Source organism: Rutidosis leptorrhynchoides, chromosome 4 (assembly GCF_046630445.1).
Source record: "Rutidosis leptorrhynchoides isolate AG116_Rl617_1_P2 chromosome 4, CSIRO_AGI_Rlap_v1, whole genome shotgun sequence".
Taxonomy (NCBI): Eukaryota; Viridiplantae; Streptophyta; class Magnoliopsida; order Asterales; family Asteraceae; genus Rutidosis; species Rutidosis leptorrhynchoides.
Window position 1 is genome coordinate 55,428,825 of NC_092336.1, and position 72,089 is coordinate 55,500,913.

Sequence of the window (72,089 nt, forward strand, 5' to 3'; positions counted from 1 at the left end):
GAGCTCCCCACGGTGATGTGCTTGGTCGAATGAAACCACGCTCTAAAAGTTCTTGTAATTGGCTTTGTAGTTCTTTCATCTCGCTGGGTGCGAGTCTGTAAGGAGCACGAGCTATTGGTGCAGCTCCTGGTACAAGATCTATTTGAAATTCAACGGATCGATGTGGGGGTAATCCCGGTAATTCTTTCGGAAATACATCAGGAAATTCTTTTGCGACGGGAACATCATTGATGCTCTTTTCTTCAGTTTGTACTTTCTCGACGTGTGCTAGAACAGCATAGCAACCTTTTCTTATTAGTTTTTGTGCCTTCAAATTACTAATAAGATGTAGCTTCGTGTTGCCCTTTTCTCCGTACACCATTAAGGGTTTTCCTTTTTCTCGTATAATGCGAATTGCATTTTTGTAACAAACGATCTCCGCTTTCACTTCTTTCAACCAGTCCATACCGATTATCACATCAAAACTCCCTAACTCTACTGGTATCAAATCAATCTTAAATGTTTCGCTAACCAGTTTAATTTCTCGATTCCGACATATATTATCTGCTGAAATTAATTTACCATTTGCTAATTCGAGTAAAAATTTACTATCCAAAGGCGTCAATGGACAACTTAATTTAGCACAAAAATCTCTACTCATATAGCTTCTATCCGCACCCGAATCAAATAAAACGTAAGCAGATTTATTGTCAATAAGAAACGTACCCGTAACAAGCTCCGGGTCTTCCTGTGCCTCTGCCGCATTAATATTGAAAACTCTTCCACGGCCTTGTCCATTCGTGTTCTCCTGGTTCGGGCAATTTCTAATAATGTGGCCCGGTTTTCCACATTTATAACAAACTACATTGGCATAACTTGCTCCGACACTACTTGCTCCGCCATTACTCGTTCCGACACCATTTGTTCCTTTCGTTCTATTAACCCCTGGTCCGTAGACCTCACACTTCGCCGCGCTATGACCATTTCTTTTACACTTGTTGCAAAATTTGGTGCAGAACCCCGAGTGATACTTTTCACACCTTTGGCATAGCTGCTTCTGATTGTTGTTGTTGTTGCGGTTATTATTATTGTTGGGATGATTGTTGTAGTTGCTGTTGTTGTTGTTGTTGTTGTTGTTGTTGTTGTTGTTGGGCCGTTTGTTGTAGTTGCGATTGATGTTGCGATTGTTGGGATAATTGTTGCGATTATTGTTGTAATTGCTGTTGTTGTTGTATTGGTGATTCTTATCACCGTTTTCCTCCCACTTTCTTTTGACTTGCTTCACATTGGCCTCTTCAGCAGTCTGTTCTTTAATTCTTTCTTCAATTTGGTTCACGAGTTTGTGAGCCATTCTACATGCCTGTTGTATGGAGGCGGGCTCGTGTGAACTTATATCTTCTTGGATTCTTTCCGGTAATCCTTTCACAAACGCGTCGATCTTCTCTTCCTCATCTTCGAATGCTCCCGGACACAATAGGCACAATTCTGTGAATCGTCTTTCGTACGTGGTAATATCAAATCCTTGGGTTCGTAACCCTCTAAGTTCTATCTTGAGCTTATTGACCTCGGTTCTGGGACGGTACTTCTCGTTCATCAAGTGCTTGAATGCTGACCACGGTAGTGCGTACGCATCGTCTTGTCCCACTTGCTCTAGATAGGTATTCCACCATGTTAACGCAGAACCTGTGAAGGTATGCGTAGCGTACTTTACTTTGTCCTCTTCAGTACACTTACTTATGGCAAACACCGATTCGACCTTCTCGGTCCACCGTTTCAATCCGATCGGTCCTTCAGTTCCATCAAATTCCAAAGGTTTGCAGGCAGTGAATTCTTTGTAGGTGCATCCTACACGATTTCCTGTACTGCTAGATCCAAGGTTATTGTTGGTATGTAGCGCAGCCTGTACTGCGGCTATGTTTGAAGCTAGAAAAGTACGGAATTCCTCTTCATTCATATTCACGGTGTGTCGAGTAGTCGGTGCCATTTCCTTCAAAATAGTTAAATGGAACAAGTTAATCATACAGAATATTAAGAGTAGTTAATAGTATTTCGTAGCATAATATGAACTCATTTATAAAAGCTTTTTCTTCATATTAGCGTTTTATAAGTTTAAATTCGGGTAGTACCTACCCGTTAAGTTCATACTTAGTAGCTAATATACAATTCAACTACTACAATTCTATATGAAAAACTGATTATAATAATATTTCGCGTTCAAACTTTTATACAATATTTTACAAACTTACAATACCGCTTATTTTACATAAAGCATGAAATATAGCACACAATAACTTTGATACAAGATAGTTGTGAAGATAATTCTAGCTAGTACACAAGTCGTTCAGCAAAGGCAATAAAGACACGTAATTCATACGTCCAGAAACAAGTCATGCATTCTGGTTTTACTAGGACTACTTCCCATCCTTGGTCTTGTGCAACATAACCGTTATGGCCGTTGATAAGACAGCGTGTTGTAACGTCGTCAAAGGGACGAGGGTTACGTAATGTCCAACAGTCCCGTAATAATCTAAAAACCTCATTTCTTACCCCAATTACCGACTCCGTCACTTGTGGAAACGTTTTGTTTAATAGTTGTAGCCCGATGTTCTTGTTCTCACTTTGGTGAGAAGCGAACATTACTAATCCGTAAGCATAACATGCTTCTTTATGTTGCATGTTAGCCGCTTTTTCTAAATCACGAAGTCCAATATTCGGATATATTGAGTCAAAATAATTTCTTAACCCGTTGCGTAAAATAGCATTTGGGTTCCCCGCAATATATGCGTCAAAGTAAACACATCGTAACTTATGGGTTTCCCAATGTGATATCCCCCATCTTTCAAACGAAAGTCTCTTATAAACCAAGACATTCTTGGAACGTTCTTCGAATGTCTTACAAACTGATCTCGCCTTAAATAGTTGTGCCGAGGAATTCTGGCCGACTCTAGACAAGATTTCATCAATCATGTCTCCAGGTAGGTCTCTTAAAATATTGGGTTGTCTATCCATTTTGTGTTTTTAAACTGTAAAATAGACAAGAGTTAGATTCATAAAAAAATACTTATTAATACAAGCAATTTTTACATATATCATAAAGCATAAGAACACTATATTACATATATTACACCACACGAATACAACTATCTTATTCCGACTCGCTCGTTTCTTCTTCTTTGGTTTTGGTTCGTTTTGCCAAGTTTCTAGGGATATATGATGTTCCCCTAATACGAGCTGTCGTTGTCCACAATGGTTTAGAAAAACCTGGTGGTTTAGAGGTTCCCGGATCATTGTTACAACTTAAGGACTTCGGGCGTTGACGATACATATAAAGTTCATCGGGGTTGGAATTAGATTTCTCTATTTTTTATGCCCTTTCCCTTATTATTTTCTTTTGCCTTTTTAAATTCAGTTGGGGTAATTTCTATAACATCATCGGAATTCTCGTCGGAATCCGATTCATCGGAGAATTGGTAATCCTCCCAATATTTTGCTTCCTTGGCGGAAACACCATTGACCATAATTAACCTTGGTCGGTTGGTTGAGGATTTTCTTTTACTTAACCGTTTTATTATTTCCCCCACCGGTTCTATTTCTTCATCCGGTTCCGATTCTTCTTCCGGTTCCGATTCTTCTTCCGGTTCCGACTCTTCTTCCGGTTCCTCTTCGGGAACTTGTGAATCAGTCCACGAATCATTCCAATTTACATTTGACTCTTCATTATTATTAGGTGAGTCGATGGGACTTGTTCTAGAGGTAGACATCTATCACATAATATCAAACGCGTTAAGAGATTAATATATCACATAATATTCACATGTTAAAAATATATAGTTTCCAACAAAATTTGTTAAGCAATCATTTTTCAAGTAAACACGGTCGAAGTCCAGACTCACTAATGCATCCTAACAAACTCGATAAGACACACTAATGAAAAATTCTGGTTCTCTAAGACCAACGCTCGGATACCAACTGAAATGTCCCGTTCTTATTGATTAAAAACGTTCCATATTAATTGATTTCGTTGCGAGGTTTTGACCTCTATATGAGACATTTTTCAAAGACTGCATTCATTTTAAAACAAACCATAACCTTTATTTCATCAATAAAGGTTTAAAAAGCTTTACGTAGATTATCAAATAATGATAATCTAAAATATCCTGTTTACACACGACCATTACATAATGGTTTACAATACAAATATGTTACAATAAAATAAGTTTCTTGAATGCAGTTTTTACACAATATCATACAAGCATGGACTCCAAATCTCGTCCTTATTTAAGTATGCGATAGCGGAAGCTCTTAATAATCACCTGAGAATAAACATGCTTAAAACGTCAACAAAAATGTTGGTGAGTTATAGGTTTAACCTATATATATCAAATCATAATAATAGACCACAAGATTTCATATTTCAATACACATCCCATACATAGAGATAAAAATCATTCATATGGTGAACACCTGGTAACCGACATTAACAAGATGCATATATAAGAATATCCCCATCATTCCGGGACACCCTTCGGATATGATATAAATTTCGAAGTACTAAAGCATCCGGTACTTTGGATGGGGTTTGTTAGGCCCAATAGATCTATCTTTAGGATTCGCGTCAATTAGGGTGTCTGTTCCCTAATTCTTAGATTACCAGACTTAATAAAAAGGGGCATATTCGATTTCGATAATTCAACCATAGAATGTAGTTTCACGTACTTGTGTCTATTTTGTAAATCATTTATAAAACCTGCATGTATTCTCATCCCAAAAATATTAGATTTTAAAAGTGGGACTATAACTCACTTTCACAGATTTTTTTTACTTCGTCGGGAAGTAAGACTTGGCCACTGGTTGATTCACGAACCTATAACAATATATACATATATATCAAAGTATGTTCAAAATATATTTACAACACTTTTAATATATTTTGATGTTTTAAGTTTATTAAGTCAGCTGTCCTCGTTAGTAACCTACAACTAGTTGTCCACAATTAGATGTACAGAAATAAATCGATAAATATTATCTTGAATCAATCCACGACCCAGTGTATACGTATCTCAGTATTGATCACAACTCAAACTATATATATTTTGGAATCAACCTCAACCCTGTATAGCTAACTCCAACATTCACATATAGAGTGTCTATGGTTGTTCCGAAATATATATAGATGTGTCGACATGATAGGTCGAAACATTGTATACGTGTCTATGGTATCTCAAGATTACATAATATACAATACAAGTTGATTAAGTTATGGTTGGAATAGATTTGTTACCAATTTTCACGTAGCTAAAATGAGAAAAATTATCCAATCTTGTTTTACCCATAACTTCTTCATTTTAAATCCGTTTTGAGTGAATCAAATTGCTATGGTTTTATATTGAACTCTATTTTATGAATCTAAACAGAAAAGTATAGGTTTATAGTCGGAAAAATAAGTTACAAGTCGTTTTTGTAAAGGTAGTCATTTCAGTCGAAAGAACGACGTCTAGATGACCATTTTAGAAAACATACTTCCACTTTGAGTTTAATCATAATTTTTGGATATAGTTTCATGTTCATAATAAAAATCATTTTCTCAGAATAACAACTTTAAAATCAAAGTTTATCATAGTTTTTAATTAACTAACCCAAAACAGCCCGCGGTGTTACTACGACGGCGTAAATCCGGTTTTACGGTGTTTTTCGTGTTTCCAGGATTTAAATCATTAAGTTAGCATATCATATAGATATAGAACATGTGTTTAGTTGATTTTAAAAGTCAAGTTAGAAGGATTAACTTTTGTTTGCGAACAAGTTTAGAATTAACTAAACTATGTTCTAGTGATTACAAGTTTAAACCTTCGAATAAGATAGCTTTATATGTATGAATCGAATGATGTTATGAACATCATTACTACCTTAAGTTCCTTGGATAAACCTACTGGAAAATAGAAAAATGGATCTAGCTTCAATGGATCCTTGGATGGCTCGAAGTTCTTGAAGCAGAATCATGACACGAAAACAAGTTCAAGTAAGATCATCACTTGAAATAAGATTGTTATAGTTATAGAAATTGAACCAAAGTTTGAATATGATTATTACCTTGTATTAGAATGATAACCTACTGTAAGAAACAAAGATTTCTTGAGGTTGGATGATCACCTTACAAGATTGGAAGTGAGCTAGCAAACTTGAAAGTATTCTTGATTTTATGAAACTAGAACTTTTGGAATTTATGAAGAACACTTAGAACTTGAAGATAGAACTTGAGAGAGATCAATTAGATGAATAAAATTGAAGAATGAAAGTGTTTGTAGGTGTTTTTGGTCGTTGGTGTATGGATTAGATATAAAGGATATGTAATTTTGTTTTCATGTAAATAAGTCATGAATGATTACTCATATTTTTGTAATTTTATGAGATATTTCATGCTAGTTTCCAAATGATGGTTCCCACATGTGTTAGGTGACTCACATGGGCTGCTAATAGCTGATCATTGGAGTGTATATACCAATAGTACATACATCTAAAAGCTGTGTATTGTACGAGTACGAATACGGGTGCATACGAGTAGAATTGTTGATGAAACTGAACGAGGATGTAATTGTAAGCATTTTTGTTAAGTAGAAGTATTTTGATAAGTGTATTGAAGTCTTTAAAAAGTGTATAAATACATATTAAAACACTACATGTATATACATTTTAACTGAGTCGTTAAGTCATCGTTAGTCGTTACATGTAAGTGTTGTTTTGAAACCTTTAGGTTAACGATCTTGTTAAATGTTGTTAACCCAATGTTTATAATATCAAATGAGATTTTAAATTATTATATTATCATGATATTATCATGTATGAATATCTCTTAATATGATATATATACATTAAATGTCTTTACAACGATAATCGTTACATATATGTCTCGTTTAAAAATCATTAAGTTAGTAGTCTTGTTTTTACATATGTAGTTCATTGTTAATATACTTAATGATATGTTTACTTATCATAGTATCATGTTAACTATATATATATATATCCATATATATGTCATCATATAGTTTTTACAAGTTTTAACGTTCGTGAATCACCGGTCAACTTGGGTGGTCAATTGTCTATATGAAACATATTTCAATTAATCAAGTCTTAACAAGTTTGATTGCTTAACATGTTGGAAACATTTAATCATGTAAATATCAATCTTAATTAATTTATATAAACTTGGAAAAGTTCGGGTCACTACAAACTGCAAGTCCAAACTATAAGGGACCCCATCCGTTTTGCAAAAGATGTTACACACATCATGCAGGTTATTGTCAAGTGGTCTGTGATAAGTGCAACAAGAAAGGACATGTGGCGAAAGATTGTTATGCCACCGTTTCTGAAGTAAAGACAAAACTGACCGATGTCAAGAAATGTTTTGGATGCGAGAAGTCTGGTCACTTTATAAATCAATGCCCTGATAAGGAGAAGAACAAAGAACCCGCACGTGGGAGGGCATTTAATGTTAGTGCCAGTAAAGCACGTGAGGATCCTAATCTTGTCACGGGTACGTTTACCGTTAATAATCAACTAGCTTCTATTATGTTTGATACGGGTGCTGATAGAAGTTATATGTGTAAAGACTTTAGTTTTAAACTAAAATGTGCATCATTACCTCTAGACGATAAATATACTATTGAATTAGCTAATGGTAAACTGATAAAAGCCGATAAAATTTGCCATGGTTGCGAAATGAATCTCGCTGGTGAAACCTTCAAAATCGATTTGATACCCGTAGAATTAGGAAGTTTTGACGTAATCGTTGGCATGGACTGGATGTCCAAAACAAGAGCGGAAGTTGTTTGCGCTGAGAAAGCAATCCGCATCCCTCGTAAGGATGAAACGTCATTAATGATTTATGGGGAGAAGAGCAACTCAAAGCTGAACTTTATCAGCTGTATGAAGGCCCAGAAACTTATAAGAAAAGGTTGTTATGCTATTCTGGCACATGTAAAGAAGATCGATACTGAAGAAAGAAGCATTAATGACATGCCGGTTGTAAGAGAATATCCCGGAGTATTTCCAGAAGAATTACCGGGGCTACCTCCACACAGATGTGTAGAATTCCAGATTGATCTCATACCAGGAGCTGCACCTGTAGCCCGATCTCCATATAGACTTGCACCTTCAGAAATGCAAGAATTACAAGACCAGTTGCAAGAATTATCGGACCGTGGATTTATTCGTCCTAGTTTTTCACCTTGGGATGCTCTTATTCTGTTCGTCAAGAAGAAGGATGGATCTATGAGAATGTGCATAGATTACCGAGAATTAAACAAATTAACGATCAAGAATCGGTACCCATTACCGAGGATTGATGATTTGTTTGATCAATTGCAAGGATCAAGTGTTTATTCTAAGATTGATCTACGCTCCGGATATCATCAACTGAGAGTGAAGGAAGAAGATGTTCCTAAAACCGCGTTCAGAACCCGTTACGGTCACTATGAGTTTCTAGTCATGCCTTTTGGATTAACTAATGCTCCAACAGTATTCATGGATCTAATGAATCGCATCTGTAGACCGTATTTAGACAAATTTGTCATTGTTTTTATCGACGACATATTGATTTACTCGAAAAACAAGGAAGAACATGAGCAACACTTAAGACTGGTACTGGAGATACTCAAGAAAGAAGAATTGTACGCAAAATTTTCGAAGTGTGATTTCTGGTTACAAGAAGTACAATTTTTGGGCCATGTTGTCAGTAAACATGGAATTAAAGTTGACCCCGCCAAGATCGAAGCCATTAGTAAATGGGAAACCCCGAAGACTCCAACACAAATTCGCCAATTCTTAGGTCTTGCTGGTTACTACCGAAGATTCATTCAAGATTTCTCTAGAATCGCCAAACCCTTAACTGCATTGACTCAAAAGGGAAAGAAGTATGATTGGTCCACAGAACAGGAATCCTCATTCCAGTTATTAAAGAAGAAGTTAACGTCTGCACCCATTTTGTCATTACCGGAAGGAAATGATGATTTCGTGATCTATTGTGATGCTTCACACCAAGGTTTAGGATGTGTATTAATGCAACGCACAAAATTCATCGCATATGCCTCACGACAACTAAAAATTCATGAAAAGAACTATACGTCGCACGATTTAGAACTTGGAGCATTAGTTTTTGCACTCAAAATATGGAGACACTATCTATATGGCACCAAGTGTACAGTGTACACCGACCATAAGAGTCTTCAGCATATTTTTGATCAAAAACAACTCAATATGAGGCAACGTCGCTGGGTAGAGTTGTTAAACGATTACGATTGTGAAATCCGTTACCACCCCGGAAAGGCTAATGTTGTAGCTGATGCCCTAAGTCGAAAAGAAAGAGTAAAACCTCTTAGGGTCCGAGCTTTGAATATTACAATTCGTACTGATCTCACAAAGCAAATTCAAGCAGCACAGTTAGAGGCTTTAAAAGAAGAAAACGAAAAAGGCGAAATAAGCAAAGGGTTAGAAAAACAACTTGAAGAAAAAGCCGATGGAACCCTGTATTTTGCTGGTAGGATATGGGTACCAAAACATGGTAACCTAAGGCAACTAGTACTGGATGAAGCACACAAAACGAGGTACTCAATTCACCCAGGAAACGGAAAAATGTACCACGATCTCAAGAAGTTTTATTGGTGGCCTAATATGAAAACAGAAATTGCTACTTATGTAAGCAAATGTTTAACGTGTGCAAAGGTCAAAGCTGAGCACCAAAAGCCGTCAGGATTACTGCAACAACCAGAAATTCCGCAGTGGAAATGGGAAAGAATAACCATGGATTTCATTACGAAATTGCCAAGGACTGCAAGTAGTCATGATACTATTTGGGTGATAGTTGATCGTCTAACTAAATCAGCTCACTTTCTACCAATAAAGGAGACAGACAGTATGGAGAAACTAGCACGCCTATATTTGAAGGAAGTAGTTTCCAGGCATGGTGTACCCATCTCTATCATATCTGATCGCGACACCCGATTTACATCACGTTTCTGGCAGTCATTACAAAAAGCATTGGGAACTCGATTAGATATGAGCACCGCTTATCACCCACAGACAGATGGTCAAAGTGAAAGAACGATACAAACATTGGAAGACATGTTACAGGCATGCGTGATTGACTTTGGAACCAGTTGGGATCGACACTTACCGTTGGCAGAATTTTCATACAATAACACCTATCATACGAGCATCAACGCAGCGCCATTTGAAGCACTTTATGGTAGAAAGTGCAGATCTCCTATCTGTTGGAGTGAAGTAGGAGAAAGACAACTTACTGGACCAGAAATTATTCATGAAACCACCGAAAAGATCATTCAAATACAACAGCGATTGAAAACGGCCATGAGTCGCCAAAAGAGTTATGCTGATGTAAGAAGAAAACCGCTAGAATTTCAAGTGGGCGACAAAGTCATGTTGAAAGTGTCACCCTGGAAAGGCGTTGTACGATTCGGTAAACGAGGAAAGCTAAGTCCTAGGTACGTAGGACCCTTTGAAATCACCGAAAGAATTGGAACAGTTGCTTATCGATTAAAGCTACCGCAAGAACTTAGTAGTGTTCACAACACATTTCACGTGTCAAATTTGAAGAAATGTTTAGCTGAAGAGGATGTCGTAATTCCTCTTGAAGAAACGTTGGCATGGACTGGATGTCCAAAACAAGAGCGGAAGTTGTTTGCGCTGAGAAAGCAATCCGCATCCCTCGTAAGGATGAAACGTCATTAATGATTTATGGGGAGAAGAGCAACTCAAAGCTGAACTTTATCAGCTGTATGAAGGCCCAGAAACTTATAAGAAAAGGTTGTTATGCTATTCTGGCACATGTAAAGAAGATCGATACTGAAGAAAGAAGCATTAATGACATGCCGGTTGTAAGAGAATATCCCGGAGTATTTCCAGAAGAATTACCGGGGCTACCTCCACACAGATGTGTAGAATTCCAGATTGATCTCATACCAGGAGCTGCACCTGTAGCCCGATCTCCATATAGACTTGCACCTTCAGAAATGCAAGAATTACAAGACCAGTTGCAAGAATTATCGGACCGTGGATTTATTCGTCCTAGTTTTTCACCTTGGGGTGCTCCTATTCTGTTCGTCAAGAAGAAGGATGGATCTATGAGAATGTGCATAGATTACCGAGAATTAAACAAATTAACGATCAAGAATCGGTACCCATTACCGAGGATTGATGATTTGTTTGATCAATTGCAAGGATCAAGTGTTTATTCTAAGATTGATCTACGCTCCGGATATCATCAACTGAGAGTGAAGGAAGAAGATGTTCCTAAAACCGCGTTCAGAACCCGTTACGGTCACTATGAGTTTCTAGTCATGCCTTTTGGATTAACTAATGCTCCAACAGTATTCATGGATCTAATGAATCGCATCTGTAGACCGTATTTAGACAAATTTGTCATTGTTTTTATCGACGACATATTGATTTACTCGAAAAACAAGGAAGAACATGAGCAACACTTAAGACTGGTACTGGAGATACTCAAGAAAGAAGAATTGTACGCAAAATTTTCGAAGTGTGATTTCTGGTTACAAGAAGTACAATTTTTGGGCCATGTTGTCAGTAAACATGGAATTAAAGTTGACCCCGCCAAGATCGAAGCCATTAGTAAATGGGAAACCCCGAAGACTCCAACACAAATTCGCCAATTCTTAGGTCTTGCTGGTTGCTATAGTGAAACCGTATTTTGCTACAGTGCTACAGTGAAAACGAGTTTGCTACAGTAAAACACTATTTGCTACAGTAAAACACTATTTGCTACAGTAAAACACTATTTGCTACAGTAAACACTATTTGCTACAATAAACACTATTTGATGTCGACGAACTAGCAAACAAAAACAGAAAAGGCGGCCATGCGATCGCATGGCAAAAACACTGAAAACTCATGCGATCGCATGAGCTACAGTAAATCGAAAAGTACTATAAAATGTCAGTTTTGCTCGACGAAGTTTTTCATAAATATTTATGTACGTAAATTTTATATTTATAATTATAATTATAATTTTAATTTTAAGTTTAATAATAATAAAGTATATTCGAGGGTATTTTTAATTCGGGTTTCAAACCGTTTTAAAATAAGGAAATATTGGGTATTGTTCGGGGTATTGTTCTTGAATCCAAGACCAACCATACAGTCGTCTACCATCATTACGTCTACGCAATTTGCCTACAATATTGAATCGCAATATTGAACTGTGAGTTATAGTCTCCCTTTTTAAATACTTTAAATATTTTTGGGCTGAGAATACATGCAATTTATTTTAATCGCAATAAGACACGAGTACATACAAAATTTTACACTGAGTTAAACCAAAAATCCCTTAGCTTTGGTAACTAGTAGCTGCCAGTACATAGGATATGGACTGGTGGGCGCGAATAATTGTATATGGATCCATAGGGCTTGACATCCCCGTCCGAGCTAGAGCGCTAGCCTTTTAACGGACGTATGTTATTTGAGTTTAAGACACGTTGGTTTGCGCGTATTAAAACGAATGGGGTAATTATCACTATAGCGTTAAGTTTAGTTACCAGGGTGCTCTGTTACGTAGAATCTATTGATAAACTTTTGATGAAATCTTGTGGTCTATCTTTATATATGTTTATGACTCGAGCAATTAAACCTATAACTCACCAACATCCGTGTTGACTTTTTAGCATGTTTTATTCTCAGGTCCTTAGAATGCTTCCGCTGTGATGTGCTTGTTGCCTGCATGGAGTCTCTCATGCTTTGTACAAAGTTTATTGCATTCAAAATAAAACTGTGTTGTGTAATAAATAATTGGACTGTGATGTCAACCTGTAAATTAAAGACTTATGTATTTTGGGGTTTTGCTTATACCTAAGCACTCGCCCACATGTTTATAACTTTCTATGTTTAGAAAGTCACTTATTTTAATGAATGCAATATTTTATCAAAACGTATCATATAGAGGTCAAAACCTCACTGTGGAATCAATGATTAACGTGCCGCGTCAATAGCGATTTTGACGGGTCGTTACAGTTAACTAAAGCGTTTAAGATGAACCAGTTAAACACTAATTTGCTACAGTGTTTTCAAATTGCCACATTACTCAAAATGCTACAGTGTTTTCGAAAATCACTATTTGCTACAGTGAAATTGACTTTGCTACAGTGAATTGCTACAGTAAAATTTGGCTTTGCTACAGTGGATTGCTACAGTAAAACACTATTTCAAAATGAAAAATGTATATATTATATATATATTAACAAATAGCGAGACGATGATTTATAGAAGTAAATGACCAAAACATTTGAAAGTTTAAGTTATACTATGAGTGGTATAGTTTATGAATAATTTAAGGCTATATTTTGACAAAGGTACGTGACACGAAACGTAAAATGCAAGTGTTCTAAAGGTACGAAAGGACATTCGAAAAACCGGAACCGGGACATAAGTCGAGTGATGACGTACGACTTATCGGAACAAAAATTACAAGTCAACTCTGCACGTGAATTTAATATAATATATAATTAATTATATAAATTATATATATTATATTTATATTAATTTAATATTATGTCGACAAACAAGAAAACAAAAATTTGTGAGCTGAAATCTGAGGCCATGCGATCGCATGGCCACAAGCCTATAAATCCATGCGATCGTATGGAGGCAAAAGTCTGGCCTGATGCTATAAAATGGCATTTTGCTTGACACATTAACACACACATACATATTACTCCGTATTTATTTTTATTATTATTATTATTATTATTATTATTATTATTATTATTATTATTATTATTATTATTAATATTATTAATAATCTTATTATTATTATTAATTAGTATTATACATAAAATACTACGACGAGGCTATGAGCTTGTCACTTTCAAAATGGTTTCCAAGCGAGCTAGAGCTAAGAAAATTATGGGTTATTGCCAAGAAAATTATGGGTAATGTTCGGGGGTATTTTTGTGAATCAAACCTCGTGTTTATCATCTCCGGTGCGTCTACGTGCTTTCCTATAATATTGTATATCAATATTAAATAGTGAGTTTCATATGATCCCTTTTACTCTCTACATTTTTGGGCTGAGAATACATGCAAATGCTTTATAAACTGATTTACAATATTTATATGCGTGAGTTTCATTTGCTCCCTTTTTAATTGCTTTTGCAATCTATATTTTTGGGCTGAGTATACACGCACTTTATTTTAAACACAATGGATACAAGTACATACTAAATTCTACACTGAGTTTAAACCGAAAATCCCTTAGCTTTGGTAACTAGTAACTGCCAGTTATAAGAACTGGTGGGCGCGAGTAGTAGTATATGGATCCATAGGGCTTGATATCCCCGTCCGAGCTAGAGCACTAGCCTTTTAACGGACGTATGCTATTTGAGAAGCGTACACGTTGGTTTGCGTGTATTATTAAGATGATTATACAAAGGGTACAAATTATATAAACGTTAAAGTTTAGTTACCAGGGTGCTCAATTTTGTAGAACCGATTGATAAACGTTTCGGATGAAACAACTGAAATCTTGTGATCCACCTTTTATGTAAAACCTATTGATAAACGTTTTGAATAAAACAACTGAACTTTTGTAATCCACATTGATATACGGATTATGTGTAATATTAAAACTATGAACTCACCAACCTTTGTGTTGACACTTGAAGCATGTTTATTCTCAGGATTCTAGAAGTCTTCCGCTGTTTGCTTATACGTGATACAAGATATGTGCTTGGAGTCATACATGATATATACAAGAAACTTGCATTCACCAAACCATTACCATGTATCTTATTTTGACTGTATTGTCAACAGATGTATTATTGTAAACCATTTAAATGGTGATTGTCTATACGTAGGAATCATCAGATGTTAAAAACCTGGAATTTATATATTCATTTATGAAATACCTTTTCAAACGAATACAATGTTACAAAATGTATCACATAGAGGTCAAATACCTCGCAATGAAATCAATGAATGACGTGTTCGTCCATATGGATTTGGAGCGATCGTCACATAAAGCCATAAATAGGCCATATACTTTTATTTTTGTCCCAATGTAGGCTATATACCCCGAAATATACCAATGTAGGCTATATACTTTCATAAAGTGTACTAATATGAACGAACAAAACTTATTAACCGGATAAACAACTAAACGATGACGTGACATCATACGTGGAGAATGATGTTGGTGATACATCGGAACAAAACTAAAAGTATATAGCCTACATCGAAACAAAACTGAAAGTATATAGCCTACATCGGAACAAAACTGAAAGTATATGACCTATTTGTAGCCATATAAAATGCAAAAAAAATGTTAAATAATTAACTTGACCGGTTTAGCAGGTAACATGTAAAATTTGTGTACATCGATACAAGTTTTAAGAGTATATAACCTACATTGGTATTTTTTGAGGTATATAGCCTACATTAGGACAAAAATGAAAGTATATGACCTATTTATGGCTTTAACCCTTAAATTTATATAGTCTTTGATATAATCAACTTGTACATTTTATTACTTCACCTAAGACATCATTCTAGTTCTGTTTGAAAACCCTAGACATTCCTTTTCTTTCTTTACTAGAGAACTTCTGAATTTAGAATTTACATTCCTTATCTTTAAATGTTTATTAAAAATTTGTTTTGTTTTTGGTTTTGAATTAAAAACCATATTTACTCAAGTCAACGAACGCTATGTTTTATAGATAAAAAAATACAAAAGACAATAGATATGAAGATAAACTAGAAGACAGTAGATATAAAGAAAGGTTTTTTGGCTAGTAGTCTTGTGGTGACATTTTCAATTATGAGGTAGAGGGTTCAAATCCGTGAATATATTACTCCGTAGTAGATTTAGCAGATTTTATTGTATATGTCCGTATCATTGGGTGAGTCAGATTGTCGTAAATAAAGGACAAAAAAGAATGATTAATTTTAAAAACCCAACCATAAGCAAGCTAAAATAACCAAAGATTTGTACCCTATTATTTGCTCATCGAATGAACAAATAAGCCCATTCAAACACTAATGTATTAAACTTATTATAAGAACCAATAAGCAAATCAACTACTAATTCCCTCTACCCTTACATCAGCTTCAAAACCATTGGAGTATGGTAAAAAAAAAAAATGGTCCAAAAGAACATATACTAGGCTCGATATTTCATCAAGATACCAGGATTAACCAATTTTCACATGAAGGTGGTCATAATGTCTGATAGTTCTAATAAAACCTTACACTCTTTCATTGATAAATCAAGCGATGAAATGAACCACACGATATCATTATACAAAACAACTTAATAAGACACTTCATACAGATATGTAATCATACTGCTGATGTGCACAGTGCACTAGTTATATATATTAGCAACCAGCCACAAATCTGCTAAATGATAAATATATTAAAAACATCTGGTCAATGTCATAACATACGTTCGATAATATATTTATGATGATAAGTTCATAATATAACTATAAGCTACTAAAATTATAGTTTGGGGCAGCTTCATGCGTTAACCTTTGGGGCCCATCCAGCGATAACATATTCTTCTTTAGGAGGTTTGGTTTTCTCAAATGACGGTAGAGAAAAGAGTGACTACACCAAAAACAGGCCATATTTTGCGATTAAAATACGATTAAAAAAAAAAAAAAAGGATGATAAGCACACAAATTCACAGCTGTAAACACAAAATTAGCATATTATACTATTGGCACAACTACTTATGCAGCATTCGAATATAACAGTTTGTGATCTTTAACCCCCCTAGAACAAAAACAAAATGAGCAGGTACTCAAAATAACTATTAAAAACTTTAAACTTTTATTGTTCCAAGTCTAATGAAAACTGCAGTGGGTTCATTACAAGATATACTAATGCAAAAATTTTAACGCTAGAAGCAAGAGTGCAAAGAAACGAATAGAATTATAAAATGCATATTTCATACCTTTATGTAGTTATGCACATGAGCCAGACTCTCAGGAACAGTCCATTTCTTAAAATGACCAAGAGCCACCTTAAGGTGATAGAGCTTTGGTGCCAAACCCAAATCAACTGCCGTAATTTTGTCTCCATTTATATAAGGCCCCTAATATGTCATCATACAAATCAATCATCATTCAAACAGAACACTGAAATCTTGTACTTGTACAGAGTACAGGCTAAATAAGTAAATAGGGAGTATAACAAAATATAATCTTAATTTTTTTTTAACTGAAATTTGGATCACCCAGGGGGACTAAACCACCCACGCGATCATCTCCCGCAGTTGCATAACCCGCCCCCAACTGTTGCCCTAGAGGAAACCCGGACCAATATGAGGGCATGGACGGTAAAAACATAATCTTGATTACTTATGGCCTAAAAGAAAGGTATTTCATATAGCATACGTTACTCTTGAGATGTTCATCCAACGCCTTCAACTCATCAAGCAAAGCTTGCTCCGTCCCATCGTTCTCGTCTTTGCTCTTTAAAAATGCAACAAACTTGGGGAAAATCTTTGACCCCCTACAATTTCATGTCATAGCACAAAAGGATGAAAACAACCAATGAATTGAGAAATTTGAGGTTAATGTAGCCCTATTTAACTATCAAGAGTGAATATATTTATATAACATAATAATATAATATGTCTTCCGGATGGGTTGTCAACTAAATTCATCTTTTGAACACTTATAAACTGATAGGTTGTATAATAATCATCCATTTCAAAACTATATTGATCTTGTTAAAGGCAGCTAAAGTCAAACAAAATGAAAACTCATTCAACTAAATTCACAACCTCTTCTAGTTGTTAAAGATAATAAATAATGAATCCAAATTATCGACAAAGTCATAGAAAAATGAAAACCAGAGTCGAGATATAAATTTAATAAAGGACCAAGTTGCTCAAAAATATCTGAGAGTGTAAGGTCATACTATAATCATCAACATATATAACTGATATATAATATATATAAAGAAATAAAATATAAAATAAAATAAAATAAAAATACAGAGAAAATAAGAAACAACATACACAGAGGTAAGCTCAGGAGGAGTTGAAAGAGAAGGTTCAGGATACTTGTCTTCAATAAGACCCACAATTACATCAGAATCAGATATCCATTTCTCATCATCAATTTTTATCACAGGAACTTTCCCTTCTGGGTTCACTTCAACAAACCTACAATTATATAATTCTTCAAAAACCCACAAATGAAAAAACACAAATTTCCATGGTATTTGAAAGTTTTTTTTTTTTTTTTTTTTTTTTTTAAAGGGAAATTATAATCACCATTCAGGTTTGCTCTCAAGATTAATAAGATGGGTACTGTATGGCACTTTCTTCTCTTCAAGAGTCATAACAACCCTTTGGCAAAATGGACCTAAATTCCAACAGAAAAAGGGCAATGAAAATTTGGGTATACAAAAATATGGTGAGAAAGAAAGAAAGATAGAGAATAATAATTACAGTCTCCAAGAACATCAGGTGCACCAGCAGCAGCTTTGACGCAGATCTCAATCGCCATTTTAGAGAGACAAAAGTTTTAATTTTTTTGTTAAAGAGATACGATAATTGCTTCCAGTAAATAAATTCCGATTATCCACAGTTGGGATTTATTTAGGAGATGGTGTTTGTAGACAAAAGAGTCTATTCACTTGCCACGTGACTGTCACATGACGTAATAAGATTATTTATCTAGTGAAATGACCTGTGAAATCACGGGTTTGTTTAAACGAAATAATTTAATAACATATTTTAGGTATTAAGTGAATGTAAATGCTAAAGTCATTTATTTTAATGACTCGTTTGACTAAGAAACTTGTCGTTGTTTTTATAAATATATAATAATATATTTTCGCATACATATGTAACGTAATTAATATCGTAAAAAGAATTTATATTTGAGTATTAATAATTATAATTATTATATTAAACAAATGAATTAGCCTAATAATAACATCATCATTATAGCATTTTAATAAAAACTATAGATAGATACCATACTTCTGTAGATTTAAATTATATATCTATACTTTTTTTTATTATATTATTATTAAATAATCATGTATGACCTACGTTGTAATAAATATGGTTTATGGTTTATGGCTTTAAGTTAAAAAAAAAAAAAAAAAAACAAACTACCTTATCATCATAATGTTAAAGTAATACGCAGTACAATTATATAAACATATATATCAAAGTTTCAACTCTATAAAAATTAAATGTCTATGAGAGCATTTCCAACAATCATGTGAATGTAATGCCAATGTCTAGCCAAGCAATATGAAACCATTTTTCTAATGACCTGCTTGCAATTCATGCAAGCAATATAAAACCATTCATTCTCATCTTGAACAGACTCAAAACAATTCCGTGTTCACGAGCACAACACATTCTATGACCTTGATGAATCTATAAACAAATATGTTGTTATTAGTTGCACCTTATTACACACATAATATTAACATTGACTCCATAACCTCCAACAAAAATATCAGACTAACCACAAACATCATAAAATATTATATAAAAAAAAAAGTATCTTAACACTCAGATAGAACTGAACGATGTCCAAATTGATAAACTGTAAGGCCTATTATATTGAACTAATATCTATTATATTTATAAATCTTGACACAAATTATTTTGTTGCATACTGATCTCTCTTCGTTCCTCGGTCCCGCCAAGCTCATTAGATCCTACCAACCAAAGTTCATATCACTTAGCTAAATGGGTTAAACACCTGCTTTTCAATATCTGAACAATAAATGGGTCAAGATGGTCATATCAAACTAAAACTATATGAAGATAGTTACAAAATATACTATCTACTCTATCTCATTATTTGACAAACTATGCATTATTCAAAACCAAAAGGCCATGACCGTAAAGCCTAACTCACATTGCAAAATCTAATTGAATCATTCAATTGCAAGTGTATAATCAAATGAAAATAAAGATGTGATTACCAATATGATAAATGCTCCTCTGCAATGAATAAGCAACTTGCAAGTGGATTGAAAATATATACACCGTGATCTAGAACACTACACGATAAAACGCCAATTACAGTTGTTAACAACATGAAAAGTCAAAATATTATTTGTTATATAGAGAAAAAGGATACATAGAGCACTATTTACTATGCCACAGGTCATATACTCATATTCAAAACCCAAGTACCCAACTCACACGACCCAGCCATTTACAACCTTTAAAATTACTGATTAATCATTCCATCAGTCACTTGCATTTAAATAATGGAACATTTTATAAGAAGAAAATATCTAACTACTGATCCCTAAAGTACTCAAGATAAGTTTGAAAGAAAAAATGAAAAACGTACCAGTTTATTGCTCATTCAAGATCACCATATGTACATTAATCTGCAACAAACTTAATAACAAAGATAAGTCAATTTTAAGTAAATCATAAAAATCTATTGCAATAAGCACCACTCATGGTTTCAACTTCATTAAATTTGTCTCTGAACATAAGAACAAATAAATAAATGGATTACCTAATGAGTAGATTTCAGTTGGAAAATAACCTTTGGAAATTTTACTGAAGATAGCATCAAAATAAGAATTGAGAAACTCATTGTTATAACAAATGCTTGTTTGGTTCAGTAAGTGTCCCAAATGCAGCAAGCATTTGGCTTCCTTTAGAATCTTTCCTTGTTCACCAAACACAAAGAAAACAAAAGCAACATAAAAGTACCAAATATATGTAAAAAACGATTGATGTTATAACAAATGCTTGTTTGGTTCAACGACACTCGGGTACAAAGCGGAAATCAAACCTCGACCCATATTAAACGTGCAAAAAAACGATTGAAGAAGATTAACGTGAGAGCTCCAAACAAATCAAAATAGAACTAACAAAAAGCTATGAACTAAATAAGCAACAAAAACATTCAAAATACACACTAATTACTCGGTATTACAGTCGTAACTTCAAATACCCAAAAGATTAGGGTTAGAAATTTACCTATCTTTAGATGCTGATGAACATATTGAAGAACAATAGGAGGAGAAACGATGATAACCAACTACAATCGACAACCCAAAACGTTGAGATTTTAGATAAATCGAAGCATGTGGAGGATCGGAGAAGATATTGCAATTTTTGCAGCAGCGTATCTTGATAATGATGAGGATAAAACACGCTAGTTGTTTTCCAGCTTATCTTTATTTTTAACACTCCGTATATTTTTAATTAGTATTAGTGAGGTTAATGACATCATCAAATGCTTCTAAATTTTTTCTTTTTTCTTTTCTATTTATTTTTATGAAGAGAAATAGTATTTTTATAACATTATCAAAATAGCAATTTAATAGAATCTATAGACTCCTTTATTATTTTATTTATTTATTTTATACAAATAAAATATATTACTAGTATTTATTATTTTTCTATGAATGTGTTCAAACGAAATTAGTTGTAACTTAAACTTATATAACGACCCTCATTTTTTCATTCTATATTTTTCCAATATTAAATGCCCAAACAATATAATTAAAACTTAATGATTAAACTTTAATCAACCATTGTTAAGTGTTAAGAGTTATAAAACAAATTAATTAACTTTGTGCAATAATTGACAAGTTAATAAAAGATGAAAATAATAAACTGTCAATCGACACTCACTGCTAATTAAAATTTATGCATTTATGTAATATTATAACTAATAACCTATAAGTAATAAATAAAATGTGACATTTATAAAAATAATAAAAAAATTGGGAACTAAATAAAAAATATATATACAAGTCATGAATTAGTAAAAAGAAAATAATACTTATCATGTAATAAATGTAAAAATAATAATAATAATAATAATAATAATAATAATAATAATAATAATAATAATAATAATAATAATAATAATGAGACTAAATAATCTTAAACAATTACATCCTTATGTTGACTAAAAATAAATAAATATATATATATATATATATATATATATATATATATATATATATATATATATATATATATATATATATATATATATATATATATATATATATATATATATAGGGTAGTGATCCTATGAGAACGTTCTCATATATATATTTTGGTGAGAACACTTTGCAGCCACAAGTTAAAAATCAAATTAAAAACTAATAAAAGGGTAAAACTGTATTTTCTCTTTCTCTCTTCAAAATCTCAGTTACTCATTCTCTAAAATATCTCAAACTTTTTATCCATTCCCATATTTCATGTCCATGTATCCGTACATTTAATCTCAAACAAAGTTATCACCACCTACTGGTGTATTCAACTTTGTTTCTCTTCTTGACATTTAATTAATAGTATAAGATAAGATTCTAATTATGAAATTTATCAAGAAATACGGAGTAACATACAATGGAAAATCACTGCATCCAAATATATGGCAACCACGATTGTATTTTTTAGGATGCAAATAGTCAAAATTTAAATGATATATTTCTAAATAATAAGGGGATGCGTTGATTATTTCTTGTTTAGTTTATTATCATATAGACGTCTCAACATTGGATTGCATCCATTAATTACCCGTAAATGATAATCATCCTTTGATAGCCGGCCTTTTGTTTCCACAATTCAAGGATGTTGATGCAGTCTTATATTACTATAAGAAAATTGTTGATGCGTAATACGTTGAGATACACAATGAAATGCATCATCGAATTTTACATTAAGTAGGAATGCATGCGACTTAAAAATGAAGTTATGTTAATCAGTTTCCATGTATAAACGGGATGCGGGATGCATTCACATACAAGATTGTGATAATATTATAAGATGCTGATGGATGCGTTGATCATTTCAATTGGTTTCAGTTTTTAACTACTAAATTTAACAGATATGTATAAATGATACGCTCTTGATATTATAAATAAGAACCATCGTTGTTTTTTGTAGTTTATAAAAATGGAGTTTAATAGAAATGCAGTAATGAAATTATACTAAGTATGAAATAGGAATGGTGAATTGGTGGAATCATGGTCGTGGCGAAATAGTAAATTGAGAATGCTGATTATTAATGTTACTAAAAAATAGGACATGTTGGTGCAAGATAACCGAATGATACGTATTATTATTATAATTAAATTTAAATAATTTAAATAAAATGTGTGGTCTATAATCGTTCTCACCAAATCTTAGTATGAGAACATTCTCACATGATCACATTTCTATATATATATATATATATATATATATATATATATATATATATATATATATATATATATATATATATATATATATATATATATAAACTAGTACCACCTATTGTTGACTAAAAATTATAAAATAAAATAAAATCATTAATTAGAACATCATTATGTTGACTAACACTCTAATACTTGCACTATATAAACACCCCTAGACTCCTAGTTTCTCATTCACAAATCACACCAAAATCCTCTCTCAAAAACAATCTCTCCCTCTCCCTCTCTTGTGATATTCGGATTTTCAAGCTTGTTCTTCGTGTTCATCAAGATTTTCAAGCGTGTTCTTCATTATTTGGGCTATTTGATCTTCATCACCAAGTTTTTTTCTTGTTTCTTGTTAATCTTCATCATCATTAACAAGGTATGATCCAAAATCTTAAAACTTTTAAATCTTTCTTTCAATTCATGTTTATATTCATAATCATATTCGTGCATGATCTTAACATCCATATTATTTAGATCCTCAAAACTCTAAACCCTAATCATTAAAATACTACTTTAATTAACTAACCCTAATTAATGAAACCCTAATACTACTTATACTATTAATTAACATGTATACACTATTACTATTACTATTACTATTACTATTACTAACACCTATAACCTACTACTTATATTATAACACATAAAAACATTTTGGGATATGTATTAGAGATGTATAGATCTTCGAACTTTCTTGACGAATGGTTTCTACGAAACTCTAGGTGGAAGGGTTTGGATTTCCGATTTAAAGGATCCTATAGCTCAAGCCCCTAGACATGAAATGGTCATTCGAAGGGAAAGGGGTGATTGGAAGCTTACCTAATACGCCAAGTATCCTAAAATGGAAAACACTCTTAAAGTAGAAACTTTCTAGTTATAGAAACTTACTAAGATAAGAAATCTACTAAAAGTGGAAACTTTCTAAAAATAGAAACTTACTAGGAAAGGAAACTTAGTAAAACGAACTATACTTATAACACTATCATACTTAAACATCTACTTAAACTTGGGCAAAAACACTTACTACTCTTAAATGTCAATAGGTTTACTTTTCTGCTCACTCATCCAACTTTCTATTCCGAGGAATAACTCTCTCTCTACTTACTAAGGTGAACTCATAGCCCCACTCTTTATTGCTAGCAATTTATTTTAACTTACCGGGGTGAGATACATGCTGCTTTTACTATTTACAATTTAGACACAAGTACCAACTGTTAAACTATGCTATACTCGGCTATGTCCGACTAAGTCCCTACAGTGATATTTTTAATTGCTCATTGAATGCATGCTTAATTATTGAGGGTAGGCCTATCGGGAGTAACGTCCCCGATACATTTGACTAAGTCTTTGTATTACTTAATAATGAAATTAAACCGACAAGTATAAACTACAACTTGTCTTTGAGGCAAACTTGAATGTTTAGTCTAAATATCACGCATTGGCATAACTTTTTGATCTGCGAGATCAACTTTATAAACTAAATCTTGTGCTCTAAAAACAACGATAACTACTTTTGTTAAACCTATGATTTCACTCAACCTTTTTGGTTGACACTTTAGCATGTTTGTCTCAGGTGCTGATTGATTCAAGCTTACTTACTTACTTACTTACTGCTTATTTGATGCTACTTGGACTTAGGAACAAGAGATATCGCATTATTTACTTTTGCATATTGAACATTTACTTTATTGTAATTTCAGACATTGTAACGACATTTTATTTTTCGCTGCGTACTCTCAATAAAGTTTGATTTTATCATTTAGTATCGTTCTCGCATGTTATAATATGTTGGTTTATTTGATATTAAGTCACATTTCGCCCAGGCCCTAACTGGGGGTGTTACAGAGTGGTATCAGAGCAAACCAGGCTGTTATAGAGAACCAGGATTGCATCTTTATGTGTGCCTTACTTGCTAGCTAGGGTGCCTTAGCAATCTAGGAAAGTATAACCTTTCCTGCCTTAGACTTTAAAGCACTTAGGATTGCCTTATAATCTTAACAACCTTGCCTTGATAATCTTGGCTTAAAATGCTAATCAAAGTCTCTTTCCTAATGATAGGATGTCAAGCGTTAATAAAAACGACAAGACAATTCTTTTCAAACCATCTGAAGTAATGACTCACTTCAAACATGCTATCGAAGAAGATACTGGATATCCTTCAACTGCAAGACCAGTCCAAAGTCCACCTTATGGCTTTGGTGGTCCTCCCTCACCAAACTATAGTCCGGATACTTTACCTAATTCTCCCGAATACTATCCGACTCCAAGAACGGAATGTAAAGGGAAATGCCCTACTGATTTTAAAGAAGATGGTCCGTCAAAGAAAAGATCCCGATCTCCTTCCTACGAAGAAGTTGATGCCAAGTACGAGATCATGAATCTGCGAAAAACTACCGATGGCCTAATTCGTCATATTGCAAGGATCGATGTTCAAATGAAGGAAAAAGACCTAGCGATCAGGAAGCTCATGGAGGAAAATGCTGAGCTAAAGAAGGAGATAAAGTTGGTGAAGTATGAAGGTGATAGAAATGCCTGACGGGGGAAGCAGTCTCTTGCCTACCTAAGAGAAGATGTTAACTTTAGATTGAAGATGGACGAAAACTGCCTCAAGTTCCTGCATGAGAAACAAAAGGCGAAGAATGAGAAAGTTGAGAAGTTTATGAAGAAGGTTGAGGACGAGAAGAAGAAATATGAAGACTACTTCAATCCTAATATTTCCTAGTTTATCCTATTCCAATTTCTCATATATGTAAAGGCTATGCCTTAAACCATTTCTATATCCGAATCGTGTATTAAAAAGGCTTATTTAATGCCTCGTTCTTAATAATATAAAGTGTTTCGTTTATATCATATTCATCTTTATCCTATCGAATTTATCAAACTTCTATACACCCTTGATAATGCTAAAAACGAACATTTATTTCATAGCATTATTCCTCAAGAAAGACAAGCTTTTAGTTGCAATTGTTCTATTTACAAGTGATATTCGTTTAAATAATAAAAGGTGAAGACAAAAGACAGATTCGATGAATTGAAGACGCAAACGACCAAAAAGCTCAAAAGTACAAAGTACAATCAAAGTGGTTCAAATTATTGATGAGAAACGTCTCAAAATTACAAGACGCAAAATGCAAAATACAAGATATTAAATTGTACGCAATGACGTTCGAAAATCCGGAACCGGGACCAGAGTCAACTCTCAACGCTCGACGTACGGACTAAAAATTACAAGTCAACTATGCACATAAATATAATATAATATTTAAATAATTCTTAAAATTATTTATATATTATATTTATTTATTAAACCGTCGGCAAACTAGCAAACAAAGACATGTGACCTGGAAAAGCAGGCCATGCGATCACATGGCCTGGAAGAGAAGAATCCATGCGATCGCATGGCACTAGTTACCTGGCCACATCTATAAATTTCAGCATTTTCGGACGAATTTATATCTCTTTTTATCTACCTCTCTATCTCACTCGTATAATATATATATATATATATATATATATATATATATATATATATATATATATATATATATATATATATATATATATATATATATATATTATATTTTAATTTTAATTTTAAATTCTAATAATAAGGGTATGTTAGCGAATGTTGTAAGGGTGTAAGTTGAAATTCTGTCCGTGTAACGCTACGCCGTTTTTAATCATTGTAAGTTATGTTCAACCTTTTTAAATTAATGTCTCGTTGCTAAGTTATTATTATGCTTATTTAAGCCAAAGTAATCATGATGTTGGGCTAAATATTAAAATTGGGTAATTGGGCTTTGTACCATAATTGGGGTTTGGACAAAAGAACGACACTTGTGGAAATTAGACTATGGGCTATTAATGGGCTTTATATTTGTTTAATTAAATGATAGTTTGTTAATTTAATATAAAGATTTACAATTGGATGTACCTATAAATAACCATATACACTCGATCGGACACGATGGGCGGGATATTTATAAGTACTAATAATCGTTCATTTAACCGGACACGGGAATGGATTAATAGTTAATGGACTTATTAAAACAGGGGTGAATTATATACAAGGACACTTGGTGTAATTATAGTTTAAGTCCCCAATTAGTTGGAATATTTGACTTCGGATATAATGATAATTTGACGAGGACACTCGCACTTTATATTTATGACTGATGGACTGTTATGGACAAAAACCAGACGGACATATTGAATAATCCAGGACAAAGGACAATTAACCCATGGGAATAAACTAAAATCAACACGTCAAACATCATGATTACGGAAGTTTAAATAAGCATAATTCCTTTATTTCATATTTAATTTCCTTTATTTCATATTTAATTGCACTTTTAGTTATCGCACTTTTATTTATTGTCATTTTATTTATCGCATTTTTATTTATCGCAATTTCATTATCGTTATTTACTTTACGCTTTAAATTAAGTCTTTTATATATTTAATATTTTACATTAGGTTTTAACTGCGACTTAAGTTTTAAAATCGACAAACCGGTCATTAAACGGTAACCCCCCCTTTTATAATAATAATACTACTTATATATATTTTTGTATTTTTACAATTATAAGTTAAAAATATAGCGTTAAACTTGGCTAAAGTTCCCTGTGGACGATCCGGACTTACTAAAAACTACACTACTTTACGATTAGGTGCACTGCTTATAAGTGTTGTAGCAAGGTTTAGGTATATCCACTCTATAAATAAATAAATCACTTGTGTAAAATTGTATCGTATTTAATAGTATTTCCTTGTAAAAATATAACTATTTTGTACACCACCTCGCACACATCAAGTATTTTTGGTGCCGCTGCCGGGGACACTAAAACGCCGAAAGCGCAACGCTATATAAAAAAAAGATTTTTATTTAGTTCTTTTTATAAAAATATACGTTTTAAAAATTAAAAATACAAAAATATAAAAGAAAAGAAAAACAAAAATTATATATTTTTAATAGTTTGTTAAAATTATAAAATTATAAAGTTTTTATTTTTATTTAAAAATTAAGTTTTTATTTAAGTTATATAAATATTTTATATAAATTTAAAAACAAAAAAAAAATATAAGAACTCGGCCCGATCACTGTTGAAGCCCAATATCCTGGCCCGAAAATCTACCCCAAGCGACCGCATGAGATTTTAACTCTCAAACCATGCGATCGCATGGCTTGATTTGACCCACCTGGTAACCTCAGCCGACAGTAGGGTTTAGTTTAATTATTATTATTATTATTATTATTATTAAAACCCTAATTAGGGTTTAGTTTTTTAATTATTTAGTTTAGTTATTTATTTAATTTATATTTTTAGTTTAATTAGTTTTATTAATATATAAAATTAATAGTTTTATAAAATAAATAATATAAAATAATATTTTTATAAAAATTGTGCTTTTTACAACTTTAAGTTTTATTTTTATATTTTGTATCTTTTTAATCGTTTCTTCGTAATATTTGTATTTTTCGCTCGTATTTAGTTTTAAGTTATAGTTTTTGCCGTAGTTATTTTTTTTTATTTCTAGATTTTTAGGCTTTGCCGTAAAATCCCTTAAGTGCTTTTTCTTTAGACTAAGATTTAGGTGCTTTAGAATTTTGCGACGCCGTTTTTATATTTTAGTACCTTTTTAAGTTTTTGCCGTTTTGGATATAGAATTTCTTGTAAGCTTTAATATTTTTAGACGCAACTTTTAATTCTTAGTTTTTAGCTCCTTTTTAAGTTTCGACGCGCTACTTTCTTATTTTTATTTTTCGACGCCTATTATTTTTCGACCTTTTATTTTTCGACGTTTTTCGACGCGTTCTTTTTCTTTCTTATTTCTCGACGCTCTAGTTTTTAGGATATAGAATTTTCTATTTCTTCTCTAAAATTTCTTTAAATTTTAACGAAAAATTATTTTAAGTGGTTAAATTGATAGACATCCAAAATTTTCTGGTTCGTAGTAATAGTTGGATTTGTTAGTGACGAGTTGTGGGCTTCCGATTTAAAGGGTCCTGGCTACCTGCTGCATCTTTCGGCTATTCGAAACGTGGGAAAAATCAGAAAAGTCTATTAATTTGATAACTTAAATAATTTTTATCTTATATAACTAATAGGATATTCGGTGAATGCACCGAGCAAAACGTTCACCACCTTTCGTACGTTCACCACCTGTAACTCGATCAAGACATCTAGCCAATATTGTCGCCACTGATTTTTCTTTAGAATCGTCATCAAGTCGACCAAGTACTCCAATTCAAATTTCCGATAATCCATTTTTTGAACCCGACCTCACATTTGAGAATCCGGAGGATATTCATGGACAATTCAGAGATCCTGAACCACTAATCTTTCCTCCGGAACCACCAATCATTCAAACAGAGATTGTTGAGGAACAACCTATTAAATCAGAATCCTCAAGTGATTCAGATTCAACAAATTCAATCATGGAAAATCTGGAACCTCTAAGTATGGAAGACCGAATGAGAGCTAAACGCACTGGCCAAGGTCACGCAATTACTCAACCAGACATTAATGCGCCAGATTATGAAATCAAAGGGCAAATCCTACACATGGTAACTAATCAATGCCAATTTAGTGGTGCGCCGAAGGAAGATCCAAATGAACATCTTCGTACCTTTAATAGGATCTGTACTTTATTTAAAATACGAGAAGTTGAGGATGAACAGATATATCTCATGTTATTTCCCTGGACTTTAAAGGAAGAAGCTAAAGATTGGTTAGAATCGTTACCTGAAGGGGCGATTGATACATGGGACGTTTTAGTTGAAAATTTTCTTAAACAATTCTTTCCGGCATCTAAAGGCGTGAGACTTCAAGGAGAAATTGTTACGTTCACGCAAAATCCAAATGAAACTCTGTATGAGGCGTGGACAAGATTTGGAAAGTTGTTGAGAGGATGTCCGCAACATGGTTTAGACACTTGTCAAATAGTACAAATATTCTACCAAGGATGCGACATCACTACACGAAAAGACATCGATATAGCAGCTGGTGGTTCCATTATGAAGAAAACCGCAACTGACGCTTACAAAATTATTAATAACACTGCTTTCCACTCACATGAGTGGCATCAAGAATAAGATATCGTTAGATCATCTAAAGCGGCTAGAGCCGATTCTAGCCATGACTTTGATTCCATTTCCGCAAAGATAGATGATGTCGAGAGACGAATGGAAAAGATGACTAAAGATTTCCACTCAATACGAATTAGTTGTGAGCAGTGTGGAGGACCACATTTGACAAAAGATTATCTCAGTATTGAACTAACAATGGAACAAAGAGAGAATGTTTCATACATAAACCAAAGGCCTGGAAATAATTATCAGAATAAGTATCAACCGCCAAGACCAATCTATAATCAAAATCAGAACTATAACCGAAATGTTCCATACAACAACCAACAAGGTCCTAGCAATCAACAAGTACCTAATAATACTTACAATCAGCAAAGACCTATTTTTCAAAATAAACCACCACAAACCGATGATAAAAAACCAAATTTAGAAGACATGATGTCGAAGCTAGTTGAATCTCAAACGCAGTTTTTCACATCTCGTAAACAAACCAATGAACAAAATTCTCAAGCATTTAGAAATCAACAAGCTTCTAATCAAAATCTGGAACAAGAAGTGAGCAACCTAGCAAGGTTGATAGGTGAAAGAAAACCGGGAAGTCTACCTAGTGATACAAATGCTAACCCCCGGAATGAAACAGCTAAAGCCATTACCACAAGAAGTGGTATTACACTTAAACCACCTGAAATGCCTGTAATTTCCGATGACTCTATTCCTACTCCACAAGAACCACAACCTTAGCAAGATAAGGAAACAGAACCGGTAGTTGAAAAGGTTAATGAAGATAACACAGTTAAGGCTAAACCTTATGTTAAACCATACCAACCACCACTTCCTTACCCAAGTAAAATGAGAAAAGAAAGACTTGAAGCCGAGCAATCCAAATTCTTGGATATGTTTAAACAGATAAATGTTAATCTTCCTTTCATTGATGTAATATCAGGAATGCCTAGATATTCCAAATTCTTGAAAGATCTAATCACAAATAGAAAGAAAATGGAAGAACTCTCGGCTGTTACTATGAATGCTAATTGTTCTACAGTGCTGTTGAATAAAATACCAGAAAAATTATCAGATCCAGGAAGTTTCACAATTCCATGTTTTCTGGGTAGTCTTAGTTCAATAGAAGCATTGGCAGACTTAGGTGCTAGTATAAATTTAATGCCGTATTCACTATACACTAAACTAGACCTTAGAGAATTGAAACCAACACGAATAAGTATACAACTAGCCGATCGATCAGTAAAATATTCTAGAGGGATAATGGAGAACATGCTAGTTAAAGTTGGTACTTTAGTATTTTCAGTAGATTTTGTTATTCTATACATGGAAGAAGATTCTCGAGTTCCTCTCATATTAGGAAGACCATTCTTAAACACAACTAAAGCAATAATAGACGTGTTTGGTAAGAAACTGACCCTAAGTATAGAGGACGAGAGTGTTTGATAGTGCTCTAAATGAACATATATTTAGTAGCAATATCCTCCCAATATGTAAATTATTTAGTTGTAATTGTCCTATTTTAAGTTGTAATCGTTTATATTAAATAAGTGCGAAGACAAAAGGCGAAAACGACGATTTGAAGACGCAAATGACCAAAAAGCTCAAATGTACAAGATACAATCCAAGTGGTTCAATTTATTGATAAGAAACGTCTAAAAATGACAAAAGTACAAGTTTCGGAACGCAAAGTACAAGATATTAAATTATACGAAAGGACGTTCGAAAATCCGGAACCGGGACATGAGTCAACTCTCAACGCGCGACGCAACGGTGCAAAAATTACAAGTCAACTATGCACATAAATAAAATAAAATATTTAAATAATTCTTAAAATTATTTATATATTATATTATTATTTAATTACGTCGACAAGCTAAGATCCAAAAAATTGTGAGCTGAAAAATCAAACTCCACGACTCGCGGAGTTTGAAGACCAAAAACTCCACGACTCGCGGAGCAGCCAGATTCCAAAATGCCTATAAAAGGCCACGAGCTTCTGCAGTTTTAAAAAAAAATATATATACATAATAATAATAATACTCCGTAGTATAATATATATATATATATATATATATATATATATATATATATATATATATATATATATATATATATATATAGTATAGATTAGTGTTATATTAGATTAGTTTGGGTTATGTAAAAGTTATTTTTACGGGTTTTAAAGTCGGAGCTCTGTCCGTGTACTACTACGCGATAAATAATCAATGTAAGCTATGTTCTCCTTTTTAAATTAATGTCTCGTACTTAAGTTATTATTATGCTTATTTGAGCCGAAGTAATCATGATGTTGAGCTAAATATTAAAGACGGGGTAATTGGGTTTTGTACCATAATTGGGGTTTGGACAAAAGAACGACACTTGTGGAAATTAGACGATGGGCTATTAATGGGCTTTATATTAAATTAATGATACCTCGTTAATTTAATATAAAGGTTATGATTTGACGTATCTATATATAACCACATACGCTTAATCGGACACGATGGGCGAGATATTTATAAGTACGAATTATTGTTCATTTGACCGGACACGGGGATGGATTAATAATCAATGGACTCATTAAAACAGGGGTGGATTACATTCAAGGGTAATTGGTGTAATTGTTAACAAAGTATTAAAACCTTGGTTTACACACAGTCGATAACCTGGTATATTCATTAAGCAAAGTATTAAGACCTTGTTACAGTTCGAATCCCCAGTTAGTTGGAATATTTGACTTCGGGTATAAGGTTAAATTTGCCGAGCAGTTTATAATTATGACCGATGAACTATTATGGACAAAAACCATTTAGGTTTCAAATACATCCAGGACAAAGGACAATTAACCCATGGGCATAAAACTAAAATCAACACGTCAACCATCATGGTTACGAAAGTTTAAATAAGCATAATATATTTTATTTCATATTTCCTCGTACTTTTATTTATTGTCATTTTAATTATTGTTATTTATTTTATATTGTTATTTAAATATCGTCATTTACTATACGCTTCGCTTAAAATATAAATCGACAAACCGGTCATTAAACGGTAAACCCCCTTTTATATATTATTATATATAATTATATATATTTTGTACAAATATAGTTGTTTAAAAATATAGTGTGCAATAAGCCCGCTCCCTATGGAACGAACCGGACTTCCTAAAAACTATACTACTCTACGATTAGGTACACTGCCTATAGTGTTGTAGCAAGGTTTAGGTATATCCCATTTGTAAATAAATAATTAAAACTTGTGTAAAATTGTAGCATATTTAATAGTATTTCCTTGAAAAATTTAATAGTATTTTATACCCCTTAGCTTTAACATCAGTGTTACCTTTTCTGTTGATAGAGCCATGCAAATTATATTCAAACCATAGATTCACATGCAGAATTATTAGAAGAATTTCCAGAATTACAAGGAACAGGAGAATGTTCGTTAGGAGAATGAACTGAACCAATTGATGAAGCTGAAATGTTAGCTACACTTATGGCTAATGGATATGAACCAACAACAGAAGAAATTCAAATGCTAAAAGAGGAAGATAGATATCGATATAAATCATCGATAGAAGAACCACCGACATTAGCGTTAAAGCCACTTCCAAACCATTTGGAATATGCTTATTTACATGGTGAATCTGAATTACCTGTAATAATATCGTCTTCTCTTGCTGAAAATGAAAAATCACAACTCATTTCTGTGCTAAAAGCTCATAAACCAGCTATTGCATGGAAGATTCATGATATTAAAGGAATAAGTCTTTCGTATTGCACACATAAAATCCTTATGGAAGAAGGTCATAAAACGTATGTGCAACGCCAACGAAGACTAAATTCAAATATGCAAGATGTTGTTAAGAAAGAAATTATTAAACTGCTTGATGCAGGTTTAATTTATCCAATCTCTGACAGTCCATGGGTAAACCCAGTTCAATGCGTGCCTAAGAAGGGTGGAATGACTGTCATCATAAATGAAAAAAATGAGCTTATTCCTACTAGGACTGTAACAGGATGGCTTGTTTGTATTGATTATAGAAAATTAAATGACGCCACCAGAAAAATCACTTTCCCTTACCTTTCATTGATCAAATGTTGGAAAGATTAGCCGGAAATAGTTATTATTGTTTTCTTGATGGTTTTTCCGGATACTTTCAAATTCCAATAGCACCCGAGGACCAAGAGAAAACCACATTCACATGCCCTTATGGTACTTTTGCTTATAAACGTATGCCATTTGGACTTTGCAACGCCCTGCAACCTTTCAAAGGTGCATGATGGCGATTTTTCACAACATGATAGAAGAATGCATGGAAGTTTTCATGGATGACTTTTCAGTCTTTGGTGACACATTTGAATCATGTCTAGTTAATCTTGAACGAATGCTTATTAGATGCGAACAATCAAATCTAATTCTTAATTGGGAGAAATGCCATTTCATGGTTAAAGAAGGCATCGTTCTTGGACATAAAATCTCAAAGGAAGGAATTGAAGTGGATAGAGCTAAAGTAGATGTAATTTCTAAACTTCCACATCCCACCAATGTTAGAGGAGTTAGGAGTTTTTTAGGGCATGCCGGTTTTTACCGACGTTTCATAAAATATTTTTCTAAAATTGCCACTCCTATGAATAAGCTCCTAGAAAAGGATGCTCCATTCATCTTTTCAGATGAATGCATCAAATCTTTTAATATTCTTAAAGAAAAACTCACTAATGCGCCGATCATGATAGCTCCAAATTGGAATCTACCGTTTGAACTTATGTGCGATGCAAGTGATTTTGCAATGGGAGCCGTTTTAGGACAAAGGATTGAAAAACGATTTCAACCTATATATTATACTAGTAAGATGTTACAAGGAGCACAAACGAATTATACAACTACCGAAAAAGAACTTCTTGCTATTGTCTTTGCTTTTGACAAATTTCGTTCATATCTCGTTCTAGCTAAAACGGTGGTCTATACCGACCATTCCGCTCTTAGATACCTATTTTAGAAACAAGATGCTAAACCAAGATTAATCCGTTGGATCTTACTCTTACAAGAGTTCGATATTGAAATCCGAGATAAAAAGGGAGCAGAAAATCTCGCCGCTGATCATCTTTCTCGTCTTGAAAATCCTGAATTAGAAGTTCTAAATGAATCAGCCATACAAGACAACTTTTCTGATGAATATCTATTGAAGATAGATTATAATGAAATTCCATGGTTTGCAGATTATGCAAACTACTTAGTATGTGGATTTCTTGAAAAAGGATTATCGTACCAAAAACGAAAGAAATTCTTTAGTGATATAAAACACTATTTCTGGGAAGATCCACATTTGTTTAAAAGTTGTCCCAATGGAATAATACGACGATATGTATTCGGAGATGAAGCTAGTAAAATCTTAAACCATTGTCACACAGGACCAACAGGAGGGCATTATGGGCCTCAGCTCACAGCAAGAAAAGTTTACGATGCTGGATTCTATTGGCCTACAATTTTCAAAGACGCACACCTTCTTTGCAAATCCTGTGATGCTTGTCAAAGGGCCGAAAAAATAAGTCAACGTGATGAAATGCCACAAAATGTCATTCAAGTATGTGAAGTATTTGACATTTGGGGTATTGACTTTATGGGTCCATTTCCAAAATCTCATAATAATCTCTACATTCTCGTTGCCATTGATTATGTATCTAAATGGGCGAAAGCACAAGATCTCCCAACTAACGATGCACGAGTTGTAGTCAACTTTTTAAAACGTCTTTTTGCTAGGTTTGGAACACCGAAAGCTTTAATAAGTGATCGGGGTACTCATTTTTGTAATAATCAACTTGAGAAAGTTCTCAAAAGATCTGGAGTAACTCATAAAATCTCAACCACTTATCATCCACAAACAAGTGGACAAGTTGAAAATACCAACCGAGCTTTAAAACGTATTCTAGAGAAAACCGTAGGATCAAATCCGAAGGAATGGTCCATGAAATTGGAGGATGCACTCTGGGCTTTTAGAACAGCCTACAAAACTCCAATTGGAACCACACCTTTTAAACTCGTTTACGGAAAAGCATGTCATCTTCTAGTAGAAATTGAACACAAAGCATTTTGGGCTTTGAAGACATGTAATCTTGAATTACATGAAGCCGGACGTCTACGATTAAGTCAACTAAATGAATTAGAAGAATTAAGACATGAAGCATACGAAAATTCGTTAATCTATAAAGAAAGAGTGAAGAAATGGCATGATAAAAGAATCAGAAGTTCAAAAGAATTTAAAGAAGGAGACAGAGTTCTTCTTTTCAATTCACGATTCAAGCTAATTCCTGGAAAATTGAAATCAAGATGGTCTGGACCATTTATAGTCAAAAGAGTTTTCCCGTACGGAACAGTAGAGTTAATAAATTCAAATAGGATTGAATTTAAAGTTAATGGTCACAGAGTTAAACATTACGTACATGATCCGATGAAAGTTGACAACGAAGTTAATCATAATTTCGACACCACATCTAACTAAGTGTGGGGAGATTTGAATCTTTTTAGGGTAATATGTATTTCTGTTAGAGTTAGATATTCTGTTTTCATGTAGTTCTCGAGAATGGAATCCAAATGGTCTTTCCCTAGCAGACCCTAAAGAACTAGTCTTCTCCCCCCATTCCGAATTTTTATTTTTTTAGGTTTTACGAGATGAAGAATTCCTTTGATATGAACCATGGTCTAATGCTACACGCTTTGATCACTAAACGTAATAATGACACACTCCCGAGTGACCTGGTATCAGTAATAAGAGCCAAATTGGACGGAGTAAGAAAAGAACTCAGGAACGATCATAATAAGTTACATTTTGGTAAAGGAAAATCAAAATCCACAGCTAAAAGAAGAGCACGACACCTTGAAAGATGTCACAAATTAGGAAAATGGTCACACGAAGGAAAATGCTCGACGAATCAAACATATTCCAATACCGAGTTCGTTACTTTATACAGAGAAGGACCGTTCATATGTTTCGAATAAAAATCGTTGAATGCTCGAGGTTACGCCTATGTAGCTATGGAAAACCAATTAGTCCGACTATATTATGAGTGGGCTAAAGCATGTCACTGAGAATTCTATCTCACAGGTAAGTATGTACAGTTTTTATTTGTTTTTATTTATTGCTTTTAACCTTTTGATAATAAACGCTGAATCGTTCGCTATAAAGTATTAAATTGGTATTCAATAAAATTAGGTATGCGTAACCGAAATTATTGATATCATACAAAAATTTATTACATCACTGCGAAATTTACCGCTTATTCTTAAGGTATAAATATCTTCAATCAATCAACCCAAAATATTTCAGAAATTCGTCAGGAGTAAAACTAGGTAATATAGCCGAAATTACTTTACCGAAAAGAGGGGCGTATATTTTTGATAATATTTGATAGATTAAAGTGGGATAAAAGACCAAAAAGATTTTTAATTTTTAATTTTTACCATGTTTTTAAAATTAATATATAAATATTAAATTAATATTGTAAACTTTTTAAAATCTATATAATTAAGTTTGTAAATATTTGAAAATTTAATATTTTTAATATAATTTTGTATATATAAAAACAAAAATATAAATTTGTTGTGAATTTTTAATTTTAATAATATGAATTTTTAATTTTATGCATTTTAAATTTAAGTTTGGTGTGATGTTATAAATAAAAATTTACTTTATTTCACTAAGTTAAAAATTTGATTTTTAAAAAATTCTCCGTGAGTTGAAAACTAGGTCGTTGAACCGAAATTACTTTACCCAAGGGAGGGACGAGAACTTTTATTATCGTTATTTTTAATCTTATTGAACTAAAGTATGCCAAAAACATTTACAAAACCTAAAAATCTTTGCTTTTAAAACGACGCTTAAAAAGTAACAAATCTTAAAACTTTTTTGAGAGACGGACTATGACAACGATCCGAAACGCCCTCATCCTAAAAAGAAATAAAATTTTAAATTTAATTAATTATTTGTTTTAATAAGTTAAAGGTTTTATATAAAAAAAAAAATACCAGACCCCCATGCGATCGCATGGGATTTGGCCTTAGAGTCCATGCGATCGCATGGAGCTGGAAAAATGGTCAGGAACAAAAAGGTCACGAGTTCTGCTCTCTGTCTCACTTCCATACTCACACACACACACACACACACACATACACACACAAACACCCCTAATTTCATCAATTTTTCACCAAAATCAACCAAATTTCTCGCTATAATCCGCTCTAATCATGAAATTGTTCAGAAGCTTTTCAAAGAAGAGATTTACTAATACTGATGGTGCATCATCATCATCTAGACAACCTGCTCCAGAACCTGAGCCAGAATTGCAATACGAGCCAGAACCCGAACAAGAACCACAACAGGAACAACAACATCAGCCTGATCAACACGTACCTTATTATGATCCGCTACAATTTGTTGATGCCTTCATAGTATTTCTGATGCATCCACCAGTAGAATACCCAACGATTCCTAAACACACGTTGCATCCTAATATGAGATTCGATAGAAGCTGGAGAGATTACCCAACATATCAAAGTAACAAATTCAAACTGATACCCGAAAAATGTAGAAGTTCCGAGAGTAATCGATTGAGAGCCTTTAGAAAGGGTCCAACTAGTTAACTCCGTTAGGGAGCATCTGATCCAAAGGTATGGCAGTTCTTCTTTTTCCGATTGGGAACGTTTATTCACCATTCGTAGACCTGTATATAAGGAATGGTGTATTGAGCTTATGAGTACTATAGCGTTAAATGCAGATGTAGATAGATTAGATGATAGAAGTTTTCTTAGATTTATACTTGGCCGTAGGATATACAGGATGTCCATGCTAGACATGGTCAGGGCTTTGCAGATATATACTCCTGGTGAATTACTACTACTCGATTGTATGAATTTGATTTATCGTGGTGAAAGGGTAGATAGGAATTTTGACGCGAACGCCGTCTGGAGGCGTATGTCAGATTATAATGTTTTTACACTGGGAGAAAAATACTCCTACTTACATATTAACAAAGTCGAGCTTCGTATAATTCATAGATTTTTGGCTAACTCGATTACACAGAGAGGTCACAATAAGGAGAAAATGACCTACATGATTTATTTTACCTAAAGTGTATTCGAGACCCAAGAGGCTTTGTTAATATCCCTTAATGTGTTGGTTTTTATTTGTCTAAAATGGTGGAAGGAATACAGGAAGGGGGAATAATAGGAGGAGGTATTTTTATTACTCTCATTGGAGAGTATTTGGGTGTAGATAGGGATCAAGGTGGTCCACTTATGGTATGTAGGGAACACGTTGAGCCTTTAGGATTGAGAGTCTATCAGGGTGCTAAGGTATTAAAAAGCAGACGCAATCAGGCAATACCATATGTTGGTAGTCATCCTCAGGTAGAGAGAGGTTCAGATGAGGAAATGGAGGAAGCGGATGATATTAGGGATGTCATTAGGGAGGCTATGACTGACGTCTACCAGCGTGTAGATGAGGTGGAAATGACAAACGAGGATAGATTTAGTCGGATGGAGCAGTGGCAAGCCCGGAATGATTACGAGCATTCCAGGCAATGACAACATGATAGATGGGACTATCATCAGCGTCAGATCATGAGCCGGCTGTCACCTCAGGATCACTACGTCCCAACCTGACCCGCTTACTATCCTCCACACCAGCCCGAGATAAGACCACCATATACTCTCTACAACCCTAACCAGGCCTACCAGTACACCTATCACCAACCATGAAACCCGAACGACGACATGAACTGGAACCCCTATCCAGATTGATATAGTTCCTGTTGGTGATTTCTATGATTTTTATCTTTTTATTATTTTTATTTATTTATGTTTAAACATATGATATTGTGATACATTAATGTATTGTTTAATATTTTTATTATTTTTACTAATATTTCATATTTGATTTGAAAGTGAGATTTTAAGTCCCATTTCAAATTACCATGCATGTTTATATTTGTATTGTATGTATTTTATTTCATATACACAACAGGGTAAAACAGCGCATTTTCAAAGACTGGCATTAAGTTCAGCAAAAGCTACTGATTTTGACGACAAAACGAAAAACAAATGTGATGTAACAACAAGACGGAATGAACATATGATGTGCACCATTTATCATTCAGCAAACAAAAGCCAATATGTTTGGAAACTTTGGTAAAATTTAATCATTTTTCTATGCTAATCACCCTCAATAATTTAAAATTGTTACTGATTTCTTGCAAATGAGGGCATTGTAAGATCTTAAGTGTGGGAAGGGCTTAAATTATTTTGGATTTAAAAAAAAAAAAATTATACACTTGGTTACCATTAAAAATACTAGTAACGCAGTAGTTGTATTAGAATCTAGTGCTCTCTGATAATAAAGAACAGCCCTAGTCTTATATACTGACTACCCAATTCTAGTAAAAAATTTTAAAATTTTCAATTAAATAAACTCAAAATCATGTTTATACATATTTATGAACAATAAAACTAGGTGTTAACACCGAAATTATTGTTACCTCGGAAAGGACATAGATTGAGAAACAACCCAAAATGTTAGAATTCATTTAAAATTGAATAGAGGACAATAAAAAGGCAAAGAAAGAAAAATAAAAGCCAAGTGTGGGAAAAATTTACCAAGTTATTTAAAACATATATCACATATTTTTGTACAAATAACTGAAGATACTTTTGTTTTGGACAATTTTATCAGTTTTACGCAATTTACTGTAATATATTTGAAAGAAAGATGGATCTACACGATGAATTAATTCCATCATTAAAAGGAAGTAAAGTCTTCCGAAAAAGATACGCGCTTCTTGATTTAGGTCAGGAAGTTGTCGTCCAGACCAGTTGTAGAGTCTACGAAAAACCTTGAAAAGTTTTCTCGAAAATCAGCTGAAAATCCACGGACCTCAGCATCAAATAGGGTCGCCAAGTGGTCAGACTTATCCTAACCATGAGAGGATCTGTCTCGTAAAATGGGGAGGGCACCGTGCAAATTAGCTTGATAAGACTAATGAATCTGATCCCCAGAAAGGATAATCTCCTTAAAAGATCAAAAATCAGCTTTTAAGACTGATATTATTCAATCCTTGAGATTGATCTTAAAGATTGAGAATTACAAACTCATGGAATTCAATGATATCTAAACTCGAGCTTGAACGAGAAAATATTTTGATCAAAATTACAAACCAATTTGTTTTCTGAAAACCCATTTTTAATGCGTTCATTACCATTGAACGTAAAATCCTAGGAATTCACCTGGAATTCATTAGGTCACCTGAACCAAATCGGGTGTCAACCGTAAGAACGGTGGTTGCATAGCATGGTCAAATACAGGACCTTGTGCCAGACCAAAAAACTATAGGGTGATCTTTACTATTGCTCCTACAAAGGATAGTAATTGCATCCGACACGATATAGACCATAATTAAAAGCATGTCAGGGGACATTGCCTTAACAGTTGCTTGTTCAACGCTTTCCTTTACAACCGGACGGTAGTTTACTGAAAGGTAATATACGGAACAAGTATACTAGACGTGTTGCTTTTCCAATACAAGGTTAGCAAGTGGGTGACACAAAACCGCAAGTTTTGAGCTAAAATTTTCAAATCTGAAACCCACAAAAACATTTTGCTAACACCGGTGAACATCTAGGGTAAAAGCTAGATTTAATTTTCAAAAGATCAAATGTTTTCATAAAGATCCAATTTCCTTAAGGATCTAAATTTTTATAGTCATGTGGGACTGTAAACCACAACGTTACTACCATTGTTCATACCCCCGTATAGAAATCACTGATGTACAAAGTGTGAAGAATAAAGAAGTTATTCTAGTATATTTATTTCAAGACTATATTGCTTGAGGACAAGCAACGCTCAAGTGTGGGAATATTTGATAATGCTAAAAACGAACATTTATTTCATAGCATTATTCCTCAAGAAAGACAAGCTTTTAGTTGCAATTGTTCTATTTACAAGTGATATTCGTTTAAATAATAAAAGGTGAAGACAAAAGACAGATTCGACGAATTGAAGACGCAAACGACCAAAAAGCTCAAAAGTACAAAGTACAATCAAAGTGGTTAAAATTATTGATGAGAAACGTCTCAAAATTACAAGAGTACAAGACGCAAAATGTAAAATACAAGATATTAAATTATACGCAAGGACGTTCGAAAATTCGGAACCGTCGGCAAACTAACAAACAAAGACATGTGACCTGGAAAAGCAGGCCATGCGATCGCATGGCCTGGAAGAGAAGAATCCATGCGATCGCATGGCACCAGTTACCTGGCCACATCTATAAATTTCAGCATTTTCGGACGAATTTATATCTCTTTTTATCTACCTTTCTATCTCACTCGTATAATATATATATATATATATATATATATATATATATATATATATATATATATATATATATATATATATATTTAATTTTAATTTTAATTTTAAATTCTAATAATAAGGGTATGTTAGCGAATGTTGTAAGGGTGTAAGTTGAAATTCTGTCCGTGTAACTGTGACAACCCGGAAATTTCCAACCAAATTTAAACTTTAATCTTTATATGTTTCCGACACGATAAGCAATATTTGTTAAGTTAAATTGCAAGAATTTTAAACTATGTTCATACATTCATTCAACCTCGACCAAGTTCCAACGATTCACGAACCATTAAACGAATATGATTATATATGTATATGTGTATATATATTATAACTTGAAACGTAAACAAAATATTAGATTAAATACTTTATATGATTGTATCTGTTTCAAAATGTTTATCAATGGAATTAGAAGATAAGATCAAATAATTGAATTATCAGATATATTGAATTATGATTACAAGTCTCTGTTGAAAGGCCCACGTTGATTTGAGAAATCTTTCCATTTTAACAATATTCGGAAAATGGTAAAGTGATTTATAAATAAGAACAAATTGTCAATCATTGAGAACTAGACAAAGGATAGTGGAAGATTGAATATCATAAAGACTCGATTGATCTATTTAGTTTCAAACGTACAAAAATGTTTTCAGTTTAAAAAGAACTTTATTATTAAAACGTATATAACTTTTATAAATATCTAGAACCACTTTTGACAACTCATTACTAAATAGTATGATAAAGATAATGATATTTATATTTTATTTTATTAAATATATATAACGATTTAAATTAATATTATATATATTTATACGCGTATTATACGTACATAGTTTTATACTTTTACTATACTTAAACTTTACCTTTACTTTATTTTTACTTTACTTTAACTTTAATAATTCATACTTTAATAATTCACTTTAATAATTCACTTTAATAATTCATACTTTAATAATTCACTTTAATAATTTATACTTTAATAATTCATTTTAATAATTCATACTTTAATAATTCACTTTAATAATTCAAAAATCTATTATAAATAGAATTTAATAGGTTTCATTATTTCATAGAAACTTGAAAATATTTTTCTCTAAACTCTCTCAATCGATTTACATATATATTTACTCCGTATTATTTCAAGATATTATTAGTATACATAAAATATTACGACGGAGTACTGTCCGAGTGATTTCGAAATTGTTTTTCGAGTAGGATAGGATTAAGGAAATTATGAGTTATAGCTATGGAGGTGATTGAGTATGGTTCATGGATATGCTCGTGAGGTCAATATAGTGTTTATCATTGCCGTTGCGTCTACGTACCTTTCCTGTAATATTGAATCTCAATATTGATACGTGAGTACTCATAATTTAACTTTTACATACTAATAGTGTATCTCTGACTAGTGCTCGAGTATTTAGGATTATGCATGCTTGTACTTTTGATATTGCCCTTAGACAGGTTAGGTTGAATATTGAATTAGTTACACTTGCGGTTGAGATAAGGTATAAGATATGCATGTCCTTGGAAAGCTATCGAAAAATTAAGAACTTTTCCTTTTGATATCGAATGGTTTCGATGAACGGATTAGAAGTTATAATCAATTGAATTTTCGATATTTTTATTAAAAATGATTATTATTATCGTCGTTTTTTATCGTCGTTCTAGTTTTACCTTATTATTATCATTATTATTATTATTATTATTATCTTTATCAATAAAAGGGATTATTCATTAAAAATTGTTATTTTTTTTATTATTACTATCGTTATTATCGTTAAAGTTATAATTAATATTATTATTATTATCCAATTATTATTATTATTATTATTATTATTATTATTAGTATTATTATTATTATTATCATTATTAATATATATATCATTATTTAAAAATGGTTATTGTTATTGTTATTATTATTATTACTATATTATCATTAAGATAATTATTAGTATTATCGGTAATAATGTTATAGTAACTATCATTATTAATATAAGTGTAATTAAAACAAATATTTGTAACACCTAATTATTTTGATTACTATTATTATCATTATTATGAACACGATATAAAAGACGATTAAAAGCTATTAAACGAAACGATTAGGAAATAATGAGTAAGAGTATCATGATGAAATTAAAATATTATAAGATATTGATTTAGATAAAATTATCGTTCTTATTATTTTTATCATTACTATTATTATTAAAAGCATCGTTAGTATTAAAACTATCATTTTAACAAAAATTATCATTTTAATAGAAATGTCATTGTTACTATAAAATATCATTATTATTATTATTTTAAATAGAATTATTATTTTAAAGATAATATTAAAAATTATCGTAAATATTAAAGTTATCATAATTAGAATTATCGTTTTATCATAATGTCATCTTAGTAATTATAAATATTGATATTTTTATAATAATAATTATTATTACAAAATAATACAACTTTTACTTACTATCATTATAGGTATTATTTTATCAAATAAATATGTGATACAAACATATTTTACTACGTGTAATAACTTACTTTAATAATACCTATCATATTATCTTTATGATATTAAATGAACCCTATAAATTTTATTACTTAATATATATAAAAGTATATTTTATTACATAAATTCAATATAAAATTTTATTTATTAATAAATAAATTATATTATTACTCTAATAAATCTTTTAAAAATATTTAAAAATATAAAACGACGATATTTAAACTATATATTAATCATGTATAGATTTTTGGAAATTATTTTGAGTCAAATTTACTTTTGTTGACTTTTGCATATTAGTCTCGAGCATTAGGATTGTGGTACACTATGACTTGACCTAATTTGTTAGACAAATATTGACCAACACATAATTATATATAATTAATTTAGGTTCGTGAATCCGAGGCCAACCTTGCACTTGTTCAATGAAATTATATGTATTTTTACTACGAAATACAGTATGGTGAGTTTCATTTGCCTTTTTACCCTTTATATTTTTTGGACTGAGAATACATGCGCTTTTATAAATGTTTGATGAAATAGACACAAGTAATTGAAACTACATTCTATGGTTGAATTATCGAAATCGAATATGCCCCTTTTTATTAAAGTCTGGTAATCTAAGAATTAGGGAACAGACACCCTAATTGACGCGAATCCTAAAGATAGATCTATTGGGCCTAACAAACCCCATCTAAAGTACCGGATGCTTTAGTACTTCGAAATTTATATCATGTCCGAAGGAGGATCCCAGAATGATAGGGGATATTCTTATATGTATCTAGTTAATGTCGGTTACCAGGTGTTCACCATATGAATGATTATTTTTATCTCTATGCATGGGACGTATATTTATGAGAACTGGAAATGAAATTCTTGTGGTCTATTAAAATGATGGAAATAAATGATTATGATAAACTAATGAACTCACCAACCTTTTGGTTGACACTTTAAACCATTTTTATTCTCAGGTGTTAAAGAAATCTTCCGCTGTGCATTTGCTCATTTTAAAGATATTACTTAGAGTCTTTCATAGCATATTTCGAAGAACGTTGTATTCGAGTCATTGAGTTCATCAAAGATTATTATTAAATCAATTTATAGTTGGATAGTGGATATTATGAAATGGTATGCATGCCTGTCAATTTTCAATGTAAAGAAAGTTTGTCTTTTAAAAACGAATGCAATGTTTGTAAAATGTATCATATAGAGGTCAAATACCTCACAATGTAATCAACTATTGTGAATCGTTTATAATGTATATGAATGGGTCCTTTCAGTTGGTATCAGAGCGGTGGTCTTAGCGAACCATGTCTGCATTAGTATGTCTAACTGATAAGTCGTTAGGATGCATTAGTGAGTCTGAACTTCGACCGTGTCTGCATGTCAAAAGTTTTGTTAATCATTTTTAGTCGGAAATCATCTGCTTATCATTCTTAGGAAATTACCTGCTTATCATTACTAGTCTAGACACGTCTTGCTACATTAATTGCATGAGTAGTGTATAGACAAAATTCATATCTTAGCGTATCTGCTAAATCATATCTTATCGTATCTGTTACTTTATACCTGACATATCCCGCAAATTCCTCCGTAATCTACGAAATCTTTTGTTCTATATCTATCTATATTCTATGTAATTAGAATACCATTCAATAACCGAAAATCATTTCATATCAAAAAAATCCTTATTCAATCGTACGAAATGGAATTCATCATTAATTCAAGTTCCTCGGATTCCGAAATGGAATCCCACTCCAGATCTGAAAGTAGTGTGACCGGAATGGATCAACCAATCAGCCATCATCTATTCTGAATGAATTGGGGATGGGTTCGTAGCCTCCTCAATCATTGGAGACAAGAAGAAGGTGATCCCTTCCATCCACCCATTGCCCTATTAACGAAGAACCTGAAGCACTTACCGGCGAACCAATCCAAAACATCATTTTCTCTCTCATTTCCAGAGTATCTCGTCACGATTATATACTACATCAAATTCTATATTATATTTATCCACTCGTCCGAACCGACAATCACCCCAGTATAATAGAAGAAGTCAACGAGCTTCGCGCTCGGGTAGTGGCTTTGGAGAATATGGTGCAAAGATTACAAACACCAGCAACAGCACCAGTAGCATAACCAGTACCACCATCATCAACGCCAACAGTACCATTACCACGTCCAACCACAACCATGTCGTAAACCTCAACTTCACAATCTGTCCCACGAGCATCAACGTCATACGCACCATAGATACCAAGGAGTACCAACAACAATAACTAATGAAGTATTAATTCATAACTTCATTGGAGAAACATTCCGCGGCGATTATGTAATCTCTAAAGTCTTAGAGATTATCTAATCTAGCCCTAACCATAAATCAGTTAAACGAACCAAAATGATAGAAGGAAGAGTAGAAACCCTGACAAAAATGGCGTGTGATTAACAAGCTAAACTTGCTTTACCAACAGCATCAACAGTACCGTCAGCGTTACCAGCATCGTCAGTACAGTCAACATCCGAATCAACAACACCGATAACATCACAAACTCCGTCAGTTCAAGAATCACTGTGGACATCATTACGAATCAATAACGTGTATATTGTATCAACAAGTTATGAAGAATTAACTCATTCTCTCTGAAGAAATTATATGTATATTATATATATACATATATATATATATATATATATATATATATATATATATATATATATATATATATATATATATATATATATATATATATATATATATATATATATATTGAAATAAATCTTTCCGTGCTAAGCTATTGTGTGTAAATCTTAACTACTCGGTTAATTCATATTACAAATATGCAATAATGTACGTCCTTCGGCCGCAACTTAACCAGCGTTAACTACAATCTCTGTCGCAATTCAACAAATTCCAATTCATAATAAATTAAGTATATATTTGATTTTACACTTTCATCATCGATGTACCCGAAACTTTTCAGATAACATCATTCGTACTTTGCGACATTCACAAGAATTCCACGAACCGAACATCATACATCAACAAATAACGAAGTATTGATTCATAATTTCAATGTCATTAAAGAAATACTGCGTAAAAGTTATGTACTTTTTAAAGCCTTTAGGGATTATTCAATTCTAGTTTCAACCGTAAATCAAATGAGTTTAATTTAACATTAACTCATTAAATCTATGTTACATTTGAAGAAAATATACATATATATATTTTCATAAATACTGTAATAAAATTCTTTTGTACAAAATATTAATTGTGAATTTTTTTTAACGGGTAGGTAATACCCGAGAGATATATAAATTCACAATTAATATGTTACATTCTTCGAATCTGATTCAGCAAATCATCCATTATACTCCCTACTTTCACAACAATATACATTCTTTTATAGAAATCAAAACAACCATACTCATTCAAAATTTAATTACATATTCTGATTTTGAAATCTCAAAATTCAACTTGAGATATGACCAAAATCATCACTCTTAGATCCTTACATCTTTCATAAGCTATATTTTGACTTCAAAACTGTGTTAGAACATCAAATGTATGTTAACGATTACAATCTGTGTTCAAACCCTTCAAAAATTTCTGAAGACACTTCGAATGATGAGCAATCGAGATGATGATCCAACCAAATGTTACCCACAGTTATGTACCCGAAAAACTCTTGAAACCAAAGTAAAAGTTTATATAACGTATCCGCGTCAGATTCTTTGGCATTTATTAGCAAAAATAACTTTGCGACTCCTATTCAAAGTAGCCAGTTTTGTTACAGCTCCAGCAAGTCAACTTCGACTTTTCAGTCAGACTAACCTTATTATAACCTTGAGATATACACCATCGTTACCAGGGAACCTTTTACATTCCACCACATTATTAGCAGATGTACCAACAACTTCATTACCCTTTGACTTTAGCCTCTCCAAAAAGTCATTATAATTATTCATTGAAACCCCATCATTTACTCATTCGCATCTTGTAATGAGAATTGCCATACGAATCATTGAGAATTAGCAATCAGTATTTTGAAATCTCACAGGATGTCTACGCCAACAGTTATATGTGTATATATAACGTCTATCTTCTGGATTTAATTTGAATGTGAAGTTTCTAAAAAACACTCCGAACTACGAATTGGTTCTCCGAAAATGGAAAAAAAATGATGATGAAGCAGCGAAAACTATAAACGACTTTAAACGGTAAAAGCTGGATTATAATGATGAAGTGTGCTGGCAAAGCGCAGAAAAAGAGAAGTTTTAGAACTGGAAAATGGATTGAGCAAAGTAGGAAGGAGGCTGTGGACAAATTACAAAGACTGAACCTGACTTCAAAGGATCCAAATGATTCAGTACCTGCTGAAGTCATTAACAAATACCTTGCTCCTGACTCTAAACCCCTGCGGACAATATTCTTCATCATCCTCTGATATTAGAAATTCTAAAATATCATCATATCTTTCATTATAAATATCCTCCATATTTCTTAAGATATTTTCTTAATTTTTCTTATTTGAAATCATTTACCTCTTCGCGCTATCTGTATTACATTATAAAAGAAACTATTTTAGTTTCTAAATTCTGAAACATTCAAGTTTAAAATAGGAATATTTTGAAGTAATGTTGGGAACTGAAGCATGAATTAGTATAATATAATGACACTTGATCAATGTGATTATATTACAGTCAGTCATGCTGAGTTTCTAAATGGAACGTGATGATTCACAGATCATAACATCATCATATGCCATGTTATACGACTCTTGTATTCTATTTAACCTCTAAAATATCAAGAAAATATTTCTTGATGATTCGGCCTTTTCCAAGGTATTCTAGTAATTTGACAAGTCAAGATCGTGCCATCACAATTTCCTTCCTAGAACATTAATAATGTTCATTCCGAAATTCATATCTGTGAATTCTAGACCATTACAAGCGGTGCTTAATCGCAAGAAGAAGAAACGAAAGGACAAAACTCCGAAATAGAAATTGGGGTATAAATTGTAGCAAATAAAAGAGAGCATTAACTGTGAATGATAATGATTATAGAAGACAGAAGCAGAGACTTTGAAATATAAGGGAACATATAAATCCCAACGACAAACCAGAAATTATAAACCATATATATCGATGCATATAGTAATATAAAGACACGGGAGAACTAGAAACACTATAAACCCAAGAGTATAGTAGAAGTAAATAGATTCTTCCGGTAGTAGATGAAAAAAAAAGAATGACCAATATGAAAGTTAGAATTATATCGAGAATCAGAACTGGATGGAGCATATTGATGAATACTTTAAAATATGAGTTGAGGGGGAAAGAATAGAAGGTGATGAAACATGACTAGGAACTTAGAAATTAACAGATTTAACTCACACAATGGCGGAATAAGTGAATCAAACCCTCTAGTGAATAGGTTAAGTTTTTTTTTTGATTAATTTAGTCAAACCACAACTAAATCAAGTGTGATTAGATCAACACCTAGAGCTATTATTCACCACCTGGGTGATTTGAACTGAGAGAGAATCGGAGGAGCTCACTAGATCTGAGTGTGTGTAACAAATGAGAGGCTTAACCTAAAATGAAGAACATAAGACTTTATATACCCCTGCTGTTGACCCACCCATACGATTCATTCATCACACGTACGAGTTGGCTTCATCAGTCGTACGGGTGATCACTCACTCGTGTCTTCTCATTTAGGTTGTAATTGTGACTTAGCTCAGCATCAACTGTGCGTATGAGCCTGTAAGCCGTACTAGTGAGGCTTCACTCGTACGTCTGACTAAGTCTAACATAGTCAAACATCTAAATCTCGTTCCTGCAGTTCCTGTAACCACATACAAACACGGATAGGATAATAACGAGCAATCATGGTGGCCTGTAAACTGTTGTACCTGCAATGGACGTGGGTAGATGTCTAGGGAGTTGCATAAAATGCATCAACAGAAGGTGTGAGTTGTAAGGAAACGAAGGAGGTGAATTTATAAGAAAATCTCCGACAGAATAATTAAAATGGACGATCACATTTAAAGCGGATCCTAATTCCCTTGATTGCCGGAGAGTCAAATCTTATTAAGAAGATTTTCTTCAAATCCCTTGAATTCTGGGAATCAATCATATCTACGTCAAATGATAAGATGAATCTACACTTACTCATTTCACTCTTCTATGTTAGCTTCATTCGTACTCTTCATATAAATGAATTGTTTATCCAAATTATTCGCTGATGATAAAACTCTAATTTTCAGCCCGTATGCATCATGAAAACATACTTATTATCATTCACGACCTTTCCACTCAAATTTCGGGACGAAATTTATTTAACGGGTAGGTACTGTGACAACCCGGAAATTTTCAACCAAATTTAAACTTTAATCTTTATATGTTTCCGACACGATAAGCAATATTTGTTAAGTTAAATTGCAAGAATTTTAAACTATGTTCATACATTCATTTAACCTCGACCAAGTTCCAACGATTCACGAACCATTAAACGAATATGATTATATATGTATATGTGTATATATATATTATAACTTGAAACGTAAACAAAATATTAGATTAAATACTTTATATGATTGTATCTGTTTCAAAATGTTTATCAATGGAATTAGAAGATAAGATCAAATGATTGAATTATCAGATATATTGAATTATGATTACAAGTCTCTGTTGAAAGGCCCACGTTGATTTGAGAAATCTTTCCATTTTAACAATATTCGGAAAATGGTAAAGTGATTTATAAATAAGAACAAATTGTCAATCATTGAGAACTAGACAAAGGATAGTGGAAGATTGAATCTCATAAAGACTCGATTGATCTATTTAGTTTCAAACGTACAAAAATGTTTTCAGTTTAAAAAGAACTTTATTATTAAAACGTATATAACTTTTATAAATATCTAGAACCACTTTTGACAACTCATTACTTAACTAGTATGATAAAGATAACGATATTTATATTTTATTTTATTAAATATATATAACGATTTAAATTAATATTATATATATTTATACGCGTATTATACGTACATAGTTTTATACTTTTACTATACTTAAACTTTACCTTTACTTTATTTTTACTTTACTTTAACTTTAATAATTCACTTTAATAATTCATACTTTAATAATTCACTTTAATAATTCATACTTTAATAATTCACTTTAATAATTCATACTTTAATAATTCACTTTAATAATTCAAAAATCTATTATAAATAGAATTCAATAGGTTTTATTATTTCATAGAAACTTGAAAATATTTTTCTCTAAACTCTCTCAATCGATTTACATATATATTTACTCCGTATTATTTCAAGATATTATTAGTATACATAAAATATTACGACGGAGTGCTGTCCGAGTAATTTCGAAATTGTTTTTCTAGTAGGATAGGATTAAGGAAATTATGAGTTATAGCTATGGAGGTGATTGAGTATGGTTCATGGGTATGCTCGTGAGGTCAATATAGTGTTTATCATTGCCGTTGCGTCTACGTACCTTTCCTGCAATATTGAATCTCAATATTGATACGTGAGTACTCATAATTTAACTTTTACATACTAATAGTATATCCCTGACTAGTGCTCGAGTATTTAGGATTATGCATGCTTGTAATTTTGATATTGCCCTTAGACAGGTTAGGTTGAATATTGAATTAGTTACACTTGCGGTTGAGATAAGGTATAAGATATGCATGTCCTTGGAAAGCTAGCGAAAAATTAAGAACTTTTCCTTTAGATATCGAATGGTTTCGATGAACGGATTAGAAGTTATAATCAATTGAATTTTCGATATTTTTATTAAAAATGATTATTATTATCGTCGTTTTTTATCGTCGTTCTAGTTTTATCTTATTATTATCATTATTATTATTATTATCTTTATCAATAAAAGGGATTTATCATTAAAAATTGTTATTTTTTTTATTATTACTATCGTTATTATCGTTAAAGTTATAATTAGTATTATTATTATTATCCAATTATTATTATTATTATTATTATTATTATTAGTATTATTATTATTATTATTATCATTATTAATATATATATCATTATTTAAAAATGGTTATTGTTATTGTTATTATTATTATTATTACTATATTATCATTAAGATAATTATTAGTATTATCGGTAATAATGTTATAGTAACTATCATTATTAATATAAGTGTAATTAAAACAAATATTTGTAAAACCTAATTATTTTGATTACTATTATTATCATTATTATGAACACGATATAAAAGACGATTAAAAGCTATTAAACGAAACGATTAGGAAATAATGAGTAAGAGTATCATGATGAAATTAAAATATTATAAGATATTGATTTAGATAAAATTATCGTTCTTATTATTTTTATCATTACTATTATTATTAAAGGCATCGTTAGTATTAAAACTATCATTTTAACAAAAATTATCATTTTAATAGAAATGTCATTGTTACTATAAAATATCATTATTATTATTATTTTAAATAGAATTATTATTTTAAAGATAATATTAAAAATTATCGTAAATATTAAAGTTATCATAATTAGAATTATCGTTTTATCATAATGTCATCTTAGTAATTATAAATATTGATATTTTTATAATAATAATTATTATTACAAAATAATACAACTTTTACTTACTATCATTATAGGTATTATTTTATCAAATAAATATGTGATACAAACATATTTTACTACGTGTAATAACTTACTTTAATAATACCTATCATATTATCTTTATGATATTAAATGAACCCTATAAATTTTATTACTTAATATATATAAAAGTATATTTTATTACATAAATTCAATATAAAATTTTATTTATTAATAAATAAATTATATTATTACTCTAATAAATCTTTTAAAAATATTTAAAAATATAAAACGACGATATTTAAACTATATATTAATCATGTATAGATTTTTGGAAATTATTTTGAGTCAAATTTACTTTTGTTGACTTTTGCATATTAGTCTCGAGCATTAGGATTGTGGTACACTATGACTTGACCTAATTTGTTAGACAAATATTGACCAACACATAATTATATATAATTAATTTAGGTTCATGAATCCGAGGCCAACCTTGCACTTGTTCAATGACATTATATGTATTTTTACTACGAAATACAGTATGGTGAGTTTCATTTGCCTTTTTACCCTTTATATTTTTGGGACTGAGAATACATGTGCTTTTATAAATGTTTGACGAAATAGACACAAGTAATTGAAATTACATTCTATGGTTGAATTATCGAAATCGAATATGCCCCTTTTTATTAAAGTCTGGTAATCTAAGAATTAGGGAACAGACACCCTAATTGACGTGAATCCTAAAGATAGATCTATTGGGCCTAACAAACCCCATCTAAAGTACCGGATGCTTTAGTACTTCGAAATTTATATCATGTCCGAAGGAGGATCCCGGAATGATAGGGGATATTCTTATATGTATCTAGTTAATGTCGGTTACCAGGTGTTCACCATATGAATGATTATTTTTATCTCTATGCATGGGACGTATATTTATGAGAACTGGAAATGAAATTCTTGTGGTCTATTAAAATGGAAATAAATGATTATGATAAACTAATGAACTCACCAACCTTTTGGTTGACACTTTAAAGAATTTTTATTCTCAGGTGTTAAAGAAATCTTCCGCTGTGCATTTACTCATTTTAAAGATATTTCTTGGAGTCTTTCATAGCATATTTCGAAGAACGTTGCATTCGAGTCATTGAGTTCATCAAAGATTATTATTAAATCAATTTATAGTTGGATAGTGGATATTATGAAATGGTATGCATGCCTGTCAATTTTCAATGTAAAGAAAGTTTGTCTTTTAAAAACGAATGCAATGTTTGTAAAATGTATCATATAGAGGTCAAATACCTCTCAATGTAATCAACTATTATGAATCATTTATAATGTATATGAACGGGTCCTTTCAGTAACGCTACGCTATTTTTAATCATTGTAAGTTATGTTCAACCTTTTTAAATTAATGTCTCGTAGCTAAGTTATTATTATGCTTATTTAAGCCAAAGTAATCATGATGTTGGGCTAAATATTAAAATTAGGTAATTGGGCTTTGTACCATAATTGGGGTTTGGACAAAAGAACGACACTTGTGGAAATTAGACTATGGGCTATTAATGGACTTTATATTTGTTTAATTAAATGATAGTTTGTTAATTTAATATAAAGATTTACAATTGGACGTACCTATAAATAACCATATACACTCGATCAGACACGATGGGCGGGATATTTATAAGTACTAATAATCGTTCATTTAACCGGACACGGGAATGGATTAATAGTTAATGGACTTATTAAAACAGGGGTGAATTATATACAAGGACATTTGGTGTAATTATAGTTTAAGTCCCCAATTAGTTGGAATATTTGACTTCGGATATAAGGATAATTTGACGAGGACACTCGCACTTTATATTTATGACTGATGGACTGTTATGGACAAAAACCAGACTGACATATTGAATAATCCAGGACAAAGGAAAATTAACCCATGGGAATAAACTAAAATCAACACGTCAAACATCATGATTACGGAAGTTTAAATAAGCATAAATCCTTTATTTCATATTTAATTTCCTTTATTTCATATTTAATTGCACTTTTAATTATCGCACTTTTATTTATTGTCATTTTATTTATCGCATTTTTATTTATCGCAATTTTATTATCGTTATTTACTTTACGCTTTAAATTAAGTCTTTTATATATTTAATATTTTACATTAGGTTTTAACTGCGACTTAAGTTTTAAAATCGACAAATCGGTCATTAAACGGTAAAAACCCCCTTTTATAATAATAATACTACTTATATTTTTTTTTGTATTTTTGCAATTATAAGTTAAAAATATAGCGTTAAACTTGGCTAAAGTTCCCTGCGGACAAACCGAACTTACTAAAAACTACACTACTGTACGATTAGGTGCACTGCCTATAAGTGTTGTAGCAAGGTTTAGGTATATCCACTCTATAAATAAATAAATCACTTGTGTAAAATTGTATCGTATTTAATAGTATTTCCTTGTAAAAATATAACTATTTTGTACACCACCTCGCACACATCAACCCTTATGTAGTGAAGAATCATGGTTCATCCAACTACACCAACTCTTACCACGATGTTTCATAATTTCCTCGTCTGACTACGTCTTCCACAACTTCCATAACTATCAAAGATATGAAGGTTAACCAAGTCTATAAAGACTGCAACTTAAAACTAGCCAAGCATAAGTTAGTAACTGTTTTCACGGATGACATTTCGAACTGCTCCAAGAGTGAGAAAGGACGTGAGCAACATTTACAAACTCATTCTTGAGAAAAAGAACAACTCTACTCAAACTTTTCCAAAGTGCAAGTTTTGGCTTAAAACCGACATGTTGTCGATCCAGCTAAGACTACTGCTGTCCTTAACACACTATATTAGAAGTCATCATTGATCACATATCTTGACCTTATGGAGTGACCTTGGAAAGGAAAATGAATTAATGAAATATAATGACGGTGGCCAACGTGATTATATTACGGTAATTCATAGAGATATTCTAATATCATGACGTATGGAATAGAAAGTGAATCAAAGAAAAACTCTCAAGCTATCTGTTCAAAAACCAAATGCAAGGGCATGAAAAGAGAAAAATGATCATCTTGATATTTAGTAGATACGAAGAACTCATTCTAATCAAACTATATATCTATCTCATACTCATTTAACAAACTTTCATGTACCATAAAAAGTTGTAGGCAATCGAATCTTGAAATTCATTCATCCTAAATGGATATCTCCTGATCATTGATACATAATCATCACTTGTTATTACACTCTCGGTGTAAATTCTCATATGACTTTCAAAAACCTATGTCATTTGAACCCTCCAACGTCGATATTACAAACACCATGTCCAATATTACATTATCTATGTCGAGATGATAAATATCTCATATGCATAATCTTCTGAAGAATGTAACCTCCATACTTATATCGTTTTAACTATCATAGTCAAGAAACTTCTGTACTCGTACATCTACTTATAATAGACTACTTAGCACCATGCAAGTAATGGTGCCATACTCAAATAATAATCGATCATTGTCAACTCGAAAACCAGAGATGAAATACACTATCTTAATTTGTGGCTAGAGCTAAACTCATCTGAAAAACTGTTGTAACAATTGAAATGATTCCATCATACTTTAACGTATCCTCCTCTCAGACCAATTAAGGCTGAATTCAAACAATCATTACATAGTTGAAAGTCACTGCTTTAGCATTTATTTATACTTGTCTATGCGACTGCCAGATTATTCATGCCGAGTTCTCGAACTCTCACTATCATTCGAACGATTCAAAGTTGCAAATCTTATTTGAAGTTCTTTAATACATAACTCTAAATCCGAGGGATTTACTCATTTGATGATAATCACATTATCATCCTTCTAACTTTAATGTTAACATTTCGAGTCCAAGGACTCATGCCCTGATAAAAGTCGATCCATTAGTTTTCACTACCTTGAAACAATTGTTACACAATTATCCTCCAGAATTTTAAAATCTTCAAGCAATTTTTCTCAAACAAATAAACTCTTAAATACAAGTATCCTGTTTTCCAAAGATTTCTTACACGAGTCTTTATTTTCAAACTATCTCGGCATTTATAAAAAAATGATTTTTCACTTATGTGATTTATAAAACCTTATACATAAACTTAACTTTACGTACTTTGACTAGTACATATCAAATTATACTTTCACTTCTACAAATTTCCACTTTGATTAAATTGAAATTACTTTACAAAATTTTACGTAACCCTAGTTGTACTATGAACATCATTTCGTCACCTCCTCTAAAATTACTTTCACTAATTATATAAACACTTTCGCATTTTTAGCAATTTACCTTTGTTTCATTAAATTAAACATTCTTTTAAACAACTCTTTTTTCGTATTGTTCAAATTATTTCACATAAAATAGTACGTGTTGTACATAACTCAAGTTTTACCAATAGCTCCGCTTCATTTATATTGTTATAACAAATGTCGCAACTTTTCAAAAATTACATTGGTTTATTATTAAAACTTTCGTATTGCTCTCCAATGTGTTTGGATCACCTTTATTCTCATTCTCCGTGCAAGAACGAAACTTACCTCTTTACGTACATCATCTCTTCCTTGCTATGTTATTCGTTAAGAAGTTTCTACTTCCGGTATTTCACGGCCAAACCACGACGCTCTCGTAAACATCAAAACTACGATCTTTTGAACAAGGAAGCAAAGGTTCCTTCATGGTAGAAACAATACCTTATAATCAATGATTCACATTTATTCTCATCCACATTTAAACTCATAAGTAAATAATAGACCGACTCGCCATTTGTGCGAAAACACTTTTCTTACTCTGAATGAGTTACCTTAGAAATTTATGAAGATACTCTAAACATTTCTTCCTTTTTGGTTTGCAACTAGATGTTATTCTAGTCAAGTTTTAATCTATGATTCGACATAAAACTGAAATCATAAATCTTAAAGCTACATTATGAAACTATTTCTAAAGACAAGTTCTCATGTATACTGAACGATGTCTTAAATTTAATCGCTCGTATTATCCTGAGATCAACGAACTCTCAACTAACATCTTATTTGTCTATTAGACATCTCTTGAAAACTAAAGGCATTATGGTTACCTTTCGAAACTTGAGGCTGGTACTATCTCTAACAAACACCAGCCATACATCAAACTATGTAAATGAAATCTTTACGTACTCTACTCTATTTTATATGCCCTACTATTGCGTCATAAACACTCAAGATCTTAACGAGCTCAATAATACATTTCATGCTATTATAGCATCATCTTTCCTTTAAAAAAAAAACTAGTCAAACGACACTCTTGTTATTCCTTGGAAAATTCTCCGCATTTAATGCACTTGTAAACGACCTATTAAGGTTAAGGATCATGAGATCAAACATGTAAACAAAATAATATACTTATTGTTAACACTCATTGGCCCCGACCATACCCGGGAACGTGAAAATCAAACTCTATTGTTAAAGTCCGTTGGGATTCACGTAGAAGCCCCTAATATACATAGGAACGCGAAGACTAAACGATATGGAAATAACCCCTGTGACGATCGCTCCAAATCCATATGGACGAACACGTCATTCATCGATTTCATTGCGAGGTATTTGACCTCTATATGATACGTTTTGTAAACATTACATTCTTTTGAAAAGGCACACCATAAATGAATATTTAAATCAAAGGTTTTCGACATCTGATGTTTTCTACATATAGACAATCACCGTAAATAATAGTTTACAATAGTACTTCCGTTGACAATGCAGTCAAAATAAGATAGATGGTGATGATTTGTGAATGCAACGTTTTCTCGAATAAAGCATGTATGACTCCGTGCACATAGATTGTATCACATATAAGCAAACAGCGGAAGACTTCTATAAACCTGAGAATAAACATGCTTAAAAGTGTCAACACAAAGGTTGGTGAGTTCATAGTTTTATTATTGCGCATAATCTGTATATAAAGGTGGATCACAAGATTTTAGTTGTTTCATCCAGAAACGTTTATCAAAACATTCTACGTAACAGAGCACCCTGGTAACTAAAATTTAACGTTATAATGATAATTACCCTATTCGTTTTAATACAAGCAACCAACGTGTCATAAACTCAAATAACATACGTCCGTTAAAAGGCTAACGCTCTAGCTCGGACGAGGATGTCAAGCCCTATGGATCCATATAATATTATTCGCGCCCACCAGTCCATATCCTATGTACTAGCAGTTACTAGTTACCAAAGATAAGGGATTTTCATTTCAAACTCAGTGTAGAATTAAGTATGTACTTGTATCCATTGCGTTTAAATATATTGCATGTATTCTCAGCCCAAAAATATATATTGCAAAAGCAATTAAAAAGGGATCTATAAACTCACTTTAGCAGCACATAAAGTCATTCACCGAAATGTGATCGAAACTCGGAATGCAAAATAATCGTAGATCTCAACCTAGAGAATATATGTTGATCAATACATGTCTAACAAGCTAGGTCAGGTCATAGTGTATCACAATCCTAATGCTCGAGATCGACATACAAAAGTTATCCAAAGTCGTTTCAAAAGGTCAATTTTGACAATAGTTCAACAAAACGAGACGTACCTTATATAAGGATTCATTTACTCGGTTGGTAATATTCAAAAATCCAGTTTATCAATCTTACAAACAAGTTGTTTAAATATTAATTGCAGATTCAAAAGCAATTCTAATTAACGTCAATCATAATTCAGTTGACCATATCTTTTGATTCGTTCATCGAAATTACGCGATTTCTAAATGAAAAGTTATTGATTTTTCGCCAGCTTTCTAAAAACATGCATATCATATACCTTTTATCAGTAATATATGTATTTAATTCGTGATTCATCATAAACTGTTTAACGATGAAATTTAGCATACAAGCATGCATAAATATATATACTCGAGCACTAGACATGGATACACAAATAATATATAAAAGATAAGATATGAATGCTCACGTATCAATATTGTGATTCAATATTGCAGGAAAGTACGTAGACGCAACAGAGATGATAAACACTAGGTTTGACCTTTGACTCATGATCATAACCCCCAAGCAATACCCATAACCTCCATAGCTATAACCCATAATTTCCTTAGCTCTATCCCGCTCGAAAAGCTTGTTTTAAAAATAACTTGCTCATGACCTCGTCGTAGTATTTTATGTATAATAATACTAATAATAATACTCCTAATTATAAGATTAATAATAATATTAATCTTAATAATAATAATAATAATAATAATAATAATAATAATAATAATAATAATAATAATAATAATAAAAATAATAAATATAGAGAGCAGAGATTGAGATATGTGTGTGTGTGTGTGTCGAACAAACTGGCCAATTATAGAATGTTTCTGAATCCTAACTGCCATGCGATTGCATGGGTTTTATGCCTATTTATCATGCGATCGCATGGCCCCAAAATCCAGCTCACAATTTTGTTGTTGTTTTGTTTGTCGACATATTTTTATAATATATATATAATTTATATTAATTAATTATATATTATATCATATTCATGTGCATAGTTGACTTTTAATTTTTGGTCCGATGACTCGTACGTTTACGCTCGGCTAATGTCTCAGTTCCGGTTTCTCGAATGCATTTTGTGACGCCCCGTACAAAACCATCGTGTATGATTCGTCAACAACAGGATCTTTACACGGTCAAGTACTACATGCTATTTGAAAACCAGTTTTGCATTCATAAAAGACATAGCGTTTACAAAAGATAACGTGACACAAAGGTCGTTAGAAAGTCATTATTTAAAAATAACATAAACTACGAATGCAAAAGAAAAGTTCCATGATTGAGACATCTCTAAGTAATGCAGCGGAAATCTAACACGGCCGGTCCTTAATAGCAATCAATATCACCAAGACAGCAAGTCTAACAGGGGAAGCAACAAACCTCTAAGCACCTGAGAAAACATACTTAAAAACGTCAACAATAATGTTGGTGAGCTATAGTTTAAATTGTAACAGTAATATAAGATTGACCACGAGGTTTCAGTGTTTCAAACAGTATGAAAAGTATATGTTTAACCGTGGGCACATGGTAACTAGACTTAATGTAAATATAAATATCACCCCCTGAAAGTACACCTGGCGAGCGCGTATGTCCTCGAAGTATTAAACACCCGTTAAATACTAGCGCGACTAGCCCGAGTGGGGATGTCAAACCCTATAGATCCATATCTAATATTCGCGTCTACCGGTTCAAAAACCAATAGTTAAACGTTACCGTGCTAAGGGGAATCTTTATGCCGTTATATAACCCACACTTATGTAAAGTTTAAGTACTCGTGTCAAGTAAGTAAAACATAAAAAGTGCATGTATTCTCAGTCCCAAAAATAGTATAAGTAAAAAGGGATGCTATAACTCACAGTGAATAAGCAATACAAGTCGATACGAAAGTGTGCAAGTAGTAAGTCGGTCCGAAAGGTCGTCAACCTAAATTAAAGGTTACTAGGTCAGTAGGTTGTCTTTATAAGTTCTAATAGTGCATAAAATAAGTTTAAGTGTCATCATCATCATCATTCATCATCATAAAAGCTAAGTAAGTTTGACAAGAATAGAGATCGAAACAATAGGCTGACTTTGGTCAGCTGTTACGACCTCTACGTAAATCAAAAAGATGCGTATTCAGTGGCTGTGGCTCCGTATATGAGTCCCCTAACCTCTGACCAATTTTCAGAACCTAACTCGTCTTCGTTTGACCGTGGCTACGGTTTAAGTTCGAGTAGGTCAGAAATTTCAGCACAACGTTACAAGGGCGTAGTGACTTTCGGAGGGCCATAAATCCTAAACCGTAACTCGGATTAAGACGAGGCCTAAACGGAAAATAATCTACTCGAACCGAACTAACTGAAAATCTACTAGAGTAGGGTGGGCTTAAGTCCAACAAGGTAGAAAGTCCAACAAGACTAACTAGTAAGCATAATTAAATTACTACGCGTAATTAAGCATCCAAAAACCCAAGTAATTATTATTATAAAATAATAATTAATATTTCGTAGTCATAATATTCCGATTACGACAAAAGTTAAACGTGTGCGCGGTTCGCAGTTTGTTTGTAACGTCAAGTGACACTAACGGTCAATAAGGCTTCCGGTGATCAAGTTAAGTATCCTAAATACTCTAAGGCACGTTTTAATATATAAATGAAAGTAAACCATGTATATAAAGGTTCTAGAGTATAAAGTAGCATAGTACGCACAAATACGCAGTTTCGTGAAAACACAAAGCACAAAAGCAAGTCGAAAAAGTCGGGTCGTTACATTACCCACCTGTTAATGGAAATTTCGTCCCGAAATTTAATGAGTGACTAAAAATGGTACCGTATTTAAATAAGAAGTAGCGTATCAAGGTTTCGTGAGACTCGTGGGCTCAGAAGTGAGTTATTTACCTCGAAAGGTACTTGGGCGTATAAGAGTAAGAATAGGTATGTGACATTAATTAAGTCTCTTGTCCTAAGAGATCAACAAATTGATTTCATTTCTTGCTAACACGAATATATCATCCGAATATATATACCCACAAAAGGAAAGATGATGTTTTTAGCCGTACATGCATCTTCAGTAAGCTGGATGCATGAAATACATCATGAATGCTACTAAACTCATCTAAAACATTGAGCGCTTATGTCGCAATACAAAGCTGACAAGTAGAATGGAAAACATGGTGATCATAACCATGCGATTTGATGTCTGGATAGTGTTAGCTAAGGATTTTGTACTAATCCCTTAATTTCGGAAGGAGACCATATGTATAAAGAACCCATTATTTAAGAACGTTTCATTTGACCGGAAGAATTGAAATTTTAGCTGGAAGTGACTAATCGGACTTGTTGGCAATACAAGCCATAATTATCTATAGTGTCTTCAGGACGGTCTGAACGAACAGTGAAGGATATCACCTTAGTTTACCATACTGCAGGTGTAACATCCTTGAATCGGGCCTAGTTGAAATGGTCTATTTTGCCGTTATGTGGTTTTATATGTTTTTATTTTAATTAACATTTATTGTTATTTGATGACGTGGTTATGACCAGTTTGTGACAAGGGTCACAGAACAGGTTTGTTTATTTAATTTGGACTTCGTTTGGGTTGCCAAATGATGTACGAAAGATATCAGATAACTGATAAATACCCGTGTGTTGTGATGTATGAGTTTTAAGACTCATAAGTGTTTGGTGGGAGGGTTATTCTTCCATTTTCTAGAAAAATCCCAAACACTCCCGTACCCTCCCTTTCACCTACAATCAAACCCTAATTCTAATCTTTGATCTAGAGCTCGAATCGTTTACATTTTCGTATTCCTTGTGATTTACTGATTCTAACAAGGTAAGATTCATAGCTTTTCATGCTTTAATCTTCAAGAAAATTGGGTTTTTGTGATAGTTTTTACAAAGTGGGTAATTTGGGTCAAAAGAGTTGAATTTGATGTTGTTTGAGTCCAAATCTTGTGGGTTTATGTTTCTTGATGTATAGTGTCTTAGATTTGGTCAGTTTTGAGGTAAAAATCGAGCTCTAGAGCAAGAATTGGATGAATTTGGTTGAAACCCGTCACTTTGGTAGCTGCTACTGCAGATGAACTACCCTCGGCCGATAGTCTCTGACCATCGACCGATGGAGTGAGACGATCGGTCGACGGACTAGACGATCGACCGATGGTGGAAGTCCTTCGACGAACAGTTGAAAATTTAACGATCGACCGATGGTGTAGTCCACCGGCCGATGGAGTAGTGACGATCAGCCGATAGTCTCTGACGATCGACCGATGGTCTTAGACAGTGAAATTTTTACTAAGTGTTGATTTCTAGCCGTTATGCTGTCCGTTTGTATTTTGAGATTTTGATGTAAGTGTTAAGGAGAAAAATTTTAGCGGACAGATTTTCTGACAAAATTTCTATATTTGTGTTATTTGGTGTTTATGGACATAAACTAACTCGTGTATATGTATTTCTCAGGAGAAAAGGAGACAGAGAAGGTTCAGTGATTAGATAGCTGAACACCTTCTCGTTTGCTGGTAATCGGTGAGTGGGACTGACTGTGGAATATAGTATAGAGTAGCATGTTATATTATGACTGCCATGCTAGTTAGTTGTACTTATTGATACAGTTAGTTAGTATGCTGTGATGACTGCATGTTAGTTGATGCTTGTCTGCTGGAGCCCAGTGCGTCCCTATTGTGTGGTAGCCTCGGTAGGAGAGATCAACCTGCGGGTTGGGTTCCTCTGTGGTAGCCTAGACAACCGTGGTGTATATATATGTGAATGACGCGTCCGTCGCGTGTGGATTATGTATATACATACGGTGGTGGAGGAACTTCTGGTAAGCCCCAGCCCGATCAACTGGTGGTTAATGGTTTGGCCGAGCCACCAGAGTCTCTGTAGACGGCACTTGGGTGATGTTTGTGTGTTAGCTCTTTGTGACATGATTAGTATAACTGTTCGGTATACTATTGCCTGTGGTTAGTCGTACTCACTTAGCTTCGTGCTAATTCCCCTCCATCTCCTCCCTGCAGGTTATTAGCTTTTGTAGAGATGATGCTTTTGGGGAGAAGACGGGGCATGCTGATGTTATGTTTGACAGGAGCCAACTCTGATGTGTCTTTTCCTATAAAACTAAACTTTTGTTGAAACGTCACGTGACACCATATGTATTAGTTAAATGCTAGCTGTCAACTGTTTTGGTTATGTAATTATGATATGTTTATATTATTATAATGGTTTAATTAACGTTAATGCTTCCGCCACGTATTTATAAAAAGTGTCTTGAAGTCTTTCAAAAGTGTATGAATACATATTAAAACACTACATGTATATACATTTTAACTGAGTCGTTAAGTCATCGTTAGTCGTTACATGTAAATGTTGTTTTGAAACCTTTAGGTTAACGATCTTGTTAAATGTTGTTAACCCAATGTTTATAATATCAAAAGAGATTTTAAATTATTATATTATCAAGATATTATGATGTATGAATATCTCTTAATATGATATATATACATTAAATGTCGTTACAACGATAATCGTTACATATATGTCTCGTTTCAAAATCATTAAGTTAGTAGTCTTGTTTTTACATATGTAGTTCATTGTTAATATACTTAATGATATGTTTACTTATAATAATATCATGTTAACTATATATATAACCATATATATGTCATCATATAGTTTTTACAAGTTTTAACGTTCGTGAATCACCGGTCAACTTGGGTGGTCAATTGTCTATATGAAACCTATTTCAATTAATCAAGTCTTAACAAGTTTGATTGCTTAACATGTTGGAAATATTTAATCATGTAAATATCAATCTCAATTAATATATATAAACATGGAAAAGTTCGGGTCACTACAGTACCTACCCGTTAAATAAATTTCGTCCCGAAATTTTAAGCAGTTGGAGGTGTTGACGTATCTTCTGGAAATAAATGCGGGTATTTCTTCTTCATCTGATCTTCACACTCCCAGGTGAACTCGGGTCCTCTACGAGCATTCCATCGAACCTTAACAATTGGTATCTTGTTTTGCTTAAGTCTCTTAACCTCACGATCCATTATTTCGACGGGTTCTTCGATGAATTGAAGTTTTTCGTTGATTTGGATTTCATCTAACGGAATAGTGAGATCTTCTTTAGCAAAACATTTCTTCAAATTCTAGACGTGGAAAGTGTTATGTACAGCCGCGAGTTGTTGAGGTAACTCAAGTCGGTAAGCTACTGGTCCGACACGATCAATAATCTTGAATGGTCCAATATACCTTGGATTTAATTTCCCTCGTTTACCAAATCGAACAACGCCTTTCCAAGGTGCAACTTTAAGCATGACCATCTCTCCAATTTCAAATTCTATATCTTTTCTTTTAATGTCAGCGTAGCTCTTTTGTCGACTTTGGGCGGTTTTCAACCGTTGTTGAATTTGGATGATCTTCTCGGTAGTTTCTTGTATAATCTCCGGACCCGTAATCTGTCTATCCCCCACTTCACTCCAACAAATCGGAGACCTGCACTTTCTACCATAAAGTGCTTCAAACGGCGCCATCTCAATGCTTGAATGGTAGCTGTTGTTGTAGGAAAATTCTGCTAACGGTAGATGTCGATCCCAACTGTTTCCGAAATCAATAACACATGCTCGTAGCATGTCTTCAAGCGTTTGTATCGTCCTTTCGCTCTGCCCATCAGTTTGTGGATGATAGGCAGTACTCATGTCTAGACGAGTTCCTAATGCTTGCTGTAATGTCTGCCAGAATCTTGAAATAAATCTGCCATCCCTATCAGAGATAATAAAGATTGGTATTCCATGTCTGGAGACGACTTCCTTCAAATACAGTCGTGCTAACTTCTCCATCTTGTCATCTTCTCTTATTGGCAGGAAGTGTGCTGATTTGGTGAGATGATCAACTATTACCCAAATAGTATCAAAACCACTTGCAGTCCTTGGCAATTTAGTGATGAAATCCATGGTAATGTTTTCCCATTTCCATTCCGGGATTTCGGGTTGTTGAAGTAGACCTGATGGTTTCTGATGCTCAGCTTTGACCTTAGAACATGTCAAACATTCTCCTACGTATTTAGCAACATCGGCTTTCATACCCGGCCACCAAAAATGTTTCTTGAGATCCTTGTACATCTTCCCCGTTCCAGGATGTATTGAGTATCTAGTTTTATGAGCTTCTCTAAGTACCATTTCTCTCATATCTCCAAATTTTGGTACCCAAATCCTTTCAGCCCTATACCGAGTTCCGTCTTCCCGAATATTAAGATGCTTCTCCGATCCTTTGGGTATTTCATCCTTTAAATTTCCCTATTTTAAAACTCCTTGTTGTGCCTCCTTTATTTGAGTAGTAAGGTTATTATGAATCATTATATTCATAGATTTTACTCGAATGGGTTCTCTGTCCTTCCTGCTCAAGGCATCGGCTACCACATTTGCCTTCCCCGGGTGGTGACGAATCTCAAAGTCGTAATCATTCAATAATTCAATCCACCTACGCTGCCTCATATTCAGTTGTTTCTGATTAAATATGTGTTGAAGACTTTTGTGGTCGGTATATATAATACTTTTGACCCCATATAAGTAGTGCCTCCAAGTCTTTAATGCAAACACAACCGCGCCTAATTCCAAATCATGCGTCGTATAATTTTGTTCGTGAATCTTCAATTGTCTAGACGCATAAGCAATCACCTTCGTTCGTTGCATTAATACACAACCGAGACCTTGCTTTGATGCGTCACAATAAATCACAAAATCATCATTCCCTTCAGGCAATGACAATATAGGTGCCGTAGTTAGCTTTTTCTTCAATAACTGAAACGCTTTCTCTTGTTCATCATTCCATTCAATTTTCTTCCCTTTATGCGTTAATGCAGTCAAGGGTTTTGCTATTCTGGAAAAATCTTGGATGAACCTTCTGTAGTAACCAGCTAGTCCTAAAAACTGGCGTATGTGTTTCGGAGTTTTCGGGGTTTCCCACTTTTCAACAGTTTCTTTCTTTGCCGGATCCACCTTAATACCTTCTTTGTTCACTATGTGACCGAGGAATTGAACTTCTTCCAACCAAAATGCACACTTTGAAAACTTAGCGTACAATTCTTCCTTCCTCAATACTTCTAACACCTTTCTCAAATGTTCACCGTGTTCTTGGTCATTCTTTGAGTAAATAAGTATGTCATCAATGAAAACAATGACAAACTTGTCAAGGTATGGTCCACACACTCGGTTCATAAGGTCCATGAACACAGCTGGTGCATTAGTTAAACCAAACGGCATGACCATAAACTCGTAATGACCGTAACGTGTTCTGAAGGCAGTCTTTGGAATATCATCTTCTTTCACCCGCATTTGATGATACCCGGAACGTAAGTCAATCTTTGAATAAACAGACGAGCCTTGTAGTTGATCAAATAAGTCGTCGATTCTCGGTAGTGGGTAGCGGTTCTTGATGGTAAGTTTGTTCAACTCTCGGTAGTCGATACACAACCTGAATGTACCATCTTTCTTCTTGACAAACAAAACAGGAGCTCCCCACGGTGATGTGCTTGGTCGAATGAAACCACGCTCTAAAAGTTCTTGTAATTGGCTTTGCAGTTCTTTCATCTCGCTGGGTGCGAGTCTGTAAGGAGCACGAGCTATTGGTGCAGCTCCTGGTACAAGATCTATTTGAAATTCAACAGATCGATGTGGGGGTAATCCCGGTAATTCTTTCGGAAATACATCGGGAAATTCTTTTGCAATGGGAACATCATTGATGCTCTTTTCTTCAGTTTGTACTTTCTCGACGTGTGCTAGAACAGCATAGCAACCTTTTCTTATTAGTTTTTGTGCCTTCAAATTACTAATAAGATGTAGCTTCGTGTTGCCCTTTTCTCCGTACACCATTAAGGGTTTTCCTTTTTCTCGTATAATGCGAATTGCATTTTTGTAACAAACGATCTCTGCTTTCACTTCTTTCAACCAGTTCATACCGATTATCACATCAAAACTCCCTAACTCTACTGGTATCAAATCAATCTTAAATGTTTCGCTAACCAGTTTAATTTCTCGATTCCGACATATATTATCTGCTGAAATTAATTTACCATTTGCTAATTCGAGTAAAAATTTACTATCCAAAGGCGTCAATGGACAACTTAATTTAGCACAAAAATCTCTACTCATATAGCTTCTATCCGCACCCGAATCAAATAAAACGTAAGCAGATTTATTGTCAATAAGAAACGTACCCGTAACAAGCTCCGGGTCTTCCTGTGCCTCTGCCGCATTAATATTGAAAACTCTTCCGCGGCCTTGTCCATTCGTGTTCTCCTGGTTCGGGCAATTTCTAATAATGTGGCCCGGTTTTCCACATTTATAACAAACTACATTGGCATAACTTGCTCCGACACTACTTGCTCCGCCATTACTCATTCCGACACCATTTGTTCCTTTCGTTCTATTAACCCCTGGTCCGTAGACCTCACACTTCGCTCCGCTATGACCATTTCTTTTACACTTGTTACAAAATTTGGTGCAGAACCCCGAGTGATACTTTTCACACCTTTGGCATAGCTGCTTCTGATTGTTGTTGTTGTTGCGGTTATTATTGTTGTTGAGATGATTGTTGTAGTTGCTGTTGCTGTTGCTGTTGTTGTTGTTGTTGTTGTTGTTGTTGGGCCGTTTGTTGTAGTTGCGATTGATGTTGCGATTGTTGAGATAATTGTTGCGATTGCTGTTGTTGTTGTATTGGTGATTCTTATCACCGTTTTCCTCCCACTTTATTTTGACTTGCTTCACATTGGCCTCTTCAGCAGTCTGTTCTTTAATTCTTTCTTCAATCTGATTCACTAGTTTGTGAGCCATTCTACATGCCTGTTGTATGGAGGCGGGCTCGTGTGAACTTATATCTTCTTGGATTCTTTCCGGTAATCCTTTCACAAACGCGTCGATCTTCTCTTCCTCATCTTCGAATGCTCCCGGACACAATAGGCACAATTCTGTGAATCGTCTTTCGTACGTGGTAATATCAAATCCTTGGGTTCGTAACCCTCTAAGTTCTGTCTTGAGCTTATTGACCTCGGTTCTGGGACGGTACTTCTCGTTCATCAAGTGCTTGAATGCCGACCACGGTAGTGCGTACGCATCGTCTTGTCCCACTTGCTCTAGATAGGTATTCCACCATGTTAACGCAGAACCTGTGAAGGTATGCGTAGCATACTTCACTTTGTCCTCTTCAGTACACTTACTTATGGCAAACACCGATTCGACCTTCTCGGTCCACCGTTTCAATCCGATCGGTCCTTCGGTTCCATCAAATTCCAAAGGTTTGCAGGCAGTGAATTCTTTGTAGGTGCATCCTACACGATTTTCTGTACTGCTAGATCCAAGGTTATTATTGGTATGTAGCGCAGCCTGTACTGCGGCTATGTTTGAAGCTAGAAAAGTACGGAATTCCTCTTCATTCATATTCACGGTGTGTCGAGTAGTCGGTGCCATTTCCTTCAAAATAGTCAAATGGAACAAGTTAATCATACAGAATATTAAGAGTAGTTAATAGTATTTCGTAGCATAATATGAACTCATTTATAAAAGCTTTTTCTTCATATTAGCGTTTTATAAGTTTAAATTCGGGTAGTACCTACCCGTTAAGTTCATACTTAGTAGCTAATATACAATTCAACTACTACAATTCTATATGAAAAACTGATTATAATAATATTTCGCGTTCAAACTTTTATACAATATTTTACAAATTTACAATACCGCTTATTTTACATAAAGCATAAAATATAGCACACAATAACTTTGATACAAGATAGTTGTGAAGATAATTCTAGCTAGTACACAAGTCGTTCAGCAAAGGCAATAAAGACACGTAATTCATACGTCCAGAAACAAGTCATGCATTCTGGTTTTACTAGGATTACTTCCCATCCTTGGTCTTGTGGAACATAACCGTTATGGCCGTTGATAAGACAGCGTGTTGTAACGTCGTCAAAAGGACGAGGGTTACGTAATGTCCAACAGTCCCGTAACAATCTAAAAACCTCATTTCTTACCCCAATTACCGACTCCGTCACTTGTGGGAACGTTTTGTTTAATAGTTGTAGCCCGATGTTCTTGTTCTCACTTTGGTGAGAAGCGAACATTACTAATCTGTAAGCATAACATGCTTCTTTATGTTGCATGTTAGCCGCTTTTTCTAAATCACGAAGTCCAATATTCGGATATATTGAGTCAAAATAATTTCTTAACCCATTGTGTAAAATAGCATTTGGGTTCCCCGCAATATATGCGTCAAAGTAAACACATCGTAACTTATGGGTTTCCCAATGTGATATCCCCCATCTTTCAAACGAAAGTCTCTTATAAACCAAGACATTCTTGGAACGTTCTTCGAATGTCTTACAAACTGATCTCGCCTTAAATAGTTGTGCCGAGGAATTCTGACCGACTCTAGACAAGATTTCATCAATCATGTCTCCGGGTAGGTCTCTTAAAATATTGGGTTGTCTATCCATTTTGTGTTTTTAAACTGTAAAATAGACAAGAGTTAGATTCATAAAAAAAATACTTATTAATACAAGCAATTTTTACATATATCATAAAGCATAAGCACACTATATTACATATATTACACCACACGAATACAACTATCTTATTCCGACTCGCTTGTTTCTTCTTCTTCGATTTTGGTTCGTTTTGACAAGTTTCTAGGGATAT

At 33.1% G+C, this 72,089-nt stretch overlaps 1 protein-coding gene and 1 long non-coding RNA gene across 5 annotated transcripts; both read right to left on the bottom strand.

The window, feature by feature from the left end:
- Positions 1 to 16,364: 16,364 nt before the first annotated feature.
- LOC139840070 (glutathione S-transferase DHAR2-like) lies at positions 16,365 to 18,597 on the bottom strand. The gene is made up of 6 exons (XM_071830293.1): positions 18,464 to 18,597; positions 18,287 to 18,377; positions 18,029 to 18,175; positions 17,400 to 17,517; positions 16,958 to 17,098; positions 16,365 to 16,608 (listed from the first exon to the last, which is right to left on the bottom strand). The coding sequence occupies exons 1-6, from the start codon at positions 18,519 to 18,521 to the stop codon at positions 16,519 to 16,521; spliced, it is 645 nt and encodes a 214-aa protein (XP_071686394.1). The 5' UTR covers positions 18,522 to 18,597; the 3' UTR covers positions 16,365 to 16,518.
- A 740-nt stretch (positions 18,598 to 19,337) lies between these two features.
- Positions 19,338 to 21,114, bottom strand: LOC139844078 (uncharacterized). Of its 4 annotated transcripts, none has more exons than XR_011757815.1 (4): positions 20,987 to 21,114; positions 20,343 to 20,392; positions 19,966 to 20,043; positions 19,338 to 19,695 (listed from the first exon to the last, which is right to left on the bottom strand). It is a non-coding gene; the product is annotated as an uncharacterized lncRNA (long non-coding RNA). The 4 variants fall into 4 exon arrangements; XR_011757816.1 differs by having other exon boundaries at positions 20,343 to 20,382; positions 20,547 to 21,094; XR_011757814.1 differs by having other exon boundaries at positions 20,547 to 21,093.
- Between the last annotated feature and the right edge of the window lie 50,975 nt (positions 21,115 to 72,089).

Coding starts and splice junctions, on each gene's coding strand:
- LOC139840070 (XM_071830293.1), bottom strand. CDS start 18,521: ATGGCGATTGAGATCTGCGTCAAAGCTGCTGCTGGTGCACCTGATGTT. Junction 18,378..18,463: donor ACCTGATGTTCTTGGAGACT/GTAATTATTATT, acceptor GTTGGAATTTAG/GTCCATTTTGCCAAAGGGTT. Junction 17,099..17,399: donor ATGAACATCTCAAGAGTAAC/GTATGCTATATG, acceptor ATGACATATTAG/GGGCCTTATATAAATGGAGA.